Source organism: Lepidochelys kempii, chromosome 8 (genome assembly GCF_965140265.1).
Source record: "Lepidochelys kempii isolate rLepKem1 chromosome 8, rLepKem1.hap2, whole genome shotgun sequence".
NCBI classification, from domain to species: Eukaryota; Metazoa; Chordata; order Testudines; family Cheloniidae; genus Lepidochelys; species Lepidochelys kempii.
Genome location: NC_133263.1, coordinates 54,165,146 through 54,236,919, shown reverse-complemented (window position 1 = coordinate 54,236,919; position 71,774 = coordinate 54,165,146). Strand labels below are relative to the sequence as shown.

Below are 71,774 nucleotides of genomic sequence, written 5' to 3'. Positions count from 1 at the left end.
ATTCTAATCTCCCTGTACCTTGTTTGCAGCTGCAAATAAACTTTTCTGCTTCTCCACCCCGTTGTGATTATTGGGTGACGCACACCGGGTAGCGAACCAACCCCTGCTGTTGTTTTGCCTCTCGGCACTGGGTGCCGGCAACAGCTTTTGGCATCCCTGGGTGGGCAACGAGGCTGCTATTTAGCCTTGCCCAGACCCCTCCTGGAAGTTGAGGATTGCAGCGAGAACCGACGCCCGGCGCGCACCGGTGAGTTCATTGGGGGCCTCGAAGGAGATGTGATTTGATCGACCCCAGAGGGCACAACGGTGCAACGCACTCATATAGTGGAGAAGCAGCTGTGGGCGACGGTGAGGAACCGGTTCCTTGGACATAGGTGAGGAGCAGCTGTGGGCGACGGTGAGGAACCGGTCCCTTGGATAAGGTAGGAACCTTTTGAAATCCAGATTGTATGCTCTGTTGGAACCTGGGGACGCCCAGAGTTACCCTGTAGGTATGGGACAGGGACAGAGCTCGGGAGTTAGGGCATGGTGTATGCCCCTAGAGTGCATTCTAGCAAACTGGAAGGTATTTGGTGCGGATCCGATGACTAAGAGCCAGTTAAAACGATTCTGTACAGTTGACTGGCCTCAATATCAACTAGAGGACCAGGAGTGGTGGCCACCAGGAGGGTCAATTAATTACAACACAATCCTCCAATTAGTTTTGTTTTGTCAGTGAATGGGTAAATGGAATGAACATTTGTATGCACAAGCGTTTATGGCTTTAAGAAATAGAACAGAGCTGTAATTCTGCAGAGCTGTAATTTGACTCCGACTGGTTCGGTAGTAGCTAATGTTAGTCCCCAAACCCCCACCCCCAATGTAATGGCAGAGCCGGTGTCCCCTTCGGCCCCCACACCCCCACCTTATAAGGGTAGGATGCCTCGGGTTACAGAGATTGACCCCTCGGTGGGACTCTATCCTTTGATTACCGAGACTGTTGTGGCTTGCCCAGGGGCAGACGGACGTCAGGCTACCACTATGCAAGTTTACACCCATGTGCCATTCAATCCCATAGACCTAGCAACTTTTAAAACACAGGCTGGGGAATTCTCCATGAACCCAAGCCGGTTTATTTCAGTCTTTGAGTGGTGCCTCAGTAGTCACAAGCCAGATTGAGACGACTGTAATATCCTCCTGAGAACCCTGTTGTCTGAGGTAGAGCGGAATCAGGTTACAGCTAAGGCAAGGGGAGCGTCAGCTTTCAAACGAAAAAAAAAAAAAAGAAAGGAAGCTATCTGTCAAGTTCCTACCCCAAGTAATCGTAAGTGGCTCAGGGCATTTCTGGGTATGGCAGGCTTTTGCAGGATATGGATCCCAGAGTTTGGACTGTGGGCTAAACCCCTGTACAACTGTGTAAAAGGAGCAGATCATGACCCCTTCTATTGGACCCCAGCGGCTGACAGGGCATTTAAAATCCTGAAAAGAAAATTGATGGAAGCCCCGGCACTGGGCCTGCCGGATCTCTCTAAGCCATTTCAGTTGTATGTACATGAACGAAAGGGGGTGGCCCAAGGAGTGCTCACACAGTTGTTAGGAGCATGGAGACATCCCGTGGCTTATTTTTCTAAGCAACTGGATCAGGTTGCAAAGGGTTGGCCGGCATGTTTACGGGCGGTCGCAGCTACTGCCCTAGTGCTTAAGGAAGCCGAAAAGCTAACATTGGGAGGGGTTATGCAAATCTGTACTCCCCATATGGTCCAAGCCTTATTGGATGCAAAGGGAGGGCTTTGGCTCACCCAGGCTCGGATTGCTCGGTATCAGGCTAAGCTTTAGAGAACTCTGAAGTCACCTTACCCCTCCCTTAACCCAGCCACCCTCTTGCCAGAAACAGAGGAACAGAAACATGACTGTTTAGAGATCATAGATGCCCAGTACTCCAGCCGTCCGGATTTAAAGGATGTACCCCTCTCAAATGCAGATTATGAGTGGTACACTGATGGTAGCGGTACTGTAATAGATGGGCAAAGGAGGGCGGGTTATGCTGTTGTGACCCTCCATGACACTGTGGAAGCTGAAGGTTTGCCTGCTGGGACCTCTGCCCAGCTTGCCGAACTAATAGCCCTGACCCGCTCACTTGAACTGTCAAAAGGAAAGCAGGTCAACATTTTTACTGATTCAAAGCATGCTTTTGGTGTGCTGCATGCTCATGCTGGCCTATGGAAGCAAAGGGGAATGCTGACAGCCCAAGGTTCCCCAGTCAAGTACAGGCCCCAAATCCTCCGGCTCTTAGAAGCCGTACAACTTCCCTTGGAAGTGGTGGTGATACACTGTAAAGCCCATCAAAGGGAAGATCAAGATGTGGCCAGAGGTAATGCTAGGGCAAATAGAGAGGCTAAGCATGCTGCCCCCCTGCCATCCCCTCAGACTGAGAACACCCATATGCATGCCCTTAACCCATCAGTAGGGGAGCTTTCAACCCCTCAGTACTCTGGGGAGGAGAGACAGCTAACTAACAAACTCGGTCTCCGGGAAAAGGAGGGATGGCTCCATTCCCCGGAAGGGAAGGTCCTCCTACCAAAGGGCCTGATCCAGCCGGTGCTGCAGAAACTACATCAAACCACTCATGCTGGCAGGGAAGCACTTATCCAGCTAATGGGAAAATACTTTATCACTTCCGGACTCCGACCCCTGGCTGCCCAGGTACAAGCGGACTGCTTAGTCTGCCAAAAGAATAACCCCCGACCGGGACATCCTATGCCACCAGCCGCCCTAGAACCCACTCCAGGCCCCGGACAAGTGTGGGAAATAGACTTTACTGAGTTTCCCTGGACCCAAGGGTTCAAATATCTCCTTGTCATAGTGGATCGGTTCAGCAGATGGCCAGAACCCTTCCCATGCTGTAACTGCACTGCCAGAACAGTGTCCCCCAAGTTTGTTAAGGAGATCATTCCTTGTTTTGGACTCCCCCTGTGGATGGAATCTGACAACGGGACACACTTCACGTCAAAAATCATTCAAAGCATCTCACATGCCTTACGGATCCCCTGGAAACTCCATACGCCCTGGAGACCGCAAGCCAGTGGTGTAGTGGAGCGGACCAATCAGACCCTTAAACGGCATCTCTCAAAAGTGTGCCAAGAAGCCTCACTGCGATGGCCTGATGCTTTGCCCCTCGTCCTACTCCGTATCCGCGTTCTCCCAAAGGGCTTAGTCCCTTTGAAATTATGTTCGGAAGGGCATGGCCTATGAATGGCACCCCGGTTCTGTCAGGGGAATGGGAGTTGGGTAATGGTTTTTTGTCACAGTATATGTGTTCCCTGTCTGCTGTTCTTTTGTCTCTTCACAGGTATACCAAGGATTCCCAGCCTCTCCCCTTGGGCTCTCCCGTCCACTCCTTAAAGCCCGGTGACTCCGTGCTTGTTCGTACCTGGAAAGATGAGCCTCTCCAGGAAAAGTGGAGAGGACCCTATACCGTCCTGCTGATCTCCCATACAGTGGCAAAGATCGAGGGACACAAAAACTGGATCCATCATTCTCGTCTGAAGGCAGTACCCGGCCCCTCGTCAGCAGAACAGTGGACCGTCCAACCTGCTGACTCCTCATCTAGTGACGATCTCGGGCTAAAGCTACTGTTTAAAAGACACAAATAGCGGGCACCTTAATGCTAAAATGGGCCCACCCAGGTACTGGAGACCCTGGGTTGGGAAGACTCTGGTGATAATTAATTGGGAAACATTGTTATTCTCTGTATTGGTATTTCCAAACTGTGCATATCGGGAGCATAACTCCTTTGTTTCGCTTGCGCACCATATTGCTACTTTAACAAACCAGACTGATTGCTGGGTATGTGCTCCGACTCCCCTGTCCCCCAAAAACGGGAATGCCCCTTGACATGCTGCCCCTGACCCTAGCAGAATTAGCCACCACCAAAGAGCAGGAAAGAACGGACTCGCCATTCTGGAATAAGACCTCTTTACAGCAAGCCACCTATCAGGACCAGGAGTATTCAGCTGCAGTACTCACTGAGGGAGTGTTATGTTTTACCCGAAACCAATCTGATTACTATGGGCATCCTGTGGGAAAAAGCTCCTGTGTTGTTACACAGTGGGCTGATGGGTATTGGATAAAGACCAAAAGGGGAGGCCAGCAGTGTGGGTGTAATGGTTCCTCCCCTTTTAGGGAAACTCTTACAAATAATCTTACCACAAAAAAGGGGTTTGGAAATATAACTTGTCATCCAGTTAATATCTCCAATGTAGCAAGCCAATGGTGGGTTTGTAGTGGTCCCTATGGCGAGTGTAATTTGAACGGCACAATTAGAATCACCCCCACTTGTACCCAATCAGGAGGATGGGATGCCCCCTTAGGGGCATATAAACTGTTTGGACAAGCAGCCTTAAATATCCCAGGAATCCCCTTAAGAAACAGTCCTTACTGGGCCCTACAGGGTCACTATTTTGTATGTGGCCGAAAGACTTACAAGGTGCTGCCAGCCAACTGGACAGGTAGCTGTTATATAGCTCATGGAGTTCCTCATCTGTCAATAACTGCCACACTGCCCAAAGGAAAGATTAGAAATGCCCGAGACACCTCTGTTGAGTCACGAGAAAAGACCCTGCGGTGACTGGCTACGGCATTGGAGGGGCAATATAAAAAAATTCCCTCACAACCGAAAAGCTTGTAGGGTGCTCTGTACTGGAAATAGCGCCACTGTTTACCAGGCCAGCCCTGGCATGCATAGGCCGCTATACTGTAAGGTTGCAAATGGTGCTTGAGAAAGTTGCCTTAGAGTTAGAGGACTCGGTTAATGATTTAGGGTCAGCAGTAAAAACATTAAATAAAGAGGTACAGCAGCACAGGACGTTTTCCCTCCAAAACAGGCTGGCTTTGGACTATCTCTTGGCATCCCAAGGAGGGGTTTGTGCCCTCATCGGGCCCCGATGTTATGTATATGTAAATGATAGTAGTTATGAAATCTATGAAAAGGTGGTACAGACTGAGGCCCATGCCCGAGCCAGAGCACAGATTGCCTATACTGCCCCTGAGAGCGATTGGTTGCAAACCTTGTTTTCAGGCTGGGGTTTGTCGTTTTGGCTTGGTGGTTTATTTAGCCTGTTATTGAAACTTCTCTTTCCTGTATTGCTTGTATTAATGGTATTATGCTGTGCAGTATCATGTATCAGGACCCTTTTGCAAAAGTTAATAAGTCATTCTCTTCAGGGCTATCACAAAGTGCTTATGCAAAGTCCTATTGTAAAGAAATAAGTAGCCCAAGTGAGAAAACTCAGAGCGAAGGCTGTTGAGTGTTCTCAAAGGAGGGAGTTGTTGGGGACGCTGGGGCATGGCCACTAGGTAACTCAAGGGGATGGAAGACCACGAGTGTCAATGAAGCCCCCTCGCACTAGGCCCAAGTGTCCTTGGCCTCCCCCGCCTGTCTGGAGGCACTCGCAGCAACTATGCGTACTAGGCCCAAGTGTCCTTGGCCCCCCGCCTGGAGGCACTCACAGCAGTTATGCTGAGGATCTGCAACAATATGTTGCAGAGTCAGACTGCCTGAAACGAAACAAGGCCAAACAGGGCAGATATGGAAGAACAATGCTGAATAAAGCAGCTTTATGTATAGTTTAACAAATGATACAAAAAACAAGGGAACTAGCTGGTAACTGGATTGGCTGGCTATATGGATACTTAGGGCAGCTTGCTATTGGATAAGTATGCTGAAGAAAGGATGTATAAAAGCCTGTGTAACTTCCTGCTGTGTGTGCCGGATTTGAGATTCTAATCTCCCTGTACCTTGTTTGCAGCTGCAAATAAACTTTTCTGCTTCTCCACCCCGTTGTGATTATTGGGTGACGCACACCGGGTAGCGAACCAACCCCTGCTGTTGTTTTGCCTCTCGGCACTGGGTGCCGGCAACAGGAGGGTTGCAGAAAGCAGGCTCATCTCCCACCGCATGCCTAGTCTCAGCGGTGGAACAGGCTGTTGATCGATTCCCTTACTTAATGGGAATCTCTCTCAGAGATCTCCAGGAAACTCTCGTGGAGATACTGGCCAATCCGCTGCCGCAGGTTCCTTAGCAGAGCTGCTTTGTTTCTTGCCCCATTAACAGTAACTTTCCTGCGCCACTGTGCTGTCACGGGAGTGTGGAGGGGGGGAACCATTGCTGCACACAGGCGAGCCACATAGGGACCAGGGCGGAAGCTGCAGGCTTGGAGAAGACCCTCCCTTGATTCCCTGCTCACCCTCAGCAGTGATGTATCTTCCATAATGATCACATGCTGTGGAAAGTGTGGGACAGGAATTATTATCAGGCCCCCCTACAGTGCTGGCTCTCCCAAGAGCCACATGCCCAGTGTACAGCAAGGTCCGGGAAGACTGATTTTCCCTTCCCCCTGTAGCTACTCACCATTTTGAGGGTCTTGTGGCTCATGTGTGCTTGCTTGGGGTCAGACAGTTAGTGACGGGTGTGTGAATAGTGGCTGTGTTTTAAAGCACTGAATCAGTGTTGTCTGTGTTGCAAATAATACTGCTTCTGTAAAATGTTGCATTTCAACTTCACAGAGATGACCTTGGGAGCCCAGCCTCCCTCTTTGTTATCGGCGGCAGAATGGCTGCGCGGAATTAGAAAGCGGCCAAGCAAAACTAAGGAGGACTTTTTCCGTGAGGTTATAATGCTCTCCGCCACCGAGAAACAGGAATTGAAGGAGTGGCAGGACAGTAAGAAGAGGGATCAAAAGGAGAACGTGGCACACCAGAAAGAAGCCACGGAGTGTCTCTTAAATGTTATGGAGTGCCAAGTGGACACGCTCCAGGCGACACTAGCTCTGCAAACCGAGCAGCTCCGCGCCCCCCCCCCCCTTCAGCCGCTGTCACAAAACTCTTTCCTATGCGGCCCCCGCACATATCGCCAACACACTCTTATCAACCTCCTGGCTCCACTCCCTACCCACAGCATTCCACTCCTCCCAGTCCAGCACTGCGGACTCCCACTACCCACTGCACTCAACACCCATCCCTCTGCAGTTTGGCCCTGCTGAAGTACAGTACCCGCTGCATCGAACTCCAAAGGAGAAGGTTGGGTATGATCCCTGGACATACACAAATCTGTAGCCATCCCGGGACCCCTCCTCCTCATGAGACCTTCCCATCTCCCTCCTTGCTGATGAATTTTTTCATTTGACTCTCTCCTCTGGTTGTTGTCTTTTAATAAAATAATTGTGTTTGTTTGAAAGCAATATTTATTCTAAGTGAAAGTAAAAAGAGCACAGGAAAGCAACATACAATTATGTTAAGGCCCCTTCTTGCATCATGTGCACCAATTACCTCCTAGCATTACAAGCACTGCAATCCCGAGCATAGCAACAAATATTAGTGGCTTTCAGCTTGAAATTGCTGCCTCAAGGCATCCCTGATCCTAATGGCCCAGTGCTGTGCCCCTCTAATAGCCCTGGTCTCTGGCTGTTCAAACTCAGCCTCCAGGCGCTAAGCCTTTGCGGTCCAGCCCAAGAGTGAAGCTTTTACTCTTCCCTTCACAAATATTATGAAGCGCACAGCACATGGCTATAAGCATAGGAATACTGTCATCAGTCACGTGCAGCTTCCCATACAGACATCACCAGCAGGCTTTTAAATGGCCAAATGTACACTCAACAGTCATTCTGCACTTGCTCAGCCTGTTGTTGAATCGCTCCTTGCTGCTGTCAAGCTGCCCTGTGTAAGGCTTCATAAGCCACGGCATTAAGGGGTAGGTGGGGGTCTCCCAGGATCACAATGGGCATTTCAACTTCCCCTATGGTGATCTTCTGATCTGGGAAGAAAATCCCTGCTTGCAGCTTCTTGAACAGGACAGGGTTCCGAAAGATGCATGCGTCATGCACCTTTCTGGACCAGCCTGTGTTAATGTCTGTAGACGTGCCCTTAGAAAGGCAGGCCCAAACCAGTTTTTGAGAGACAAAGACAAACTGGCAACCCCAGACAGGTATTAACAAAGCCAAGTGGGCTATCACTTACTTAAGCAGCCATTCTCCAGCAATGGGAAGGTGTGAATGAGAAACTGTTGCCTGTATAATCAGAACAATTAGATACAACAACCATTAGTAACTTAGGTTAATTGCAACTTAAGTTCTTTCAATATAGTCTATGTACAAGATTGCAACGAATTTTAATTATATGGACGGGGTGAAGGGTCAGCATTATTCCCTTGTTAAGATAATTCAGGACAAAGAAAATACTGACAAGGGTGCTAAATTTCGTAAAGGAGCGATATTTTGTTCATTTTAATTCATAAACTAATTACAGCGTTCCTTGTAAATTCTGAGAAAATCCCTTCTGGACTCAGAGAGTAAGTGCTGTAGGTCTGGGGAGGAGACGCTGCATTATTCATATAAAACAAAGAGGTTGAAATCCTGCTTTAAATGCAAAACGGAATTCTGCAGGTGAAACCAGTGGCTCCGTCACCAGGGCTTCCCGTTGTGCAGACACCAGTTGAACCTGTGCTGGCTCTGAAGGGCTGGGAATATTTGAGGGTAAAATTCCCTAGCGTAGCCAAGGATGTGTCTAAACTAGGACATATCTAACCTGTTTCTCGGCTACATTGCAGCTGCTTTGGGGGTTCCAAGAATGTAAGCTGCACCAGGCACACGTGTTTTCAACAGAGTCATCTAGCCCTGTATACACTGGTTGGGAAAACCATAACCCAGAGTTAGAGGACATGACACCTCCCTGTTGTTGGGTAAAAATGCTCTTGCCTGGTCATAGGAGCTTATACTATGATAGCATCAGTGAGGCTGCACCATTGCTGAATGAAGGGTGAGGAACAGCCTGATTCTAGCACAGTCTAGGGGTGTAATCTGCACTGTTGAAAAGGAAGATGGACTTTGGCCAACAGCAAGGAAAACATTTACCGTAGTCATAATAACCAGAGCTAAACAGTCAAGCCTTTACCAAGGAGCCAAATAAGCCATGGCTTCAGGCAACAGGAATTTGCATAGAACTGCAACTCCGGAGAGATCTCCTTACTAGCAAACACTATTCACACGCTTTAAAAAGAATCTCCCTGCAGATGGATTGTAAAAGTACCAATGAAGCCCCACGAGGACAGGGAAGACAATGGGACAGAGGCAGAATTGAAGCCAGACAGCTGCCTGAGTGTGCTGATGTCCAGGGGGTCCGAGCCACAAGCTGTAGAGGGTCTGTTTGAAGGTGTCTTCACACTGGGGGAGGATGGGCAGTAAGCAGCCTGCTCCTCTCCACAATCACATGCAAGAAAAGAGAGAAAGCTCCAGCCCCAGTCGTCAAAGCAGGCAAGTGCCAGGGTGGGGTTTTCAGAAGCGCTCATCACTGGCCTAACGCTGCTTCCATTAAATCCAATGGGAGTTTTACTATTGACATAGAGTGCCGTGGAGATAGGCCAAGGCTGAGCTCTTTGGAAAATCCCATTCCAATTCCCCCGCAGAGGATGGCTTTCTGGACTCTCCCAAGCTGTGGAACCTGGATGTGCTTCTGAGTCTAACTCTCAGGATTCCAGTCTCCCGATGCAGCATGATCAGTGAATTTCAGAGGGCTCAACTCCTCCCCATCTTCTACCAACAGCAGCCAGCAAATGGCCTGGGATCTAGAACACTAGCTTAAATGTACATGCAGCTGGAACAGAGCTGGAACCAGGAGTGGACAGGCGGTTAGGCCCCATCCCCCGTCTCACTGCTGCAGGTTATAGAACAGGCAGCAACTGGAACATACTACTCTTTCCCCGGGCAGCCCTAAGCAGCCAGTGTTTCTTCGCTGGTTCTGTACAACGTCTGAAGGGCAGGAGTTCCTCGTCGAGCACTGAGCTTTAAGAGCCTTCTCAGCATTGTGATGCACCTGAAGGCCAGACCCTCTCTAGCATTATCCCAGTTTATTTCCCCGCCCTTTTAATTCGCAGACTTCCTCTCAGCTGTGTGTGTGCCCACCCCACATGTGACAGGATAAAAGGCTTCTTTGCAGTTCCAGCAGCTCAGGAACCTTTAAAGGGCTTCACTAAAACCTCTGACAATAGGCCGCCCAAAGAGGTGGGTCTCCGTTTCAGTTAGAATTGTCCCTGCCTCAACTCTGTGAAAAACTGTCTAAAAGAGTCACTAAGGACTCGTTCTTAAGTATCCAAGAAGGGTAAAGTAATGGGTCGATGAGGCCCCAACCTGCTCTATAAGGCCAGAGAAGCTTGACAGAGTGTGATGGCCAAGAGTATGTGCTGAGAGGAGTTATAGCTGTCATCTAAAGTTAGCCATTCCTTGGGAATTGGAGAATTTTTTAATCCTGATCCTGGAAAGGGGATCAATGTACCTTCACCAAGGTCCTCCAAGGAAACAGGCCTCAGGGATTAAAGGGGAGAGAGAAAGCAGGACAGGAGGGGGACACAACCGTGGCTACACTAGGAAATGTAGTACCTGTTTTCATCAGTGGTGGAGCTGCAGTTACGACTACAGGGCTCAGCCAATTGTACCACAGTGTCATGAAAACCAGCAACACCGAGTGAGACATGTCTTCATCTAAAGACTCACCTGGGGATGGGAAGCTGAGCTCTCACAAGTTCCCCTTTACTTTAAACCGTGGTCAATACCTCCAGCCTTCAAGACTTTGTGAGGTCACTGGCTCAGCCACTCTAGTTGTCTATGATGTCATTGGGTCTACACCTCCTGGCCTACGTGAAGGCCCAGAATTGTGTGTAGTATTTGGCTCAGAATCTCTAGTGTGCTGGAATGAACCCAAGGCAAAGTTCTACATGAGCTCACAAGCTCAGCACCTCTGGCTTCGTGAGCTGTCATCAAGGGACAGGCCATTAGCATATCACTGGCTCAGCAAAACAGCCTCTCTCTTCTCCTTCTCACAGTGAGGGGAACTAGCTTAATTAACTATGGGGCTGGGTTTGCTTGCTTGATTGCTCATGCTTGTATAAATGTGTGTGTAGAACTCCTTGAGGAAATGGCGGTACAGAACACCCACTAGCACTGATCCCAGCTGCTGGGCCGGGCTGGACTGAGGACAGGAGAAGGAGAGCTGGGGAGGGGAAGGGTGTGAGAACACACCATGCTATGGCCGTTTACTGCTTCCCAGGGCATGTGGAAGTAAAGTGTAAATAAGAGCAGCCCAGAGGCTGTTCTAATTCACAGCTGGGCCCTAGTAGGCTCCCAGTTTAACCAATCCCAGAATGCAGAGAGGACAAAAGGAGCTTAAAGACCCCTGTGTCCCCTCCCAATCCCAGTTCCAAGGACATGAATGGAGGAGCTCAGACTGGGCGCCTGTGAGTTTACATTGCCATGAATGCTGTGCAGCTAGCATGCAGCCATTTTTTTAACTTTCCCAGACACAACACACTCTGTCCGAATGACTGAGGGTTTCAGTTGAATGTGCAAACACCATGTTCAAAGAAACGTGTTGGAGCAGGCTGGTATAGGAGAGACCAGCTGCTTTACATAAGGCCAAGGTGGTGTCAATTTACAAATGAAATGCTTTTTTTCATGGGCTTTTTTAAAATGCCTTTGGTAGTGTCACAACACCACCTGCTGCCAAAACGAAACAGACCCACCTTGGGCCATCTCGATGCACGTAGAGTAAGGAGGGACTTTCTTGCCAGCCACAGCTGTGTTTGTATAAGTGAGAATTATAAAACAACTAGCTCACACCAGCAGAGGCTGCCATACTCTGCTCCAGTTCAGAGCTTTCAGCAGAACTGAGGTTGTTTATGGGCTAGCAAGAAGAGTGGGAGGGGCCAAGGTGACCTTAGAGTAGAATAGGAGGCAGTGTGGTCGAGGGAATTGAGCACAGGCCCTTCTGAGTTTCAAATTTTCCTTTGTCACCGACTCACTGTGTCATCTTGAGTGAGTCACCATGTCTCTGTTTCCCTGTCTGTAAAATGGCAGGATGAGGATTAATGAGCCAATGTTTGTAAAAGTGCTATATAAGTACTGGGGGCGAGGGGGGCTACCTATAATGAACGCTGCACAAGTATTTCCTTTTCTATGTGGACTGGTCACAAAGCTTGCTTCTATACCCCAACTGTGTTCATCATAAGATCCTTTAATGCTCTGCCAGGCATGGCTGAGGTTAGCTTTAAATAAGGTATTTTTACACACAACGCCATCAAGTGGCTGAATAATATAATACAATTTACCATTCCACAGGGGTTCTCAAACTGGGGGTCAGGACCCCCTCAGCGGGTCACGAGGTTATTACGTGGGAGGTCGCATGAGCTGTCAGCCTCCACCCCAAACCCCGCTTTGCCTCCAGCATTTATAATGTGTTAAATATGTTAAATATATGTTATATATGTTAAATATATAAAAAAGTGTTTTTAATGTATAAGGGGGGTCGCACTCAGAGGCTTGCTGTGTGAAAGGGGTCACCAGTACAAAAGTCTGAGAACCCCTGCATTACATCTCCCCCTTTAAATTCTACATTCCTACCATTTACCATCCCCAGTATATGTCTCAGCTATTGGCTCAGAGATTTTCTCGATTATGCCAATCTGTTCCATTCTCTTTAACTCAGTTTCCACTTTAAGAAGTAATGGGATAGGAATCCTGTGAGGTGTAGGTACACTATATGGTCCAGCATCTTCTCTTAAGATTATTTGCATAGGATCTCCTTTCAAAAGTCCAGTATCACCAAATATTCTATCGAGTTCTTTCACCTTTCTCGCTAGGCCCATCTTGGCTGCCATGCTGCTGCTGAGAAGGCTGAGAAGGCTGTGGTCCTGTGATCGCATAGACTCTGAATGCATAGCTTTATCTGTGTAAGTGGTGAACTAGCCCAAGCAGTTCAGTATATCTCCAGGGCTAGTCAAAGCTGTGTAAGGTGACTTCAGCTCTGGGAGGGTTTGAAGGTGACTGAAAGCCCCTTCTGAGAGGATTGAGACATCAGCTCCTGAGTCAGTTTTAAAGTCAATAGTCTTGCCATGAATATTCACTTTCACTCTCCAGGCAGGCTCTAAGTCATCACAAGTGATAGATCCCAGAAATAACGGCTCTTGATTGCCTGTAAGGTAAATTAACTCCCTGACTGCTTTGGAGCAGCAAACAGCTGTAAAATGTCCATATTTCATGCATTTATTACACCATGTGCCTCTGGCTGTAATTTGTCCCTCTTAGCCTGAGAGTTCTCTTTCCTTGCTGTTGAAATCCTTTCCTTTACCTTTTCGAAGGCAAAGTCTTGATTTGGCACCCATAGCCAAGATGTATAGGACTTTAACAGTTTATTCAGTGGTTTATTCACTGTAGTTAGTTTACTCCTGACCCCAGTCATGTACTTCTGTACCGGATATGGACTAGCCACAGATCTTGTTTATACACACCAACTGTGTTCATGATAAGATTATTTAATGCTCTGCCAGGTATGGCTAAGGTTAGCTTTAAATAGGGTATTTGACACATGGCACCACCTAGTGGCTAAACAATATAATAGTTTAGCATTCCATTACAGCGACTGCAGCAGGTATAGACATTCTCGAGTTAGTGAGCTAGTTCAATCAAAGCTAACAATAGCAGAGTAGCCACAGTGGCATGGGCAGTGGTACAGGCTAGCTGTCCGACTACAGCCCTGCTCACCACTCCGTGTATTTATTTGGAGTATAGTTCCTTTTACGTTTTCCTCTCTCTTTTTTTAAATAAACTGAAATAAACGCAAATCTATTTTAAATTGGAGAAGTAAAAGTACATTGAGAACTGCCTCTTTCCTCACACTGACATAGAAGTGGATGTGTGTTTCCAGGGGCAAATTATTTATTTGCATTAATAAGTAACATTGTCTTTAAAAGTAAGATGCATTGAGGAAATCCCATGGATAGTGTAGTAGTTATTAAAAGAGGTTCGGGGCCAAATGCTCAGCTGGTGTAAGTCAGGGCAGCTCTAGATGAAGCTAGCCTAATTTACACCAGCTGAGGAGCTAAATGGTATTATTTAATTCTCTACCCCTACAAGTGTCAGCACTTTTCATTATTATTACTCTATGTTGCTCTGACCCAGTTAAGTAAAATCACTAATCCAATAGTTCAGGGGTCCCTGCTAATTATGGAAAACCTGTTAGAAAATTAATTGGGGCAAACCTGGAAATACCTGCTCTGATTTTACTTAGTGCTTAACAAGGAACAAATCCTATTGACTTCTCTGCGCCTCATTTTCATTTACACTAAGGCCCTTTTACACTGTCACAGCAGTGCAAAGAAACAGCTATATACAAGAAACCCATGGACCACCACACTTACTTTCACAGATCCAGTAACCATCCAAAACACACCAAGTTATCTGCTAGCTACAGCCACGCACTCAGATACCACAGAATATGTTCCAAGGAGAAAGTCCGGGGCATACATGTTAGCACACTGAAAACTGCCTTCACCAAACAAGGACAGTCCACCAGAGAGGTGGATTGCATCATAGAACAGGCCATGCAAATACCCTGAGAGAACCTGTTTCAATACAGAAATAACCACCACCATCCTGACTGCACACCCCTACTTGTCACTTACCACCCCACACTGGAACCTGTACGGGATATAATCAAACACTTACAACCCATATACCATGGGGACCCCATCCTGAAAGACATCTTTCCTGAACCCCCACTTCTGGCCTTCAATCAACCCCCCAGCCTCTCCAAGTGCATCATCAGAAGCAAGTTGCCCACAGACCAGGACACTCCAAATCAACGTGGCACCAGACCCTGTCAGAACAACAGATGTAAAACCTGCAGACAGATCTCCACGGCTACTATGTTCAACACCCCCCACAGGACACCTTTCAAGATCCATGAGTCCTACACATGCCTATCACAACATGTGGTGTACCTCTTCAAGCGCACTAAACCCCCCCATAACAACTATGTGGCTGAAACCAGACAGTCACTACGCTCTCAAATGAACTCACATAGGAAAATGATAAAAGTCAAAAAACACCAGATCACCTGTGGGTGAATGCTTTTCACAAAACAATCACTCTATCTAACTTCTCAGTCCTCATCCTCAAAGGAAACCTACACACCATCTTCAAAAGACAAGCCTGGGAGCTTAAACTCATAACTTTGCTAGACATTAAAAATCATTGTCTGAATAAAAACACTGGATTTATGGCTTATTATAACAATCTGTACTCCACTAACAACCCGCTCTGCCTCCCCCGCTCCTTCCTTTTCCCCCTATGACTGGAGTGCTGTTAATGGACCACTTCACCTTGAATGGTCCCTTGAAATCTGTGTTAACTACATATATTAAAACAATCGGTACCACTTTGTATTTAGCATGTATCTGACACTCTGGGTATGTTTCCCAGACCGGAAGTAGAGCTCTGTGTAAGCTCAAAAGTTGGTCCAATAAAATATATTACCTCCTACATCTTGTCTCTTAGTGTAAATGATAGTCAGGCCCAGGAGGAGAGTTTGCTCGAGACAAGATTGAATAAAAATCTGAATAAAAACTTCGGCACTTAAACCAATGTATTTCCCCCTCCACCGGTGCATAGTACTTTGTATGTTCAGATAGCAAAATAATGTGGCACATAATGTGAAATATTTTTTGAACCATTAAAAGTTGAAACATTCTATGTAATCAATCGGTTCATGCCACAGATACAATAAAAAACCAGCGAGACTTACACTGCTGTTAAGATGAGTTTCAAAGGGTGCGAATATTCAATCTACTTTAGCAGCAGTTTCAAAATTGTGAAATTGAGCGTAACCATGTGACCGTTCAACAAAGACCTACTCCAGTGCCCACAGATGTCAATGGGAGCTTTGTTGTAGCTTTCTCTAGGTGCTGGGTGAGCTCCCAAATGGGCAAGACCCTGTTTCCAATTTTGCACAACAGGTCACGCATTGCAGCCTATTTAATAATAAAATCGGTCTCTGATTAGTTCTCCGTCGAAAAATGGTTTCCTTATTAAACAAACAATCTAGACTTAGCATGTACCAAGAGGCTTTGGTTTTTCAAAATGGGTCTAACTGGCACAATCAGCTGGTCATGTGGATTTCCTACAGGAAAGGCAATTTCTTTCCTTTACGTATCTCGTCTAAGCATGCTTTTCCTAGAAAAGCAGTAGATGGCAGTGGGTATTTAGGAAGTGGAATTTTCTGTTGCGTCATTCCTCGCAGATCTCCTTTTGCTGGAAATTGAAAAAACTTCATTTTCTTGCAACTGCTAGCAGCTAAGAATGAAAACTGCTCTATGCGTGAAATTTACCCCTAAGCAGAGGGCCAGAACAATGCCTCTGCACCACTTACATCCCACTCAATCATGCAAAACAGGGCCAACGTGGTGCATAGGCCCTCTCCAAGGAGGTGAATTTCATTCTTGGCTTCGAGGAAGCAGAAGGGTACAACAACAAAGACATCCTAACACACTGTAACAGACTGGGCACTGAAATGTAGACGTACAACTTAGCATGCAGAATATCTACAATTTGCATATGATTTACTGATTCACCCTATCATATGGCAGGGCTCAGCTAGTTCTGTATAACAGACAAGTCCTTCTGAGTATTTCACACAATGGGCAGATTCACTGAACTGGCTTGTACATTAGGCAATACTTACTGACTAGTCACAAATTATCCAATTAGGGGTAACGCGTGTATGTGAATATACTGCATGGGCAGAGAGGAAAGCCAGTGAAGAGGGAGGTGCCCAAGAAGGGAAATGTGTTCAGACTTTGTGGCAATTTTTTAAGATGTCCCTTTCTATCTCAGCTACACCCACCCACCCACACACTTGAATTGACGTGTTTTTTTCCCCGCACGTCTCTGGAAACTACACTCTGGATTTGCCATAAAAATGCTGCTTGAAGAGCCTTTCCCTAGCAGCCAGGTGTGAATTTTTAAGGCAAAGGGATAGCATGTTCCCTGAACAGAGAATAAATAAATTACCCTCCACACAGCAGTATGTTCTACCTTCTTCTCACCTTTCCCTCTTTTTTTCATTGAGCAGCCATGATATACGAGCTATGGTATATACTATCCACCTAAATATGAGCACTGACAAGCAGAACAGTTCCCAGAATTCCTTTTGCTTTCCCCTTTATTGCTTTATTGGACTTCAGAATCTGAACAGATTCTGGTCTAGGCCCTGGGGTGGATACTCAGAGGTGGGTATAAAAGGAGATCAGAGACACTGGGACACTGAAACCATGGCCTGATGCGGGATATTCATAGGTCCTACAGTGGTGGTTGCTACTGAAAAGGAATGATTGCAAGGGGGAGGGATACGAAGCACAGATCAACCAGTACTACAAGAGGAGACTTGGGTGAGCTGAAAACTTGACCTACGTTCAACTGTTACATTCTGATAAGGCACATCCTCTGGATTCTCTACATCTTTTAAAATGTGTTTTAACAGATCCGCCACTTTGTTGTTGAGAAAGTAAAACCCACCAACCCCTCTCCCACTCAATCCAACAGCCATCATTTTTGTGTAGCACACCCAAAACTATGTGCATTGGCTACCCCTCCCTTGATTCCTCTGCATCAAGCAGCTAGTGAACAAATACTGTTCCTGGAGCTATACCCACTGCTTCTTATATCACCCATCTTGCTGGTGTGCAGGGAGTGAAACAAGAAACAAGTCAGGCACATTGATCAGAGGAAGCCAAGGAAACATGGGCAGGGAAAGAAGTGAAATTCCATTGCCCCACTTCCAAGAGGCTGTGAAAAACAAGAGGGAATTAAATGAGAATTCTGTTTGATAAAAGCACAGTGGATGCTGCATATCCCTTCAACCACTTCCTGCTTGACAGTTGCCTCGTGCAAATTGTCTGGCACAGCCCATGGAGTCCTGTCTTTATGGATATGCCAAGCTGAACCTGGTGTTTCCTGTTTAGCTCCTAATTGAGTGCCTAAATTAGATTTGACTTCATAATTTTTTACAGCAGTTTCCAGTCAAATTGGACTGTGCTGACATCCATATTCTGATCTGTTTTTGTTTTTCCCCTGGCTGTCACATGATGATGAGACCCCTCCTGCCATTTCCCCTTTCCTGCTCCGTATGGTCTGCAAGCACGCAGTGTGCAACCCTGTTCCTGGGATGATGACGACAAGTAGAGATGCCTTGGAGGCTTCCATGGTGCTCACAAGAGGTCTGGGCAAGACAGGGGCCCTTCTAAAGTCAGGAACCGGAGGAGAGTTGGGATCTGGTTCCTGGATTTTGTGACTAACGGAGGGGAGAGTTCTGCTTACCAAAGCCGCGGTGGATGGATCTCTCTCTCTGTCTAGCACATCTGAGCTACTCATCCATGCCGCTCGCTCCCTCCCAGCGACTCATGCAGCCGCCTGCTTCCTGCTTTCTTCCCATGACTTGACATAATTCCAAAGCACTTGGCGCACCACTAAAGAGACAAAGAACTGATTCCAAAAGGGACTTCTAGACATAAAAGTAGATACAATACAACTCTTTTGCTGGAAGAGGGCCGAGATGAAAAAAACCCAGGAAATCAGAATGGGTTTCAAATTGACTTCACGCTTTGGTGACCAAAGAAGCCAAAGCTTTATGGGGAGAACTCACTTGGATACAGTGAGAACTGAACCAACCCATTGCTCAAAGCTCAAGTCACCTTGGGGGCCTGAAAAAGTCTGGATACCATTATTTATTATGTGCATTGTAGTGGTACCTCAAGGCTCCCAAGTGGGAGTGGTGGCCCACTGTGGCCCACTGTGTCCCATCCTGTTGGTTTGAGTATAGACTCTATCACCCATGTTAGGCGGGAGGGAACAGCTCTTTGTGCTTTTATCTGCCACTATGTGCCAGTAGACATGAGCAAAATCTGCTGGAAGATTTATTTTATGGCCTTAGTCAAGCTTGGATTTGTCTGCACCTGGGTCACATGCGCTATGGAGTGAGTTGCTATTTTCCAGGTGTGTGTTCCCTGCTGTTGGGATCGCTGTGCTTAGACCCACTGATTTAGTGACAGATCCATGCTCTGTCAGCCACATTTGTAAAAGCTATTTCAAGCATGTGTTCCTAAGGGAGATGACCCAGGGTGCATGTTCTCAGAAGGGTACCTCAGCGCAGACGCTGCCAGTGGCTCTTCTTAAAGGAGAACTCAGGGCGATAGCCCAGGTCTGCATTCCCAGTATGGAACTCCTAGGTGCATGCTCCGTAGAGCTGTCCCAAGTAATGGACCCTAACTCTTGACTCCTGTTTTAAGATGCCAGAGCTGGGTCTGTTAATCCCAGAGGAGGGTCTCTTTGCTTAGCTTAGATCTTTACCCCCTCCATGTGATCTGTGTCATGTTTCAGGCCGGGGTGCTTACCAGCCGCCGTCTGGTGAAGAGACCCAGCCCCAATGCACTAGCCTCTCAGCTCTTATAGCTTGGTGTATTCCCTTATTTGAAGCCTTTTAAGTGTGACGTCATCTGTGTTTCCAGGCCACGTGCTTTGTCCTCTTCGCTCACATTCCAGCTAGCCAGAAACGAACACTGCAGGGTTTTACCTACAGTGAAAATAACCCTTTGGCTGAGAAGCCAGCCAGAAGCACTGAGCAGGAGTCTCCACTGCTCCATCTGGAGGCAGCTCCTCCGGCCTGTCTGCTCACACTGCTTTCCCATTTGATACTGCACCTCCCACCCCTCTCATGGTCCCTTACTCAGAGCCTTGTTAGGAGCATGCAAATGCCATCACCCTGTCATGCAACAAGTTAGGGCAGCTGAGTTCAGCGTGCAGGAAGCTTATGTCCACCATACTCATTGACACAGGGCCAAGTCCAGCAGTGATGTCAATAATGGTGTAAGCTACCTGCTGGGTGTCAAGGTGGCCAGCGCATGGGGAGAAGCACATAGGTGGGAGTAGTGTGATTGGTATCTATGTGGCAAAAATAGCCCCCAAACCCAGGTCTCAGCTGGTGTGATTAATCAGGGTACCTCTATTGAGTTCAACAGAGCTTTGCTGATTTACACCAGCTGAGAATCTCACCCTGCTTTGTTATTCTCTGGGGGCCAGCTCCTGATTTAAGAGGGTACACCTGTCTCTGAAGTCAGTGGTGATTGCACCTGCTTACACCAGGGTCCAGTTTGATCCTGGGGATGCAGGGGATGGAGCAGAAATAAGTTAAAGCAGCACGACCAACTTTATCTTATATCCTCCTGTACGTGTCTTCTCCTGCTCTGTCCTCTACCCCTTCTGTACCTTCAGCATGTAAATTAGACTGGTGTTACACATCTTGCCTGATTCATGGGTCTGCTCTGCTGCTTTGCCAGCTTCACTGGCTTCCTGACTATTCCTCCTGTGTGAGGGAATTCCCCACCAGGCCTAGGGCTGGGTAGGGCCCCTCCCAACCCCAAGGTAGAGGGCATTCCTGGGAAAAAAGGGAAGTGCCAGAGTGTCCCTGAAACCTGGTGATCCCCAGCTGCTGGGAGGAGTCCTGTGGGGACATGGGCAGCTGGGCATTAACTAGAGCAGCCCTTAGGTTGGTCTAACTTATGCTGGGTCCAGAATGATATAAGGAAGGGCATGGGGAAGGGAAGATCATTTGTTATATGTTTGTACAGTGCCAACGTAAATGTTAAATAATAACAATAAAGATAGGACAAAACCTATTTCATGTGAGCTGTAAGCCTGATTCTGAGCTCACTGAGCCAGGTGTAAATCAGGAGTATCTCCACTCTTGTCCATAGAGTTACTTGGGTCTAAGACTGTTGTGAGGTCAGACTCAGGGCCCAGAGGTTGTACATAGCACCAAGCAGCAACGCCTAGCTGCAGTATGATGGAGCTGTGCTGTCACATGGCTCGGCGGTTCCCTCCAGCTGATTCAGGAGGGGCATAGCCAAGAGCCAAAGGGGCAGCTGGTCAGTCCAGTCAGACAGAAAGGGCCCATGACACAGGGATATGGGGGCAAAGGGAGTGTGTGTTTAAAACCATGGAGGTGGGAGGGACTCTCCCAACTCTAGCAGAGAGCTATCCTGTGCTGCAAGAAGCAAGAAAAACAGGGGGCCAGATCCTTTGCTGGTGTGAATGTATTTCAGTTATAGTTATAGCTTGCTGAGGGCCCGTCCTGACAGGTGGAATCCATTAATCACATGCCAGCTATGGATACCGGTTGATAGTAGCAGCTCTAATTGGCTTCTCAGGACCAGCCAGCTGCCTAGCCATCTGCAACTCAGTGGCTGACAGCCCCTTCTGCACCCACCCAGCCCCCAAGTGGTCTTGGCAATGTCCTTGTGGGTGCATGGAATCACATATCACTGGCCATGGACATCTGCAGGACACATTCATTATCCACCTCTCTTCCCCACCCCATGGTGGCTACATGGCAACCAGGCAACCTCTACCCTTCCACCGTGATACTTTTGGCCAGAATGAGAGTTGATCTCTCTAGCATCTTGGCCAAATTCCAACTCTGGGTAACCACTTCCTGTTCCCTTAAGTTCCCTGGTGAGGGGTACTTGTTGCACATTCCTAACAGCTCTTTTAATGTCACCCACCTTTGGATTACAAATGGGCACAAGGCAAAGCTACCTCTCTCCCACTTCTTTTCAATTGTTCCTTTGACTGTTTAACAACCACTCAGAACAATCATCTGACTGGTAGCTGGGGCATTGGTAGTGGGTGCTGCTTGTAAGTCTGCAAGCAGATGCTCTCTTATTCCTTAACGAGCCAGGGAAGCCTGCTCCTCTTCTTCTGGATTTATTTGACCAAGCCCTGTGGAAAATGGGCTGCATGCAAAAGTAACTGTTGGAAATCTAACCCGCCGGCTGCCCTCACAGAGCTGTACAAACCTGACCAGAGACCAACCCAGCAGTGAAAGTTCTTGCTTGGGGCGGGTAAGTGGCAGACCGGTGATCTCAAATACAGCCTTCACTGCAGGGCAACCAGGGAAGCAGTCTCAGGATGGGACACCTGTCTCTATCTTTCACAGGAAGAGGGTTGTGGGGGTGAACAACACTGACCTGAGGTTCAGTTATGTTCTTGCTAGGATTCCTCCGAAGATACCAGCTCTAAGGGTATGTAACCCTTCCGCCAGGCCAAGTTGATAGCAGCAAGGGCCGGGTTCAGTACACAGGGATTCCCTCTCATCAAAGCAAATGCAAAACTGGCTCGAGCCCCCACCCAGTGATCTGGGAAAATCTTACACACCCCCTGGGCGCCTCAAAGAGGCAATACTTCCCCTCTCGCAAGCACAGAGTCTCGGTGTAGCAGAGAATCTTTAATAACATGAGGTAAACGACATCAGCATTAAATTGGGGAAACACCACAACTAGTGTTCATTAACCAAACCATGAGCAAAGACCCACCCCAGCAAATTGGGCCACATCCTTTCCCTGGGGTTCTTGAGTCCCAGAACCCAAACGTCTCCTGAGTCCAGCAATCCACAAATCACCCAAAGTCCAAAAAGTCCAGCCCCAGAGTTCAAAAGTTCATCTGCATAGTGTTACTCCCCAGTCTGGCTAAAATGTGCCTGTGTGTGGGGGAAAGAGGTAAGGGGCACCTTACGTGTCCTGAAGCTGACTGCCCCACAGGGCTCTGCTCTGCTGTCTCACGAACAGTTCCGCTCCACCACGACAGGCTCCGCTCTGCACAGCTCGCCGTCTCACAAACACTCCGCTGTCTCACAAACGGCTCCGCTCTGCACAGCTCACCGCACCGTCTCACGAACACTCCGCCAGCCTAGCCACGAACAGCACCACTGCACTCTAGATCTTCCAGCTCCCCACTACTTGACACAGTGCTCAGTGATTCCAGCTCTCAGTGATTCCAGCTTATAGTAGTGGAAGCCTTAGTGCTGGTGCACCATAAGGCCAAAGTGAATTCAGCCCAGTACCTGTAGCAAGACTCTTAATAGACCCAAAATTAGCACTGACATTCCACAGTGGAGAGAGACAGAGGTGCAATTGGTGTTTCAGGCCCTCACAAAGGGGCCCACACCACCAGGTACTAACACCTGTCTCAAGCCCCTCTCAATTCACAGAGTTTTGGGACCCATGTCCCTTGCCTAGCAAGTGCTACTTATTTGATGGTGAGTCCCTCCATCATAACAAAAGGCCAAGTACAATTCCAAGCACAGTTCCCATAATCAGGGTAATAACAATTTATTCTTCCCGCCCCAATAACAGAGACACTGGGGATCCCACAGCAGCCAAAGTGACCATTTGGGCAGTTATGGCCTCATTCTAGGCGGGGTGGGTGTGCCTATGCAAATGAGATCAGCCCCTGAAGTTCTTTTCCACAACTTGCCACAACTCACCACCAGATGTCAGGGTGGAGCTCATCCTGACTCTGCTTACAGGTATAACAGTTATTAAGAACCTCACGCAGGCCCGGTGCCTTCCTGTGTCTCACAGAGTAAAGGATCCAACCAGCATCCGTGAGGCCGGTTTATACCAGGAGCCATCATAGTTGCCCCTGTGTGGGTGGCTGGGGGAGAGAGAAGACCCATGACAGCCTTCCCCATGCAGCCCTCCAGACGTTGGAGGCTGCCAGCAAGCAGCTTACACTCCCAGAATGCAAGTGGGGGAGGGCCTGCCACCACTGCGCCCTGAGGAGGGTGTCAGGGAAGACTGGGGGGTGAGCAGGGGCCCTACCCCCCGCCAATGGTTAGTTCTTGGAGGGCAGGGCCAGGGCTCTTCTTCTCCAATAATTGTTACTCCTCCACTGTGGGCTTAATCCAAAGCCACTGAAGGGAATGGAAAGTTCCACGGTTGGTGGATCAAGGTGGTTGCCTTCCTCGTACAGCAGGAGAGGAACTGAATGCAAAAAAAATCTCTTTTATCCAAAGGGCGAGGTCCAGGCCTCCCGTCAATGCCAGTAGGGTTCTGCAAGGCCAGGCCTCCCCTCCCAGTAGGGTGCAGCTGGACCTCCCCAGCTCTCTGCAGCTTCAGCTGCAGTGGGAGTCTCCAGCAAGTCACTGGTCAGTGTCAGTCAGACAGCCAGACGGCAGGATGCTCAGACACCGCTGTGAGGAACATTGCACAGATACCTAGCTAGAGTCGACAGACCGAAACCAGCTCAGTGGGCTGGGCACGGACACAGGGCTCCATTCTCTCTATCAGGCAGGGCCGCAGTGGGTTCCGCTGCTGTAACCACTGCAAAAGGGGGCAATTTTAAGAAAATGGAAAATCTTTATCTGCAGCGTGTAAAGAATGACTGTGTGAAATGGCGAACATCTCCTTGATACTGCAAACGGGGCACACTGCTAGACAGTGCACAAAAGAAGATACCGCGCCTACCTCAATGGGGTCCTGGTCTGTACCTAGGGCTCCTCGGAACTAAAATAACAGGAATAATAATAACTAATAACTGATAATACCGCACCCCGAGGTGCTCACTGTACCTGAAATACACCACAGGGTGCAGGGCTGGCGTATAGGCACCCAGCCATAGGGTTCAGATTCCTATGGGTAGGGCACAGCACCCTAAGGTTAAGGTACCTCTGAGTAGGGTACTTGGAGCTAGAGTTAGGGTTCATACGGGTAGGATTCCCAGCCCTAGGGTTAGGGTTCCCCTAGATAGGGTACCCTGAGCTAGGGTTAGAGTTTGCATGTGTAGGGTAATTGGAGAGAGGGTTAGGGTTGATATGGATACGGCTCCACGCCCTAAGGTTAGGGTTCCCCTGGGTAGGGTACTTGGAACTAGGGTAAGGGTTTCTGTGGGCAGGGCTCCCAGCCCTAGGGTTAGGGCTAATATGGGTAGAGCTTCCTGTCCTAGGATTAGGGTTCCCAGGGGTAGGTCTCTCTGCCCTAGCTTAGGGTCCCCCTCTATGGTTAGGGGTCCTATGGGTAGGGCTAGGGTTCCTAGGGGTAGGGTACTTGGAGTTAGGGTTACGGTTGCTACAGGTACCATTCCATTTAACTCTTATAGGTAGGGCACCCTACTATAAACACAGCTGGGTTTGGTTTCCCAGCTCTCCCCTTTTGATGTGCGATAGCTGGCCCAGAGCAAGGTGGCTGTCCCCTTTAAATCACTATCTCACCACCAGAATACAGGTTGGATCTCTCCAGAAAGTTCAACCAGCAGCAAGCTGGTGGCAGGAAGGGAACAGTGAGTTGCCATGGCAATGCTGACTTTTCAGAGGAATAGAACTGCTCCTTTGCTAAACCTCATTCTTACGGAGGGCTCTGGCCACAGAAATGGGCCCTGATTCCACTCTTCCGGTCGGACCCTGAACTGGGTTAATGGCTGAGAATAAGAATTGTCCACATGACTCCATGGAAACCCAGTTTGCTGCAGCTCCCATCCAGCTGCTCTCCTGAGAGGGCTGGGAAGGGGAAAGTTTGCCTTCATTTGTAAACCTTTCACGTGTTTCCTTCTGGTGCAGCCTTTTTCCTGTCACCCACAGCTACAGCACTAGCCATTTCTGCATTCAGCTGCCACCCTCCTCACCTTCTCCCAGATTAACCCGTTGATTTCTCTCCAGACCTAGGTCTATCACCTTCTCCATGACCTTGCTCTCCACTCATGGCATGCCGCACCGGATGCCAAAGAGAACCCTTTATGGTTACAAGAAGCAAAGATGGTGGGCATTGACCGACAATGGCCAGCAGAAGAGAAACGGGTCAAGGGTGTTAGACCTGATTCTCCTCTCACTCCCACCACTGTGTACATCTGGAGTAACTCCATCGCAGCCACAGGTGTTACACTGATGTAAAACGGGGTGAGATCAGAATTAAACCCTGTGTGCCTTGCCTATAACTTCTGCCATCACTATAGGATGCTGCATGCCACAGTGTGTCTGGAAAGCCAGCCTCCCTGTTAGGGCAGGTCTACACTTAAAATGCTTCTTCCCCCGTCGGCGTAGTTAATCCACCTCTGCAAGAGGTGGTAGCTTTCCCGCCAACATAGCGCTGTCTACTCCGGGGCTTAGGACGGTATAACTACATCACTCAGGGGTTAGGTGGGATTTTTCACACCCCTGACTGACACAGTTATACCAACATAAGTCTAGTGTAAACCTGGCCTTAGCAATATAATGCCTGAGCTGGTCCAGAACTTTCAGAGTCCCCAGATTTCTTACTATTGTGGGTAGGCTGAGTGAGGGCCGTAGTCTGTACAGGGAGCCTTGATCTGTGGCCACCGCGGGCAGGGAGAGTCCCTGGTCTTGTGGAAGGAGAGAGCCCAGGCAGGGGATCATATGAGCAAAAGGGACTCTCCTCTCATCATCCAGTAGGCTGGAACAGGACCTGGACCTATGCAAAAAAGCACTGAAAATCTCAGCCTAAGTGCCTTGCCCGTGGGAGTCGATGACAGAGTGGGCCCTATCCCACTCACACCATACTAGCCTTCTGACATGGTCCCCACACACACACCTACAACATCTGGGTCCCTCCCCCATGCCCTGACCCATCTCAGCGATCCACCACTAGGCTTCATGACCTCTCAAGGTCCTTTCCAGTCCTATGATTCTATGATTCATACCTAACGCTGCACACACGGTTCATCTGGCATGCGGGTAGTGAAGAATTTAACATCAGTGATGAAATAGCCAGCACCAGCTTGCTGGGCCAATGCACATGCATGCTGTGTAATCCTCATACCAAAAAGCTGGAGAGATTCTGCCCCCTGGACTCCCGCTCATTGATCCACTCACCCAAGCCGAGGGGGAATGTTCAGCAACTTGAAAAGAATCTCAGCATCTGGCCCAGTCTACACTGGAAAATGGTAAGACGGGCCAGCACTCCTGACCCATCATACTGTTGTGACAAACAGGAATTGCATTAGCGCCGTGGGTATTTATTGCTGTGGTTTCCTCGATAGTGGCAATTCAAGCTCTTTCTTTCTTTTCCCCTTTGAAGGCAGGGTCGGGTTACCAGGGCAAATGGTATACACCAGGAAACCAGCCTATTAGAACAGGAGCCCAGGACAAAGGCAAGAATGGGACTCAGAGGCTGCCATCATCATCAGATCAGAATCCAAGGCCAGAGGCTTCTGGGATTCAGCAGCTGGGGGTTTTCACTGCTGCTGTTTTGCTTTGCTGCTATCAGGAGTCAGCCTGAGCTTGCTTTTCTCTCCTGTTAATTGGGTTTTGGTGAGATCTCACTATTACACCAGCACTCACTAACACGCCTCAGTCATACTCATTTGCACAATGTCAACCGGCACTGCATAAACAGGCTAGAGAGGCAGCAGAAGAAGCGGGACAGCAGTTTTAATGGTGAAATTGCTGGGTCAGCTTTGATGGTGGTCTCAGTGTTTCCACAGGAAATGCCAGTTGAATTCCCAGTCCCTATCCCTATCTCGTGTTCCCTTCTGGATCCTGGCCAGGGGGTGGGGGGGATACGTGCAGGCAGTGTGTTCAGTCCATAGGTGGAGGGAGCGCTTCTCATTGCTTCACAGCACCCTCTTCTGGCTGATTCAGGAGAGCATTCAGGGGTTCCAAAGAAAGTAACGTTTGTGGCTGAAGGATGAGGAACAATAGGAGAGAGCTCAAGGATGGGGGAAATGTGTTCTAGAATGGTGGGTGGGTGTGTGTAAATGTGTTCTAGAATGGTGGGTGGGTGGGTGTGTAGAAATGTGTGCTAGAATGGTGTGGGTGGGTGTGAAGGGTCGGGGAAATGTGTTCTAGAATGGTGGGTGGGTGTGTAGAAATGTGTTCTAGAATGGTGTGGGTGGGTGTGTAGAAATGTGTGCTAGAATGGTGTGTGTGTGTGTAGAAATGTGTTCTAGAATGGTGGGTGGGTGTGTAGAAATGTGTTCTAGAATGGTGTGGGTGGGTGTGTAGAAATGTGTGCTAGAATGGTGTGTGTGTGTGTAGAAATGTGTTCTAGAATGGTGGGTGGGTGTGTAGAAATGTGTTCTAGAATGGTGTGGGTGGGTGTGTAGAAATGTGTTCTGGAATGGTGTGTGTGTGTGTAGAAATGTGTTCTAGAATGGTGGGTGGGGTGGGTGGGTGTGAAGGGTCGGGGAAATGTGTTCTAGAATGGGGTGGGTGTATCCTCGGGGTTCTGGAGGGGGTGGGGAGAAGCCAATGTTCCCTCCAACGAAGGGGGGCGCAGGGGGCATTTAGTGGGACATGGAGAAAGAGACCAGCAGGGTGGAACATGGGGAAAAGGACCAGGAGTGGCAGGACCCAGGAGAAAACAGCCCACAAGTATCAAAAAATGAGAGCTGGCAAAGGTTGTATTCACCCTGTCACTAAGCACAGCTTTGAGAAACCTGCTCGCTCAGGGGAAACGCTGACCAAGGCCCACCATCCTGACAAGAGAGGTATATGACGGGGTGTTAACTGTACTGAAGAAGGCACTTTACCTCCTCTTCCTGGCAATAAGCTTTCACACCACAGGGCTGCAGCAGAACTGTTGTTTCCTGTTTGCAGAGAAAGCTGGGGCAAAACACATTCCAACATATGGGACTTGTGTGGGACAGAGAAGTACCAGGAATGCTGACTTGGAACATACTGAACTAATTCATCCCTCCAGGCCACTTCACTGCCTCATGCACATGCTACACAAACAGTTTATATAACACAAGCTGGCTGTGCCAGACGCCCCTCCTTCTGGCTGGGGGCGTGCTGCTCAAGTGACTTTAACACAAGCGTGCACATCTGTCAGGCTACATCAGCCGCACAGGGAGGGGAGAAATATTTTAGGAGAGGACACTTGCCTCTCAGCTTGCAGAGGAGCCTTTACTTAGTTAATATCTTGTGCTCTGTGGGCCTGATCCTGCTCCCGTCTAAGTCAAGAGCAAACTCCCATTGACTTCTGTGGGTGCAGGTTTGGGTCCAGCACGGGCAACTTTAAGGAGCACATCTACTCAGCTAACTGAATGTCCACCCTGCCCCATTGCAGCACGTACCATATGGGGTCTGATGGAAAACCTACGAGGGGCTCTCCTGGCATGGTCTGGGCTGTGGTTGGTCCTTGGTCAGAGACCCAGGTCAGCCTTTGCAGAGCTGCACAGAAGCCCAGAACTGGAATATCAGGAGCATTCTGTAAGTTAGGATTCAGATTCAAAAACAGCCATGTGGGAGGGAACCCAGGACTGGACTGGCATGGGTGTTTCAGAGATGGGGAAGATATGTGTGACCAGAGCCTGTCTGGGTCCTGCACTCACCCTGACTGGGGCCAGTCCTCTTGGTGTGTCACTCTTATGAAAACAAAATCCACACACAGCTCTTACCTAACACCAGAGTGAGATATCGCAGCAGGAGGCTCCCTGCTGGCTGGTGGGGGGCTCATCTGAACAGGCAGTGCTGGGTTGAAAGCAGAGAGACAAGCACCAACAGGAGGAAGAGCATTGCAGCAGGAAGCACCCGAGTTTTGCTGACTGGAAAACAGACTTATGGATACTGACTTCTAAGAACTGCTGAAGAGGAAACATTGTTGCTCGGGCACAATATTGCAGCCTGCAAAGAGATGTAGCAATTGTCAGTGCTCACTAGTAAAGAGAGAATAGTTAGATATCAGACACAAGTACATCCCTTCCCTATCCATCCACCTGCAGCCAGAGAAGATGGCAGAGGACAGCCTATCCTACTGCTCTTGTCATTCCCAACATCAGCCACATGGCAATACTGTGGTTTCCCATCACCTCTCTATGCACTCCACATGCAGCCCCTACAAAACTCCCCCCGCCCTTTCCTGTGTGCGGCACGTAATGTGTCTACCGATTTCCTGTGTAGCTGTTTCACAGTACACAGGAGTTACTACTTCAGTCGGGTTGGCGTCATCTGGAGGGCGCAAGGCTCCTGGGGTATCATCCAGGAATGGATCTACCTTCTCAGCACCCTCCTCAGCCCGTTACCTCAGATCAAGAGCTAGAACAGCCTCAGGAGGCAGGGTCCTTAGGGTTCTGGTCTCCCCCTATTCAGATTAGCATTGGGTCCCTAAATCCAGCCCTCTCCTAGAATAACTGTGATGTTTGTATCTCCAGGCATTGACCCAACACCGTTACATCATGCTGACAAAATACGGCATCCAAAATGATTTGGGGGACTTAACTGCCCCCTGGGAGAGACCCACAGAAATCAGGACATCCTGTGACTTCCCGAATGAGTGGCCACCTCAGTGGAGTTAGCCGGAACCTCCTGCAAACGTAAGTAATGGGAGTTGCCTAACACTGGCCCTAAATTACCCATCAGAACAGCAAGGGGCACAGCCTGTTTCAAACTCCCAGAGGGAACAGGGAGGGTGTGGGGACATAAATCAACACATAGCTAGGACACCAGGGCTTGTATACAGATCACATACCCACTGGCTAGCCTGGAAATAAGAGACACAAAATCTGCTCTCTGACATCCAAGAATTATTTCCCTCTGCTACGCTTGCCAAAGTTAAGAAAAACAAACAACCCAATCACACACGAACATTGTTGCATATGGGCTCTCCCAGTCCCAATTAATTCCTCATCTCAGCAAATACGATGCCATGACTTCAGTGGAAATTTCCAAATCAGTGGCAGCCACAGCTCCCAAATGTCCAGCTCTTAGTTCCTGATAGAGTGAGGGTGGATAAGGCTCAGGTCTGGATGCACATGCAGTATGTATAGGTTCACATTCCCCACAAAAGACCTGTACCTCATAACACCTGATTATTATTCATCCTTCACAAGAACTCAGGCCTGCACCTTAATATCTGGGGCTAGATTCTGAGCTGGTGGAAACCAGCAGAACTCCTAGGAAGTCAGTGGAGCTTTGCCAATTCAAGCCAGCTCAGGATCTGGTCCCCACTTCTAATTCTGGTTTATTGGGAAAGACAACCTAGGCATTGGTGTGTATTCCAACCTCGGAATGTCATTCCCCTGCCATAGGAATTGGAAGTGGGGAAGGCAGAAGTGTACCTTAATATCTGATCCTGGGTCTACAGACATGGTAACAGCTTTCAAGTACATAACAGGTTGTTACAAGGAGGAGGGTAAAAAATTGTTCTCCTTAACCTCCGAGGCTAGGACAAGAAGTAATGGGCTTAAATTGTAGCAAAGGAGGTTGGACATTAGGACAAACTTCCCAATTGTCAGGATAGTTAAGCACTGAAATAAATTGCCTAGAGATGCTGTGAAATGTCCATCACTGGAGGTTCTTAAGAACAAACACCTGTCAGGAATGGTTTAGTTATTACATAGCCCTGCCTTGGGTGCAGGGGTCTGGACTACATAACCTCTTGAGATCCCTTCCAGTCCTACACTTCTATGATATGCTTCCAGGCCAGATCCCTTGGCTGCTGTAAGTCTCTCTAGCTTTGGTGAAGTCTGTTGATTTACAGCAGCTGAAGATCTGGCCCTCTGTGTGTTTATATGCTGGGATGTTTACTGAGGGAGCAGCAATTCCTACTGCCGGTGCCAGGCTGGCGACGAGAGAATGACTGTTCAGCAAAGTCAGGAGGTGGTGGGGGGGTGACTACAGCAGGCAGGAAAGTCTTAAAGATCTGGTCAGATGCAGAACTGGTGAGAGCCAATCCCTGCCTTCCTCTTTCAATCTCTCCTCCCCGCTCCCCCAGTGCTGGCCCTGGCTCTTGCTGAGTCAATTCATAAACAGGGAACACAGATCTGGCTGCGGTCCCTGCTTGATTTCAAAAGGAGATTGGGAAGTTTCTGTGTAGAACTCAAAAGAATGGCTGACTGAAGCTGGCTGGGGGGAGGGACATGTGGGCTGCTTCCAACTTCACACAGCCCCCTCCTTCCCCCTCGCTGAAGAAAACAAGCAAAGCTGGAGGAAAACATGTTGTTCCCTGCAAAGCTTCGCCAGAACTGCTTGCATTATACATCTTGGGACACAAAGGCCCCGGGGTGCTGGCTGCAAGCTGATTGGATGGTGGAGGGAAAGAGAGGCGGTTTAACTGTTACCGGGCAGACTTGAAATACATTAATGGGGTGGGGGTGAGGAGTTTTGGGGGGTGGCAGGGCTGGAACATGTACAGCACTTGTTTTGTGCTCTGGGATTCCAGTTTGCCTCTTCCGGAGTTCTGGGACAGAGTGTCAGCTGCTCGGGTCCTATGATCATAATTTAGGACATGGAGATGGCAGGAACTTGGGGGAGGGGGGATCTTTCTGGGGAACAAGGGGCCTGCTGACTATTGTGCTGCTGAATGTCGCTATTGTGTGTTAGGGTGGTGGCTGGAAGTAGAACAATCACACTTTCATATCTACCGCTGACCTCCTTCCAAGCTCTCTGCAGACACGGGGCCATATCCATAACTGGTGGGGACGAGTGTAGCTAATGGGACAGGGGTGGAAAGATTCCCCCTCCCACACACACACTTTTTGGGAAAAATTCTCTTTGATTTTCTGCCAACAGAAAAGTCGGGTTTTGAACAAAAAAATGAAAACCAAAAGTGCTGCCACTGAGAAGAGGGGAAAAGGGAACGGGAAAGAAAGGGAGAAACACAAACTAAAGAGTCACTTTCAGCTTTTGTTTTTTGCTTTTGTCAAAAAAATGAAAATTTTTCAGTGAAACAAACTTTCTCCCAGGAAAACGTTCATTTCATTCAAAAAGCCACTTTCCACCGGCTCTAAGTACCTGTATTGATGTCAGTGGCATTACACTGATTTACACCAGCTGAGGATCTGTCCCATTAATCCTCACTACACTCCTACGGGGGAGGGGGGGCGAGTTTATTTGGGTTTATTGCTCATAAATTTTCCCAGTCATCAGTGTTAAAGGTCCAGAGCTTCAGCATGCTCCTGCGTTGGCGCCTTCTATTGGCACTGACATGGTTAATGGAGAAGGTGCCTTGTTTTTTTCATTCAGGGTTGCTATTTAATGTCCTTTACATTTTCCCTGCCAAGACTAGACTCTATTGGCATGAATTAGCCCTTTCCCTTTCCTTTTCTGCATAGCAACACAGGGAAGAGAGAAATGATGGAAAGACCTGCTTGGGTCCTGTCTCATAAGCATGCAAAAGTTTAGAGGCTGCAGAGACTTCAGTGTTGCCAACGCCCATGATTTCATTGAGTGTCTTGCAATATTTGGTGTTTTTAATTAAAGCCCCAGCTCCTGGAATTCTGTGATTTTGGGAGAATCTTAGCTTCTTTTTTTTAAAGTAAAATTTCTAACCCTCATGGTTCCAGAGAAAAAATTGAAAACATGACCTGAGTGCACCCGAAAGGCTCAGAAACCAAAAGGCAAAGAAAAGAAACTCCAATTTTTTTTTAAATATCACTTTTAAACCCAGCTCATGATTTTATCCGCTTGGGGTTGACAGGACTACAGAGGTGCAAAGTTGCCATGCTTACACACGGCCAAACTACTTGGATTCCAACCTGGGCTGGAGGTTTTGGAAGAAGAGATATCCTTGTGAGATTACTTCGGATTGTCTGAAAATACCATAAGAACTAGCTTGCCCCCAGTGTTTGGGCATTTCTCCTTCCAGACAGAATCTGTGAGGGCAGAGGCAGCTCAGAAATGAAATCTTGTGGGGAAATATTTAGTTGGAAAATTGTGAACCTCCAAAAATAACATGAGGTCACTGTATGTTTTGGGTGATGGTTTAGAGAAGGTTTGCCTTAAGGGGATGATAACCTCCGTCTCTTAAGATTGCTTCTTACATGGCTGCTCATAGCAAAGCTGAGATCAGGGCCCTGTTGTGCCAGGTGCTGTACAAACACCTAGGAAGAACCGGTCCCTGCTCTTAAGGGCTTACAATCTCAGGCCCCCATTGGGCAAGTTGTTCCCTGCAGGCAGACTCAATTAACAACAGTGAGGCTCCATTTGAGCACAAGGGTCTGCCCCTGTGACTCCAGAGGTGATTGGAGGAATGGGGCCTAAATAATTTTAGGAGTTGTCAAGGTTCCTTCCCCACTCTGAATTCTAGGGTACAGATGTGGGGACCTGCATGAAAGACCCCCCCCCAAGCTTATTCTTACCAACTTAGATTAAAAACTTCCCCAAGATACAATCTTTGCCTTGTCCTTGAACAGTATACTGCCACCACCAAGCGTTTTAAACAAAGAACAGGGAAAGAGACCACTTGGAGATGTCTTCCCCCAAAATATCCCCCCAAGCCCTACACCGTCTTTCCTGTGGAAGGCTTGATAAGAGTCCTCACCAATTTGTACAGATGAACACAGACCCAAACCCTTGGATCTTAAGAACAATGAAAAATCAATCAGGTTCTTAAAAGAAGAATTTTAATTAAAGAAAAGGTAAAAGGATCACCTCTGTAAAATCAGGATGGTAAATACCTTACAGGGTAATCAGATTCAAAACATAGAGAATCCCTCTAGGCAAAACCTTAAGTTACAAAAAGACACAAAAACAGGAATATACATTCCATCCAGCACAGCTTAGTTTACCAGCCATTAAACAAAAGAAAATCTAACGCATTTTCTAGCTAGATTACTGACTAATTTAACAGAAGTTGGAAAGTTTGCATTTCTGATCTGTTCCCGGCAAAAGCATCACACAGACAGACAGAACCCTTTGTTCCCTCCTCACTCCAGATTTGAAAGTATTTTGTCCTCTCATTGGTCATTTTGGGTCAGGTGCCAGCTAGGTAACCTTAGCTTCTTAACTCTTTACAGGTGAAAGGGTTTTGCCTCTGGCCAGGAGGGATTTTATAGCACTGTATACAGAAAGGTGGTTACCCTTCCCTTTATATTTATGACAGGAGTCCTAGTTTGAAAACGCTGGCCCTAAGTATAATAAATTATTATTAATTATTATTAGTGCAGAAGCACCCTGAAGAAATAAGCTAATAGAGTACACAGGATCACACTCATTGTCAATCTGTTAGTTAGCTCCGCATTAGCCAGACCATGTGCCATCCTCCTTCATGTGATTTCTAAGACATGGATGGCTATAGGGTCATCAATTCAGAAGCAGCCCCCAATTGGGATCAAACTCCCCCTGATTTTGATGGTGCAGGACTGACCCCCTATAAGACAAGGCCCAAGACTAACTGCAATGGGGAAAGGGTTTTAGAAAGTGCAGGCACAGAATGGGTAAGAAACAGGCCAGAATCCCAATACAAATTTCCCTCTTGGATCCAAACAGTGTCCTGTAATTGTGCTATTTACCTCTCTCTGCAGGCTCTCAGTTATATCATCTGAAGCACCCAGCCTGACCAGGTTCTCAGGCAGGAGGCTGGACTGGATGAACCATTGATCTATTCAGGAATGGCAATTCCTATTAGCTGTCATACATGAATCCCATGATTCATGCACTTCCCTGTGCTGGCTGGAATATCAGACCCGCTTAAGTGTTTGGGGTTTATGGCATCCTCTCAGAAAGCTCCAATCCTTGTTAGTGATAACTCCTTGACAGCCTCCTTTAGCTCATTTAGAAGCTTAGTTATAATGAGAGCAGACAATGTATTCCACATTCTGCATATGTATGATTTAGCTTTAGCTGGTGAGCATGGTGTGTCTATGTACATAGTCATTGATTCATCACACCATGTTCCCATGTAGGAGCTAACACACAGCAACACTTCTGCACTGTCCCTGCATGGTTGCCCCATACATTAAATTAATTACTCCTGGGAAAATTCTGCACCACTGGGCATGTGCAGAATTCATATCCCCCACAGACTTCTTTGCTTTCTTGCAGAAAAATGACTTTCTGATAGGGAAGCAAAGGGAATCTGCAAGAGCAGTCACACACCACTCCCTAGCCGTGCAGTCACAACATTTCAGGCACCCAGAGCAGCCGGTGGAGAGGTAAAGCCGGTGGAGACGCAACACCCCAGGCAGGGGCTCCTCCCCTGAGCTGGGATCAGCTGCTAGCCCCCGTGGGGCTGGAGGCAGAAGAGGACAGGACTTCCTCTTCCCCAGCAAGGAGTGTCTGGGGCTGTATCAGACCCCAGAAACCTCCCCCTGCTGCAGGAAGCTCAGCATCCTGCCCCTATCACGCCTCAACTCTGGGGGGAGGGGTCACTGTACAGGGAGCTGCTCCCCCATCCACCCAACCCCTGCTCATCCAGACCTCCCATACCCAGACACCCCTGCCAAGCCTCACTGGGTACATCCAGAACCCCCAACCCTCCATACCTTAACCCCACCCCACTGAACCTCAACCCCTGCATCTGCAGCCCCCTGCATCTGGAGCCCCTGCCTCCATACCGCCCACTGAGCTCCCTGCACTCAAACCCGCACCCCTGATGCTCCACCCCCTGGACCACTCTGAGCCCCCACATCCAGACTCCCACACCACACCACTGACCCCCAACTAACTGCACCCAGACCCCCACCCCACCAAGCCCCACTCCCCCAGCACCCAGAACCCCCCACTGGGACCCCCCACAACCAGATCCCTCCACAGAGCCCCAACTACCTTCACCTGGAAGCTCCCACAGAGTCCCATGGCCCCTGCACCTGGAACCCCCGCAATGAGCCTCTGTGCAGCCAGATCCCCCCACACCTAGACCCCCCTGCACTGAGCTGCCTGCAACCAAATTGTCCCACACAGGATCCTCTCACCCCACACGGAGCCCCTTCACACTTGGATCCTGCCTGGTTGAGCCTTCCTGCCTCACACCTGGTGCAGGGCCCCAGGGTGTTTCTGGGGCAGGCCCAGGCCTTGTGCTGAGTCAGAGTCGGGTGCAGCCTCACCACTGAGTCTGTGTCCCAGGGGTGGTGGGGCTGCAGGGTGATCTCCCACCTTCATGCAGCCAGTGGCCTGTGCTCCCCACTGCCATGCTGGAGCCTCCGCATTTATTTATTGACAAATAAAACTCGCAGAATTTTAAAATATTGTGTTCATAATTGTTAATTTTTTGGCACAGAATTTTTAATTTTTTAGCTCAGAATGCCCTCAGGAGTAAATTAAAGGCAGTGAAAAATCACAGTATGAAACTTGCAAGCATGAGAAATCTTACGGAAGGTCACCTGTGGCCAGAGGGGAAGACAGGACAGGTGGCTGATATGTGTCATGGTGACTGGGAGTCTCCTTGGGAAGAGGTAACAATCAGCACATTTGTATAAATTTGAAAACAAATCAAGGTGTCCACAGAGTTTGCTCATTAGGACCGGGACAGGGTATTTTAGATATGTGTTTGGTCTTGAGCTTTCTATTCATGGTTTCTCATTAGGACACAAACAACCTGTGGAGCTCTCCCAAATTCTGGTTGGCAGGATCTGAGCCCCTCATTAGTTCATAATCTTCTGCTTGGCCGCAGCAGAGAGACTAGGAAGAAGAAGAGGAGGAGGGAGTTGAATCAATTCAAGTTTTTGATTCAGTTTCTAAAGGAAAAAAAAGGTCCCACAAAATTAAGAAATGTTCCCTTCCCTTCACTCATTTGCATTGAGATGCAAATTGGATTGCTTCAGGAAAACCCCTGTGGTCAGTCACCTGGGAGGACATGTGAGCATGACCTCTTCCTTCTCCCCCTCTCGTACCCCCTCTCACTCACCCTGCAACCTGGCCAAAGCCAAAGGATTTTAATTAAACCTCTTTGAAGCTGGGGTGGGTGTTTTATGTATTAATTACTGAACAAATAGACTCTCAGAGAAATAAATGTCCTGTTGGCTCACGTAACCCTCTAGGGCGAGAGCTGGGAACATTAGCACCAGGAAGAAGAATGTTCTTTCCTAGCTAGGACACCCAGAGATATTAATCATCATCAAGAAGAAATCAGAAGAACATTTTCCCTTTCTGGTTATGGGGCTGTTCTCCCTGTGGGAATTGGGTCCAGAGCCTGTGGCTGCCAGTTTTAAAGGTGAAATGTGGGGAGGCATGACTGTTGTCAGCCTCAAGCTTATTGCACCCATGGATTGGTCAGGCATCTCTCTAGCTCTTGGGGGGCATCTTCATGGAGTGGTATCTGCTCCAAAGCAGATCCACTCAATCTGGAGTTTAGAACCAACACTCACCTTGGAAAACCAATCACTAAGCACTCACAGAGAAAAAGAAAGAAACTCCTCACCTCCTCCCATTAATTACTATTCTTCCTCCAACGCTCATCTCCAACATTTGTGGAGAACAGATATCATGCAGAGCCACCACGCTTCCCTGGCAGCTGTGTACGCGTTTCTTAATGTTTTCCATGACATGGTCTGCTACAAGGCCTCGCTGTGTTGCTAAAACTAAGAGTGCAAGAACACAGAGAACCCTAATAACCAGTGCATTATGGGATTAATATATTATAGACCCCACATCCTTCACCTGCCAGTTTGTCCGATGCCTATGGTTTACTTGCAATGTAGCGTGCTAACTTGCAAGTTTTTAAAGGCATTCTCATCTCATCGTTTGGGGGGTCTCAGGCTGGATTCTGGGTTTTGTGTTTAATTTTTGGTGTGAATTTTTGTGACAGATGCCTGGCTGACAGACCTGGCAAATTTAGTTCTCCACAGAACAGGTTCTGCATGGCATAACTGTACTGCACTGCATCAACCCTGAGACCACCTCAAGGCATGGAACAGTAGCTCAGTCTTCAGGCCCATTCGATTATCTTCTGGCCTTTCTGCTGAGAGTGCTGAAAAGGAGGCCAGTTAGAGCCAGTTGTGACTCTGTTCTTTGTGTATTGTAGACAATTCTTCACACCGAAGATGCTTAACCACAGACGGTAACAACTTCCAATCAGGACCAACCTGTGTTGGACTTGGATCAGTGACCTAGAGGCAAAAAGTACTATCTCCAATAGCCAGTCCCCAGAGCCATCCAGTTCCACTGCATTGATTATAATTATCTCACAACCTAATTCTGCCCTCTCACTTACGAGGAACTAGTCCTTCCAGCAAATTCAATGAAGCTGCTTATGTATGCTGGTTAGATACATGGCAGTGGAGAGATCTCCGGCTGGTAGCTTGAGCAGTATTTTTAAACAGTTGAGATTGACCTCAACTGAAAGCCTGGATCTGATCAGCCCTGAATCTGAGAGCAGGCTCCTCTCATGTTCACACTTTGCAGCTCAGGTTCATGTCTATTAAAGAATGCAAGGAATCCATTCACTCAATAATCACAAGAGTCAAGGCTGCTGCTTCAGTGCTATGTCTGTGTTTGGTCTATAGCTCAAATGGTGCCATGGTTTAAAGTGTGTCTTGATTTTTTGCTCAAAACCAGAAGATTTCCTGCTTGACACAACCCATAATCTGCAGTACTGAAAATTACATTTTTTTCAGAAGTACCCATCCAAGGTTGAGAAGATCAGAAGCCAAGCTATCTTTTTCTCTTCAGATCTTTTCACAAAATCCATGGAGTTATTCGCAAAAAGAACAGGAGTACTTGTGGCACCTTAGAGACTAACAAATTTATTAGAGCATAAGCTCTTGTGGGCTACAGCCCACTTCATCGGCTGCATAGAATGGAACATATAGCAGGAAGAGATATATATACATACAGAGAAGATGGAAGTTAGAGCCTCAGCCAGATTGTTCCATTGTTCCACGTGACCACATCACTAATATATATCAATTCATACATAAATCAGATCTTCAGCATTCATTAGAAATGGGATCTGGATTAACCCCTCAGCGTCATCGCCCAAACAGCCCAAACTTTGGGGAAGTTTGGATCCAAATCAGAAGTTCCTGGTTGGCTGCATCTCTATGAAAGGCTGGGCAAAATCTCCACATCCAAACACTCTGAACAGTAGGAAAGTTTAGATCCACTCTACACTTTGCAGTGGAGGTCCACCTCTGCTACTGATCTGTTTGTATATATGCCAGAGGTAATGGGATCAGCAGTCCCTTTCACGACTGCTCTGTCCAGGCCCAGGCTGAGGGAGACCCTATGTGGGTACAATAAGCATCACAAGCTCCATCTGGTTAGTCTGGAAGGTAGACAGCCAGAGGGAACCATGTGGTGTTGTCTGTGTCCAGGAGCCAGACCCCCTTCATAGTCATTACAATGGAATCCTAGCTCTTCACTGGATGGGACACTGCATAACACTGCATTGATTCATAAGGGCTGGACAAACCATTGAACACACAGAGGAAAGAACAAAGCCCTCACCTGAAATGGAAATGTTTTGGAGGCTCGAATGGGTTTCATTTCCTTTTTGGGTTTTTGTTTTCTACAGTATCCCCTGTGCTTCGGCACTTCCTAGCGTTGACCAGGGCCAGCCGTGGAAATGCCCAAATGCCATGAGCAAAGGCTGCTCTTGTGAGGATTCCAGCCCAGTGAGCAAACACTGGAAATCCCATGAGAAAGCCAGTTCTCACAAAACCCCAGCCCAAGAGCTTCGGATAAGCAGCTGAGAGGCTCAGCTGTGCTCACTTCCACACTTGTTTGTGGACATTAAAAATCTTATAGCTCATCTCAAAACAGTAGGGCTTTGCCTTGCTATCCTTGGCCATATGTCCCCTTCTCCCCACTGTTATGCAGTATGCTACCTGGTGGTGGCTACATTTCAGCAGAGCTATTTGTATGTGACGTAGCATTTAGGCTCCTTGGGCAGGTTATTTTGGTTGAACATTTGCAGAATGGGGTCTAGGGCAAATATTTGAGCTTAGCCTTCAGATGTTCTGCCCTTTCCCCCTCATCCTGACTATAAACAACCAAAACTAGTTCTGAAAAATACTTTGACAGTGTCCTTGCAGGCGTAGCAGGGGAATGAATAGTCACTGAATAGGATATTAGTAGCCAGTCATATATATTTGGGCTGGGAGTCTCAAAAGGACCTAATGGAATTTAGGAGTCTAAATCCCCTTGACTTTCCTCCTTGCATCTCACCTCCTGCTGGTAGTAAAATGATTCTTTTAGGGAAGGATTTTTCACTCCAATGAGGTTTCTTTTGCCGGAAACATTGGAGCAGGGGAGGGGGGATGTTGAAGAAGGGGTGCAGCCACAGTGAAAGGGGCTGCATTTGCAGATCCTTTTGGGATGACATCAAGCTTCAGATGGGTTCTGCTCACCTGCAGAATTATAGCTTTCTTAGACTCAGGCAGTGTTGCTGTACCTACAAAGGACCAAGCATGGGCCACCACGTGGCACAGAGAATATGAGACACAAGAGCATCATTAGCGAAGCAAAATGGTGTGGGACTGGGGTATAGTTCTTTATCTTCAGTAACGTTTTCCTGTGCTGGCCACTTCAGCAAAGCTCAGCGTTCAGCTCTCAGGAATACATCACTACAGGAGCTGATGGGAGGTTTACGTGAATTTAGCTACATTTGGAGCTGAAATAAATGAGAGTTGAGAGGGCAGCGGGGTGCTCGCAAATCCGCTGAGCTATTCAAAAAAAAGCAACAGGCAGACTCCCCACCAGGCACTGGCCCCTGCACGACCCAGGCAGACTCCAGCGGTGGAATCCGGGCCCTCCGGAAATCAAAGGGTGTGGTGCCAGTTGATTTCACTAGGGCCAAGATTTCACCTCTGGAGCTTAGCCAACAACCATCTCAGGAAAGAGCTGATTTCCAGGGAGCTAATCTGCAATCACAGACTCACTGTCCAGTACTTAGTGAGACCCGGGCTGGGGAGCTCAAAGGAGGGCAGATCTGGGGAAATTATCCCTCCACTGCAAGATAATGAATATTCTTTAGTAAATGGGGCATAAACAGAGATTATACAAACTAAGGGACAGGTTAAGCCCTAGCGCCAACCCTGGTTTATGGGCAGTGTGTAGCCCATGGTGCTTGAGCTGGTGAAAGGAAGGAACTGAGCCTCAATTCCCCACACATTGCTCTGAAGGGACGTTGCTTTCCAGCATGCGTCTTACAGCTTCCATCACACTGGCTCAGCACTGCCGGCTGGCACATGGGTGGGTGGGGTGGACCACAGCTGGGCCCATTCCCTGCCCATCTTCCTCCCCTCTCTGCCCATCTTCTCAGGCGGGCGGGGTGCAGAGCCCCTCATTTCTCTACTATGCCTGCAGATGTGCTCTGGGGAATGCTAACACAGCTGCATGGGGGCAGGGGTGTGCCTCCCTAGCATGGACACATTGGGGCAGGTCACAATCCGGACCTAAATGCTAACAACATGCTGAAGGGACTGCTGCAGAAATGACTTTCTGAGTTTTGCTATGTTCAGAACGGGGAACGCACGCTTCCTCTTCTTCCTGAGCCAACAAGTATAGGGGTACTAGTCTGTGCAGAGCACAGCCTCCTTCTCTGGGCCTTCTGAGACCTGCTGATTGAATTCCTGGGTGCCTTTGACCTGTCCCTGACCACCCCACAGTGCTCTAGCTGACCTCAAAAAGGACAGGCACAAAAGGACCAAAGTTCCACGAAGCTGTTTTTTAAAGCAGCCCTCCAGGACTCAGCGTGGGGGCTGGTTTCCCTCCTCTGACCCAACAGAGGGTGTCCTCCCCATTCACAGTTATTGGGAAGCAGACTGGGCCGTTAGGAATCTGGAGCCCTCCTAAGAACACAACTCATCCCCAGCATCCACCAGTTACAATGCTTCAATGACTACTTGCAGGGCACTGCACCCCTGCACTTCCAGGACTATAACCAATGGGGGGCCAGTTATTGGTGCGTGGCCATCAGGGGTTGCAAAGATGGCAGGGGAAGGCATGGGAAAATCCAAGCCCGGCTAACCATGGGACAGGGATCACTGGTGGGACAGTGTCAAGCAGCTAAGGATGGACTGACCCCAGAGCCTGAGTTCCCCCTGGAGAGGGTGGGCCCCACGTGGCTGCTCCTGGGTGGGTCTGGCAGTGCATTGCATTGCACGGGAGGTTTGCATTGGCTGTTGGGCTGGCGGTTTTATGTTCGGTTCATCCTGCTGAGAGGAACAGAGGAGTTCAGTGTGCAGGAATCCCACCCCCTCTTTCTGCTCCCGGACCACATGAAAGCTGCTGAGCAAACAGAGAAATCCAAGATGATTACGCCCTGCTGGCAGAGTGATGTGCTTCCGCATGGCTGGCCCCGCTGCCAGAGTCTTACATAAGCAGCCGGCTCTGCTCAAGGCTTTGACCAAACAGCTGCCTGCACAGACCCATCTTCAGTCCTTTCTGACCTGGAGGTTGCAGTCTCAGGGCCTGAGTTGTTCCTGTGCTGGCTAGGCTGGCACCAAGGGGCCAAAAAGCAGGTGTACGTCCCTCAGGGGAAGGTACACAGCAGCCCCAGGCAGGGTAGGCTAAGGGCAGAGCAGAGGCGGGAAGGAGGCGATTGGGTGCAGAAGAGCATGGGGCTGGGACAGACCTGAACCCCAGTACTGCAGCATCCTTGCAGCAGGGCTGTTCTCACCTCCACCAGGGGCTTCCCATCCCCTGCGCTGAGGAGACACAAACACCCTGCACAATCTGCCCATTGGCCCAGGGTGGTCTCAGCACAGGCAGAGGTAGAGCAGCCTGCGCTCCCCCTTCCCGCAAGCTGCCCAACTGAGCAGGAGGCCCCGGGAGCCTGAAAAGCCCCCGATTGCTAAGCAGGCCCTGGCAGGCCCTGTCGCAAAGGCAAAGAGGAGCTCCCTGAGTTTCTACCCATTCCTCCTGTGAACAGGGCCTCCCCCCACGGCTGGGGCACCATTCCCAGTGTAAGGGCAGCTGGCTCCCCCTTTGCATCTGCGCTGCCCCCCGCTGCACATGTGGGAGCTGGAAGGGGGAGTCAGCTGTTTCCTGCCAGTCTAATGAGTATAGTGGGGAGGAGATTAAGAGATGGCATGGCCTGAGGGCACCTGATCCCACCCTCCACCCCCGCCCCAATGAGGAGAGGGGAGGCTGCTGTCAGCCCCTCCCAGCCAGAGGAGATGGGAACCTCCCTGAAGGCCAAAGAAGGAGAGGGGCTTCTTCTGGATGCTGAGGCAGGAGTGCGGGCAGGTGCCATGGGGCTCTCGGCAAGCCAAGGAAGGAGACAAGCTGCCTCGGCCCTTCGCAGGTGCCATGGGCGGCAGGCAGCACTGCTCGCCAGCTCTCCTCAGTAGGGGACCCAGCTGCTCTTCGAAGGGCCTGGCTGATGAGAGCCCCACAGGTGGTGCAAACGTGGTTTTGAAAGTAGACAAATTTGGGGGTTTTCAATGAAAAAATTCCACAGAAAGTTTAGGGAGGAAAAAGGGAAAAGATTCATTTTCCCCCTAAACTTTTCCCTGGAAAACCCTCCCCCTTTTCCCAGCCAGCTCTAGTCCTGGATGCTCACTCACACCACAGCTGTGCACGGTGCCCGCTTCACAGACCCTGGCTGAGTTGCGGCACCCGCTCCTGCTGGAGGGGGGCGACTCTGTAGCCCAGATTTTCCAGAGAGCTCACTGTGTTGGGTGCACACTGGGAGAGACGCTCTTCTCAAATCCAGCCCTTAGAGGCCTGGCTGCTCCCATCCCAGTCATGCCCGGGGCAGAATGACACCAGCAGGCAGAGATTAAGCCACTCAGACACTAGCCACTCGTTGGTTGCTCTTCGCACAGCATCGCTGCAGACTGAGCTCAAAACCCCTAGAGACGGGGTGTGGGGGGCGTGTATGGAATGGATTGATTCCAATATGCAGAGAGAATCAGAGAGCAAGCGGTTGTTAAAGGGCTTGTTCTGGAAGGGCAGGTTGTCCACCAGGACCAGCTCACCCTGGAAGCCATCTGTGACAGAGAAGGCAACTTCCTGCAGCGTCTTTGGGATACCCTATTGTATTGAGGACCTGACTAGTTTATGTATTATTGTGGGTTGGGACTGTATGTAACCTCTCTAGCAGGGAGACGTGACCGATGAGAGAACTGGGAGTTCAAAAGACTACATTGAAAAATGTGCCAGACCCGTATGGAATTCCTAGGGAGTGGTTAATGCAAATTCCCAAACTCCAGTTATTAAAACACCCAGCCTTTTGGAGTTAGGCCCTGGGGAAGAGGGTCATTGTTGGTGATTAGCTGTTACAGGAGGCCAAGATCAAAGGCCCGAGCTATGTAAAGGAATGGCTGATCTGCCCAGTGTCTGTTCTGGGTCTAAGAGGGATAAACTTGTAACCACAGAGGAAACCCAATTGTGGGTTTTGAAGGTCTGAAACCAACAGAGTCCTAGGCTGGAGTTGGGAGGTGACCATGCGTGCAGGTTCTTTTATCATTTTTAGTATGTTTTCTCTATAATGTGTTCACCTTAAGAATAAAGGTGCTTACTTAGAAGAAGCTAGGTGATAACTTGTAACTGCTGGTAATACGGGGCCATCGCCCTCAGAGAGAAAGCAAAGCACAGCCGCTGGCCTGTTTCGTCAGTCTGGCTTGCTGGGGATATCACAGCACAGGCAGGGAACTGGGCCACCTTAAAATCCCTGGTCAGGAGGGACTGGGATGTGGGTCTCCTCCCAAGAGAGGTGACAGCTGGGAGCCTAGAGCGGGTGCCTTTGGTGGATCATGGAGGGGGATTACAGGCACAGTTACACTGAAACCGACACCCTCATGCATCTAGGTGATGGGCTGAGAGGTGACGGGGAGAGGGTGACACACAGGAGCCAGGCTTGCTGTGCTTCCACTGTGGTTACCACCCCCATGGCCATACATGCTGTGAGACCTTTCAACCAGCCACCGGGTCACTACTGGCATTAGCCCCTCCGCTGGCTCCTGCTGCCTGGGAGATGGTCCTAATGCCATAGCAAGGAGGACCCGCATAATACACAACAAACTGGAACACTATACAATTAACATGGCACAGGTTACAGGAATTAAAACTGGCTGACGGATAGGTCTCAGGATATAACTGTAAACAGGGAATCAGTATTGAACAGGTGTGCTTCTAGAGGGTCCTGCAGGGATCAGGTCTTGGCCCTTTGCTATTTAAGAATTGTATGAATGACTTGAAAGAAAACACAAAATCACCAGTGGTAAAGTTTGCAGAGGACACAGAAATTGGGAGAGTGGTAAATAAGGAAGAGAACAGGTCCCTGACACAGAGCAGTCTGGAGCGCTTGGCAAACTGGATGTGCATTTTAATTTGGCTTACCATAAATGTAGACAATGTAGGAACAAAGACTGCAGACCATACTTATAGGTTGGGGGACTCTATGAGGGGAAGCAGAGACTCTGAAAAAGATTTGGGGGTCATAGCAGATAATCAGCTGAACACGAGCTCCCAGTGTGACACTGGGGCTGAAAGGGCTAATGCAATCCTAGGATGCATAAACAAGGGAATCTCAAGTAGGAGCTGACAGGTTGTTTTACCTCTGTATTTGGCACTGGTGGAATCCTGTGTCCAGTTCTGGTTCCACAATTCAAGAAGGATGTTGATAAATTGGAGAGGGTTCAGAGAAGAGCCACAAGAATGATTAAAGGAGTAGAAAACATGCCTTATAGTGACAGACTCAAAGAGATCGATCTATTTAGCTTAAGAAACAGAAGGTTAAGGGGTGACTTGATTACAGTCTGTAAGTACATACAAGGGGAACAAATATTTAATAATGAGCCCTTCAATCTGGCAGATGAAGGTGTAACACGATCCAGTGGTTGGAAGTTGAAGTTAGACAAATTCAGACTGAAATAAGGTGTAAAATTTTTAACAGTGAGGGCAATTAGCCATGGCAACAATTTACCGAGGGTCGTGGTGGATTCTCCATCACTGGCAATTTTAAAATCAAGACTGGATGTTTTTCTAAAAGATCTGCACTAGGAATTATTTGGGGAAAGTTCTCTGGCCTGATCATCAGACTAGATGATCACAATGGTCCTTTCTAGATTAGAATCTATAACCATGCACAGACAGAGACAACTGGGAATCATGCACAAATTCTGTGAAAGAGCCCCCTTTCCTCTAGGGCTAGGCATAGTGAATGGCCTGCACGCACATTGAGGGCTTCCATAATGCCCCCTGTAGAACCTTACTCCACACATATGGTCTGTGTGTGTGTGTGTGTGTGTGTGTGTGTGTGAGAGAGAGACTCCACACATATGGTCTGTGTGTGTGTGTGTGTGTGTGTGAAAGAGAGAGAGAGAGAGAGAGAGAATCAGTTGCAGTTTTAAGTCTTGTACATTTCCTGGGCCTGTGTTGGTTCTTCACCTTACCCGGACAGCGGTCACACAGTGATTCCAACTCAGCTCCCTGATGAGTGCTAGGATGCATGGGCAGTGGAGTGGCACTTTTTTTGCATGTGGCAACCGGTTGGCACAGCCTAGTGACCATAACATAACGTGACTGTGGCCTTTCCAAAATCCCTGACGCTGAGCTTGGGGGCCCCATCCTCAGAACTCACTGCCCTCCACTCCGAAAACGCCCTGGGTTTTACGTGCATCTGAAACTGAGCGCTCTCTTTCTCCTGCATGCCTCCCTCTGTGTGAAAATTTTAAACACTGGTTGGCAAGTAATTCCCAGCAGAACTCTGCTGGTTTGTGTCGCAAACAAGCCTGAGTTCCCTAGACTTTATGTATGTGAATTTTCAGCATGTTAGGAAATTAAATGCCAGGCGAGGGAGCGTTAAAATAATTGCATGTGCTCTGCCTTCCACCCACCCACCTCCACAGCAAGCCATGGTCCCACCTTTCCTTCCTACAGAGAGGTTATTCTCTGAGCTTGGCAGGGAGACAGCTATCTAATAAGGGCAAGCAAGGCCCATGGTTATCTTTGCCTTTTCTTCTCCAGCACTGGGGTTTCTGTGAGCCTCCCACTGTGGGAAAATCGTTAAAGTGTCAAGTTTGTCCTTTGTCCAGCTTGCCCTCCATTTAACCCAGAGCCAAGTTCCAAACAGAGCTGCCTCTCAAAGCACTCCACTCTCTCACAGCAACCTCGCTCGGCCATTGTCAAGCTGTCATTACCTCTTGGATAGGTGCTGGGGACAGTAATGGCCGGTTATGCAAGTGCTGCAGAAGGGTCATCAAAAAAGAGATCAGAAGGAAAACCCAAAGGGTAATGAAGAGATTAGATGTCATGCCAGCTGCAAAACCAGGGAGCCTGTCAGCTCTGGGCTTATGGGCTGGAGTGATAAGCTGAGGGCTTGTTAGGGGCTAGGGTTTTACAAAACTGTTTATACTCTCAGAACAGGGACACGCTGTACACTAGGGCCCCTGCCAATTCAGACTTCCCACAAAGGACCAGGCCGCCTTCCCTGACCTGCTCCTGGTGTGACCCTCTCTTCTAAGCAGAGAAGCATTCAGGCTCCTTGTTCACTCCATCTGGAGCCACCCCGATGGCTCCAACAACAACATGCCTGCCGCCTGTCAGACCTGGATGTAGGGACCCCCTGTGCCAGCTCTGAGACCCTTCCCCCCTCACTGTGTTTCAGATCCGGGCTCCACCTTGAGCCCAAACATCTACATGCTGTTTTTAGCCCTGTAGTACGAGCCAAAGTAAGCTGACCCAGGCTCTGAGACTTGCTTCCACGGGGTTGTTTTTTTGTGTTGTGCAGACGTTCTCTCTTATTCTCTCTCCCCCTCCTCCTGCCCCATAGGAATCACTTCATCCACCACTGAAATGCTGCCTGCCGGGGGGTGGACCACAGCCACAATTTAACCGCTCTGAAGAAATGCAACCACTGCTCAGGCTACAAGATGAAGATTGTATCCAGTTGACATTGCAAGAGGATTTTCAGGAGATAATCGTACAACATTCATGACACTGAGGTTACCCTACCTCTGGGGAAAAGTGCCATCAGATCTTCGAGGATCACAAATGGTCGGGATAGAGAGTTCACACCTTATCAAAAGTTGGCCTTTCCAGCAATACAGCACCCTCCAGTACAACACCCGGACATCGATCCAGTATTGAATCAGAGGGAAGAGGGCTACCTAAACAATCCCCAACATCACTTGCCTCCTACAGCAGCCTGGATTATTTTTCTTGGAGGTCTCCATCCAAATACTGACCAGGCCTGCCTCTGTTTGGAAGATCTGACAAGAGTGAGGCCGCACAGCTATAGCTGACTATGGTTAATGTAAACATGAAACTACCTGGCATCAAACTGTCTCCCCTTATGGACCACATAAGGAGTCTTTCAACTTTACATACATATATTTCTAAATTATAATCATATACTTCAGTAGTGTTTGGTTTTGCACTGAGCTGGACAAGGGGAACAGCTAGAGTTTATAAGCAGGCGTGGCAGATTTTTATTTTATTCTTTATAATTTCAACAGATGCTATGGGAGTTTATCTGTAATCTTTTAAAAATTGTATCTATTTAAATTTTCACAGTTGTGGGAAGTTGTGGAGGAGGTCAGGCCATAATTATTTCATGACCGTAGATACTGAGATTCAAAAAAGTCAAGGCTTTATAACAGTTAAAAGCCATATGTATGTCAACATATACAGAGTCAATATCCTGAAGCCAAATTCTAATAAGTTTTCAAATAGCATTTTTCTTACTTTGTCTATCTGTAAATTCTGATCATTAGCAATGAAAATATTTTGGTTTGCATGCCTCCGGCGAAATCAAAGTTTACTGATCTCTACTGATGAAAATCTAATCCTTCCATGCCTATTTATAGGCTTCCTCAGAGAAAAATATGTTCTTCCAATTTAAGCTACAGTGAGCAGGTCCAGCAAGGATGAGTCATCAGCTCATTGGTAACACTTTGGCCTCTGGGACACGTATTTGGCAGTTCAAGCTCCACACCAGAACTTGGACCCTGGGTCTAGAATAGCTTTTGGGCTAGTGAAAGAAATGGGGAGAGTGCTACTGCCTATCAGCAGCTGATGTGTTAACCAACGTGTTACCTAACCCCGCTCAGAGCAGGTATAGACAGCACGGTGGTTCCGGCACTGATGGTCACCTGCAAGTGCCTTGTGTGCACTAGCAAGCACAGGAACAAGGCCATCATATATGACAGCCACATTTACCAGTAAAGTCACTGAGCTTCTAGCATCTAACTCAGAACAGACACCTTGAATACAATGGGTTGTGCTAGCAAACCAGCTGGGAGATTTATTTCTAAACTAACTCATTCCACTGGGGCCAAATCCTGGGCTGGAGTTCTGTTCTTGGGTGTATCTTTGCAACCGTTAAGGGCTAGAAAGTCAACTGGGGTGGGGGGAGAGGAAGCGCAAGCAAGCTTATAATTTGTGTAAATGTCTGGCTTATTCCACAACATTTGTGAATGGAGCTTTCAAGCCCTGCTTGCTCAGCAGTACTGGGCTGGTGGGATTGGAGACAGGCACTGAGTATTACACAGGCAGAAGAGGTTACATCCTTTACGCCACTGCTTTGAGGGAAGGTCATGGACTACGGCCAAGATGTTCAAAAATGACTTTGGGAGCCCGACCTGACACCTTAAAGGGGCCTGATTTTCAGGGGGAGAAGTCCATTTAAAGACGTATGGGCACCTAACTCCCATTGATCTCAGCAGGAACTGGGCACCTAAATACCTTTGAGGATCTGGGGTCGAGTACTTAGCACTTTCTGTTTGGTGCATCTCCAGCTGGGTGCCCACCTATGGAAGTATCCCCTATTACTGGTTTGGTAGCTTGATCATGGTAGTTGAAGCCCCTGAATCTATTTACATTTGTAATGACTGTTTAACTCCACCGTTACTTCGTAAGGTCCCCTCAGACAGCATATACTGTGCTTCCTCCTCTGTATCTTTCTTCCCCTCAAGGGAAAAGGCCCTCTGCTGTCTTCCTTTTCCTTTTTTAATTTTTTTTCTGGGGGGCAGGTCACGCTCCCGGCTTGAGATGCTCTTTGACGATCACCGTTGCATTTTCTAGCTCCGTTTCCCACCCTGAGGCATTGATGCACAATGAACTCCTCCTCAGCAGCCGCAAACACCCCTCAGGAGTCCCACTCCCTTGCCACTGGCTTTGCATTTGGTGGCATGAGCCAGGTTGCTGGGCTCTGCGCTCGAAGAGCAAGGCTGGTAAGTTTTTCTACCGTTGCTTCCATTGCTGTTGCTAATTCTACTGCTTTGGGCCACATTAAGTTCCCCTTTGCCAGCAACTGCCTTTGAATTCTCTCATTGTGACTACCAGAAACCAATGTGGCACCTGGCACATCCTCTAGGACATTTCTGCGCGCACCACAGTCCTTTCATCCTTTTCACTCTGCCACACACGTGGCTACGCTTCCTTTGCCCCTCTCGTTCTGCTCTGCAATGTCCCAACGTGGTTGGCGTTTGGCATGCAGTGTTCTGTTAAGGCCTTTTGCAGGCCTTCTAAATGTGTATCTTCTGATTTCCTTGGCTGTACCCAACTCCTTGAGAGGGGGTAGGTTTTACTGCCACAGATGCTCAGGAAAATTGCTCTATAATCTCATTTGCAAGAAAACAGTGGCCTAGTTTTCCCATGTACTGCTGACAAGCCTCATTTTCTGCAGTAAACTCCTCAGTCGCCCATTCTTAAGTTTATCCTCATCACCAGCTGTGTAAAGGGAGCGCTGGGTGCCCAAGGAATACACGTTACTTACAGTTCTGCAGGTTGGGAACAAGCTGCTGCTTCCGCTGTGGGCAAACAGAAAGTGGGGGGGAGGGCCCACTAACTAAACAGGAAGTTACGGAGAGGTGGAGAGTGGGTCCAACCCATAATATGCTGAGCAGCCCAGTTAACCCCTTGATGACTGCTTGACTACAACTGGTTACTATTGGAAAGCTTGGCCCACAGTTTGAAATTAGGATAAGGAAAAGAGGTGGGGGAACAATTTCCATTTCTGGCCCTTATATCTCACTGGATTAAAAGAAAATAAACGCGGAGGGAGGGGCATTATGGATGGCAAAAAGCCAAACAAAGACTGGCCCTGCTCTAAAAGCTCTTATTCTATTCCAAATGCTGGTTTTGGTTTAAAGTGTGGTTCTATTGAATGCACTGATTACTGCTGAAACAAAGCAGCTGCTGTGCCTGCTCCATTAGAGATGTTCATTGCTTTGCCATTTGTTCAGAACTGTAGAGTGGAAGATAAAGACCGCTTGCCAAAAACACCAGGGCTTTGCTGAGGCTACCATGCCCAGCCATCACTAGGCAAACACGAAAAATCCATCATCACATATACGAGGCTCATCACAGCCTTTCCTGATATCAAGTAGCCAACATTGGCTGCTATCTAAGAGAAAAATAGTACAGGGTTTCTAAAGCCATCCTATTCTGGATGGCAGTGGCAGCCACCCATCTAGGCAATGCCAGCAGAGTTCCTATGGACTAGGGCACGCAGGAGCCAGGGAGATGCAAGGTTTTCTTTCCCTCGCCCTCCTCGGCTTGTTGTTCTAAACCCAGTTGGCCCAATACCTGTGGAAACAAAACTTGGGGGGAGGAATTATGCACTGGTTCCCTTTGCTCCAGGGAGGCTGGCAAGGCTGGGTCATTCACTCTGGTCAGTTCCAGGCCCCACATTCAGCTTGTTGCTGTTGTCTCTCTATCTGGGGACTAGTTCAGGGCTAGCAGTGTAACAGCATTTGCAGACCTGTAATAGAGTGTGGCCCAGAGGGCAAAGTGATGGCTTAGAACTTGGGAGACCAAGGTTCTGGCCTGGGTTGTGACCTTCTGTGTGATCCTAGACATGTCACTTAACTTCTCTGTACCTTTATTTCCCCATGCGTCTTGTCTATTTAGGCCACAAGCTCTACAGGATGGGGACTGTTTCTAACCATGTGTCTACACTGCCTAGCACAAAGGGGCCCAGATGTCACCTGGGGCCTATAGATGCAAGTGTAGTATTAACACAAATAATAAAGCCAGAATGGCTGGAGAGGTTCAGATCATGAAAGCACATTTAAGTTGCTCCAGGGCATGGTTTTCACCTCAGGTTATACTTAAGGGCCCTATTGTTGAAGCAGAGTGGGAGGAGGGAACCTCCGAAGGATTGACTGGAAACTGGAGAGGTCTCTTCATGAAGGCAGAGGGAGCCAGAAAGTTGGCTTCCCTTTCTCTTGATCAGGAGTCACCCAGAAATTTGGTGTCCTCTTCAGAGGATAGAGGAGGGGGCCAGAAACTCACAAACCTCTTTGCTAGAGCACGGAGCATGGATTGGCAGATTGCCAGCTTTGGAGGGTGGGGGGGTTGGAGCCGTGCAATGGTGCCATTAGCTCACAGAAAGATGCAGAGAGAAGGGCCTGCCTGCCTAAATGGAAGCAGTTATTTTGATGACCCATGTGGCAGAAGCAAGAACAAGGAATCATATACAATGAGTGATGGGGAGTGAAAGCTGGGGAGGAAAAATAGAGACACAGAGAGAGGTCCCTTTTACCCCCACCGCTGGTTATTTTATTGACTGATTTTAAAAGGCCTTGGACTTGCAAATCCTTTCTCAGTTCTTAGCAATCTAGTGCAGTGTGAGTACAAGCTAAATATGAGCACAGGCAGCATCACATGCGTGGGTAGGGGGGAGCTGTGTGCTAAACCATAGTGAAAGCAAAGGTTTTTAATGTCTTGACTAGCTGCTCTCCTCTCCCTCCCCATGTTTCTTCTTTACCTTTCATGTGTATTTCATATTTTACTATAATCTGCCATGTACTGTAATTATCCACTATTATAGCGTTGCTGAGTTCTGCTCCAGAGCTGACTGCATTTCAGTGCTGGATGAAGTGCTCCGTATATATCCCTCACAACGATCTTACAAGGCAGAGCAGTTTTGTTTATTTTTTTTATAAAGCACAAAAATTCTTGGAAGGTGACCGTGCAAGTACAAAGTATTCCCTCGCAGGACAGTCTGATATGCATTCCTTAGAAGCTCAAGAGTTGTTTACCCAATCATTCATACATTAATATCTAAAAAACTGATGTTTTGTTAAAATTAATGAGTTTAATTTTAAACAAAGTACTAGGTCATGAGGTTTATTAACTTTTTAAGAATAGTTTTTAAAGGCTGACTTCCAATTCTTTTGCATCTTTCTTTTAATCTTGCCCTCAGTGGGTGAATAGCAAGCAAAATGATACAGAATATTTCAAGTGCATTGATTTCTGGTTTTTGAAATGCATCTCTCCAAACCTCAAGGCCAGTGTAATGATCCATTTAAAATCAACATATGAAAGTCATTATCAGCCCAACAGCCATGTTAACCAATCTTGCCCCTCTCTCTATTTCAGGAAAAGCCTCTGGAAAAAGCTTGGTCCAGCAGCATGGCCTGGCAGCCAGCACACTTGGACCCTGATCCAGCAAGGAGCTATATGAATGCATGGTGCTCCTTACAGGACTGGAGCATGTTGTATTAATTTAGACGGAATATATGGGCCAAAGGTGTTAGCATAACCCAGTTACTGACCAACATTAAACAGTGTTAGATAACATTCAGATATGGTCTACAGAGACTTCACCATCATGGCACACACACCATTAAACATCTTTAACCTTTTACTAAAGATAAATAAAAGAAGGAAAAACACTGAAGGCATTTGAAATGTAAATTGCTAAGGCAGGCTTTCATTTTAACAACATCCCTTGTTCCTTTTCCCTGGAGCTGGAGAGAGTTTTTAGAAGGAAAAGCCCCCTTGTCTGACAGTCTCAAACATGTGATAACTGTCCTTTCTGGGAAAAGAGAAGAAGATAGCTGAGATGAGCTGCAGACAGTGGTGTTGGAACAGTGGGGGTGCTGAGAATCAGTGAACAAAACTGCATATGATAGAAACCACTTCAAGCCAGGGGGTGCTTCTGCACCCTCAGAAACCTGAGTTCCCGCACCTCCGGCTGGAGCTGTTGTTGGTTCACTGATTTCTAGTTCCACACTTCTCTTGTTTACCAGGAGTGATTTTAACACAGTCCTTGAGTTATCTGAGGAGACCTTTTTGTTTGGATTAATTTAGTCTCTGTCTCCCTTTCATGTCTTTTCCTATCAACATTTGTCATTATAAGTTATTGTTACATCTTATAAACTTTTATTAACTTCTTACAGTTAAACTCACACCTAGGGTAAGTGTGTAGGCCCAATTATCACAACATAATCCCTCTCTTTTATGAACCAATTCCACCTAGGATCAGACATCTGTTCTTAAAATCACAATTACAAAGAAACACCTTATTTTAGTTTAAGCATTTCAAAAAAGGCAAAGAAAAAAGGTCCTTGGATATATTTTAATGTTAGCAAATTCCTTATCCCAAGTTCAGGATTTGCAAATCTTACTTGATCAAATATTGCAAAGATTACAGGTACGCTTTGTTAACATCTGAAACGTTTAAGAACTTATAACTCATTTCATTTGTAATGAAAACAAAATTTAGAACCGTTGCTGTCAGATGTTTGTAAGACATTTAAGAACAAACCAGCTCTTCTCACTTTTTGGCTGTATTCCCAGGGTGGGTAACAATGGAAAGAGCTCCTCCCCCCGCCCGTCGCTGTTTACACAGTAAAGGCTGTACATTTACACAACCCAGGAAGATTTTATCCATTAGAGGTTAAGATTGCTCACTTGGAGAAAAACTTTAGCTCTGAGGGCATTTTTAACCAAGTGTGTCGCCTCCTTTAAAAAGAAGCAACAAAACGATGTTCTTTTGGAACCACTTTTGCATCCATGAGCAACGCTGGTAAAAATTCAGACATTTTTAGTCTATGATAGACCTTGCGCATGCGTTTTACCACCACCCTTTGTGAGGACAACATGGCCATCCTGGCAACTCAGCTAGGTTGACCAGACAGCAAATGTGAAAAATCAGGACAGAGGGTGGGGGGTAATAGGACCCAATATAAGACAAAGACCCAAAAATTGGGATTGTCCCTATAAATCGGGACATCTGGTCACCCTAAACTTAGCCCATTCTGGGGATCTGAGCTACAACACTAGCACTGTGCTGCTGTCTCATTTGCAGAGAACAATAACAGAAATCATCCACATAAAAAAAAACAAAAGTGGGAGGGGGAAAAACCTCTGCTAAAGCACAAAAACAACAAGGAAAAAACATTGCAAAACCAAAACAATCACCAAAAAACCCACAAACCGTTTGGTGCTGCAAGAACCCTTGGTTCCGGTGGTTTGAGATTTAATTCACAGTGAATGCAAATAGCAGGCCGGAATAAAGCTGGCATTTTATTAAGAAGAGAGTTACCCAAGATGTTATTTCAAGAAGTCTGCTTAAGCCACTTAATCTTCAACAATTTTAAAACGACTCATTATTACTATTGCTTTTTCTTAAAAATTACCAATCACAGAAACTACCCACCTCAAAACACCAGGGGAAAAAAACAAACCAAAGCATTTTACAAGATTTTTTTTTTAAATAACTATAAAACAATTGTTAACCCTCTCTTTTTTCAAGCAAAAATGTTAACAGTTTGTTTTGCATGCTTATCTCAAACAAACTCAACACATTTAAGAATTTTAAAACAAACTTTTGTTTTAAACTAACTTTGGAAACAATTGCTTGTTTGCCAAGGTGCCAGCTTCTGCTTATGTATTTAACCCTTTGGGTCCCACATTGGGAACCCAAAAATTTTGTATGAATTTCCTTGGAGTATTTGGGCCAAAGGGGTTAACATAGCACAGTCACTGTCCAACATTAAACAACATTTGGGGTTTGGTCTATAGAGACCTCATATTGCTTAGCACCGTGGCAAACACACTTTTACAAATTATTTTAACTTCTTATTAAAGGTAAAGAAAAGAAGGGAAAACAGTAAAGCTTTTGACAGGTAAAGTATTAAGTGAGGCTTTCATTTTAACAACAAGCCTTGTTCCCTTTTCCTTGGGCTGAAGAGAGTTTTTGAAGGCAAAGCCCCGTGTCTCACAGTCTCTTAGATGATAACAAAGATGGCAATAACCATCCTATGGGGAAAAAGAGAAGTTAACTGAGATAAACTGGAGCTGCGGTTGTTGCTGGTGCTGTGATTGAAGTCCAGTCCTGTTTCATCCGAGGTGGTGTTTGGGATTCGGCCAGAGCAGGTAGAGGTGTTGATGTCATCTGGGTGCCTCTCGCTGACCTGGGCTGCTCAGACATCTCTCAGGCTTAGGATGAGGAAGGTCTGGGGTCCTAGGAGACAGTTGGGGTGGCAGCCATGATGGTGAAGCTCACTCCAGTGCTAATTTTTCTCCCCAAAGTCTTCCTTTAAGGACCCCAAAAGGGGAGTGGTGGGTGGAATAGCCCATCCCCTCATTAATTTGTCCGCCAATTAGGCCTAGTTTCCGACACACCAATTTTGGTTCACTGATTTCTAGTTCCACACTTTTCCTGTTTACCAGGCATGATCTTAACACAGTCCTTGAATTTTATCAGGAGGCCTTTTTGTTTGGACTAACTCAGTCTCTGTCTCCCTTTCATACTTTTCCGATCAACATTTGTTGCTATAAGTTATTGTTACATCTTATAAACTTTCACTCACTGCTTAAACTCACAATGAAGGTAAAGCTGTAGACTCAATTATCACAACAGACCATGGGTGCTGTTAGACCACCGCGGGTGTGTAAATTTCAGAGTCAAGGACCTTTGACAGAAAACACCTCCACTGCCATCCAGTTTAAACCTCACAGTCCAATGGCATTGCACAAGGAAAGGATTTATGAAACTAGCTTCATTGAAGCCAAGGGGAGAGTTTGTACTGAGGGAACTATACAGCTTACATGGCAGGAAGTTGATGTGGTGTCTGTTATTCTGGTAGGGCTTGTGTTGATACCTGCTTCCCCATATTGATCCCCTCTGTGAGTCCATTTGGAAGTAATTGAAACTGGGGATCAGGACAACCAAGCGTTTTCCAGCATGTTTTACATTGGCTGTGATGATATCACTCAGGAAGATAATAAACTGGCAGGAGTTGGCTTGGAGGCCAGCCAGCTGCAGTCCAGTAAACCAGCTGGTGGCAATATTCACTAATACTAGGCAACAGGCCCAATTCAAAGGGAGATACTCCAGATTTACACCAGTGTGAACAAGAGCAGGGTTTGACCCAATATATTTGCTGGTTAAGAACCATATTAGCTTCGTTCTTTTCTGGGGTATATCTACACTGCAATCAGGGTATGTGAACGAAGCACATACAGATGTACTAGAGATAGCTTTAATCTATCTATCTTGGGTCCTGGATTAGGGAGGTGGCAGTAACACAAGTTTCAGCACGAACTGCATAAGCCTACACGGGACTGTGGGTAGTTACTTGGGCAGCTAGACCACAGTGAAGTCTGTGTGGCCACAGCTTTACTGCACTATAGCTAGACTGAGGCTAGCTCAGGTACATCTACGCATTCTGCAATCACACCTCTGATTAGAGTGTAGACACACCCTTAGTCACTGAACGTTCCACAATCTCCCCTTCCCCAACACACACAGCACCTTTGCACTTACATTCTCTTTTCACCTGCATTGCCTTTTTAAACATCATTCTGGCAATGATGCTTTTCTTCTTCCGTCCCTTCCCTCTTCTTCTTTGATACCTCCCCTCTCTGCCAGGGGAGATTCCTGCTGCTGGGCTAGAACTTCTTTGGTATCTTTCTGGGCTATCTGGTGTACTCCATTCATCCCAGGATCTTTACATTATCTTACCTGATACAGCACGTTTTGGGGGTGTGGTCACAATTCACTTTAGAACTTCTCTTCTGTCCCAGATGCTGGTCCTGTGGATGGAGTCTGCCACCCATCTCCCTTGGAGAGAAACTAATTTCTCTATCCATATCCTTTGTTATTCGTTTCTTCCATCAGTCAATGGATTGTCTCATCTAGCGTTTCCCCTTTATCTTTCCTGGTTTGCACATGCACAGCCTCGTCTTCTCTCATGGCCTTGCACTTCTTTTCTCTTCCTAACTGGCTTTGCTTCAGAAACCTTTCCCACTCTGGGCCAGATCCTCACCTGGAGTCAATTGGCATAGCTCCATTGAGCTCTTTGGGAGGGTCTGGCCCGCTGTGTTTTATTACATACACACACACAGACACCGCATTGCTGTACGAGAAGCACTGACAAGTCCTTACCACTGTGCTAAGGGAGTAAGCGTTAGCAGTTAGAAAGCAGCATGCTCTTAGCCTCGCTATATCCAATGGCTAGAGGGAGACGTGATCACACGCACCTACCAAGTGTATTATACGGGCACAATGATGGAACGTACATATGCAATCTGGCATGTCATCTAGACATCAGCATGACCAGCACTGTCCAACATGCTGTCACAGAACACCCAGAAAGTCTCTCTCTTGACTCCCTTTTTGGGGTGAGTGAAAGGTGTGGGACCAATAGCCCTGAGGTGCTCTGTTTATTCACAGCACTGATAGAGTGTGGACATTGGCTGTGCAAGCTTCTCCCACGCTGCCCCATCAGTGTACTTCAACCCTGCGCTGAAGAGACCTTGGGAGGTTAGCTTCCATACAGGCCCTGCCCTCTCTGCTGAGGCTGTCAACCCAGCAGAGGCAGTACTAGCCCATTGGGGGCCCTAAGCAGGAATATCCCCCCCTTTCCACAACACATAATGAAAAGCAAATAGGGGGCCCCCTTGAGCTGCTCGGGCCCTAAGCAATTGCTTAGTCTGCTTATGCCTAGCGCTGGATCTGCAACCCGGGTGCCAGTTAGCTGGTGGCTTCCATGAAACCCCCAATTCATTTAATGGAGGCCACCAAACCACCAGGAGCTGGTAGTTTCAGTCACTGCTAACCTGGGTTTACTTTGGTTGTTTGTTTTCCAGCTGTTCTGGTAGAGTTTGATATGGGGCTGGGGGTTAAGCTGTAGCATGGAGAGCTAGTGTATGAAATGAAGCACAGAGGGTGCTTAGGAGAAGGGCTGTTGGAGGAGAGGAGTGTGAGTGTGTGTAGGACGGCTGTTTGTACCTGCTCAATGCCTTGTTGCAGGGATAAGCACACGATACAAAGCACATTTCAAGAGGATGATAACAGGAGAGGGAGCCTAACTGAGTGCAGGGTTCTAATTTTATCTTTGCTGTTATCAAAGGGCAAACCTGCAAACCCTGGCCTGCTGAGAAGTCCCAGGCAGGTTATTAGCTGAATGGTGTTTGCAGAATGGCTGTGCCATGCCCACTCTTGATCAAGGTTCAGGGAGCAAACCAAAAACAGGCCCAGCAAGGTTCCCAGGGAAGTGAAGGTTTTCTGCCTTTGTTTCTCTCTGGTTATTTAGTTCTCATGAAAAATGCTGCCTTGGTGGCTTGGAGGACTGAAGTCACGTGCTTACGCAAGCTGCAGGGGTAGCACAGGCTTCCCCAGCAGAGCTTCACGTGTCTTCTGGAGAGCTCCAGTCCCGCCTTTCAGATCGCTCTGTAGAGACTGCCCAATGTGGTGGGTTTTTATTAGGTGGGTACAAATGCAGTCCACCAAACACATGCCCAACCAACCAGCCATCCGATGGCAATAACTTTCAATCACTACCAGCCTGGGGGGAATTTGAACCAGCAAAGGAACTAGAAAGGAAACATTCTGTACCCCATTATCTGTCCTCTGAGCAACCCCACGTTTCCTGCCTTTGTAAGAGACAGAGCAGCAGCGTGCTTGGAAACAACAGCACTGAAAAGGATGCCATTCAGGGGCTTCACTTTAAGACAGACAAACATCAGACTGGCTCACTGAAACGAAGGGCAACCTCTCTTGAACTGCATGGTCTTGTGTTCTCACACCAGTATCAGGGAATCGTGGGTCAGCTTCTTTACTGCACAGGACCCATCTCCAATTCTTCTGGCCTGCTCTTGGGGGAACTGCTTTCACTATATGGATGTGTTCAGCATCTTGGTGCCCTGGAGCTCATTTTTCTTGATCTGCGTTACCACGCACGCTGCATCTGACCTTATGTACAAACTGTAGACTCATTTTTGCCCAAGCAGTGCAGAATTCCATGAGTGACCCATAATGCTGTACAACGAAGGGGATGGGGAAGTGAACATACCCAGACCTTTCTAACTGAAATCCCTGCATGTTGCCCTGGCTTATGCTTTGTACCCAGCTGCAAGGCAAGGTAAAACTAAGAAATGGGACATTATAGGCCGATCCAGGGCATCTCCTGTTAAATTATCCTGGATCTTATAAAAGCAGACTGAGAACTTGTAACTAGGAACTAAGAGGCTGATTCCACAAACACTGCAATGATTTCAGTCCATCAACATCAAATTAACCCTCTGCAGTTTATGAATATAAACTGAGGTACTTAGAGCTCAAGGATATGCAGCTGGCCTGCAACCCACATCTCATGAATATGCAAGTACATCCATTTGTCTCATGAATGTGCTTCCAGGCCTCTGGATCTCACCTAGATTAAATGAAGTTCTGGGTCTCAGCCCAAAGAACGCTGAGGAGAAGCAACCCTGAAAGAGGCTGAAAAGGAAGGACCAGATGTATTAAGAGGTGAACCATGCTGCAGTAATTGGATACAGAGGTCAAGAGGCAATTGTCCATGATCATGGTGACTGGGGACAGATGGGTGCATGGTGAAGTTGCTTCTTTGCAGTGAAACTGGCAAGTAGGCCCAGGAATTCAGAGGTACCAGTTTCCATTTATCTTTCCAACCCCTAGTCTCCAGAACTTTACTGGCTACTATTTAGACAAAGGGTCACATCTTCAGCTGGGGTGAATCAGCTGCGAAGCGGATGAAGAAATGCTGAGAGCTGCGGTATTTTGCAGTCAGGATGCTTTGCTTAGGGGGAATTCCCCGATATGCTAATTACCCGGACAGTAACAAAAATCAAGGCATTTACTCAGTTTGCAGTGCAACTCAGAGCGTCTCCATGGCCCCCCTCCCTCGCTCGAACACCAGCTTGCCAGCCTGTTTTAAGAGTGTGGGTCCCCCTCCTCCTCACTAATATAGCCATTTGTATAGTGCTGCACATTGGAGAGGGTGGGGTATTCCTTCCTGACTCCCTCCCCCCACCCCCGCACTCCTCGGCGATCAGCGTATGCCTGAATCAGGGGGCCTCAATTTAACCTTTACTATCTTAGCCCATATAACTACCATGTTATTACAGGTCAGAAAACCAGCCATGCAGGCCCTACTACAATGCAGCCTCAGTGCTGGTCCTGGATGATCTGTTCCCGACGGTGCTTTCCATCAGGGTGGCAGCACATGCTGATTGAAGAAGGATTTCCTTTTATTTAATCTAAATTTACCAGCCATTCATTTCACAAAGTGCTTCCTTATTCTCTTATTTTGGGGCCTGGGGCAGAGAGAGGGGCGGAACAGTTTTCAAAAATAGCCTTCCCATAAAGGTGCAACCCTGAAAACCTGAGGGGGGAGGTCTGGCAGGAGGTCAGGGGAGGCCAGTTAATTCAGTCACACAAACAAGCTCCAGAGGGCACCTTCTATTATCGACTTGTCTCTCCCCAGTACTTTGCTACCTCTAATGCTGAAGTCAGCTGGAGAGTTCCAGGATCTGTGAGCAGACAGTGCCCCCTGCTGCTCCCTCTAGAGAGTAAGATCTGGAAAGAAACACACCATTACAGTTCGAGGCAGGGCTGGCTGCCTTTCAATCCATTGAAACCTGGCCAGAAATCCAGATCTAGCCCAAGATTCCCAGCCAATTCTTTGCGACACGGCCAGGAACGCACCTTTCTCTTGGTTAATAACAAATGGCTGCTAATTGCAGTTCTTATAGCAACCGCTGTTCGAGAAGGGGTGGTGGGTAGTAACATGACTGCCTCAACTGCCCCTGAGGCCCCCTCACCAGGCCTGTGAAGTTATTGTTAACTTAGGAAAATAGGAGTTTACTATAGTCTCTTCTCCCTCCTCTGTCACTGGGCTGTTAACACCACCACCCTGCACCAAACACTGTATTATAAATACTATCTTTAGGCCAAGTCCCTGTGAGAGGGGGCGGAGGCACAGTGGGGCAGATGGTAGTCGGGAGCATGAGGGGACAGTAAGTGCTGGAGCGAGGAAAAGCCTGAACAAGGGGGCACTTTACAACTTCAGTCCAAAAATATCCCTTCACCCTACAGCCTTTCCCCCTCCCCATTCTCAGCTGGGCAAGCCAGAGAAGGTGCCACCCTTGCGAGAATGGGAACAAGAAGCAGGAGAGAGCAGCACAGGGAGGTGCTGTCCAGGATGCTGCGTGAAGTGACGTGTGTTTGACTTGGAGAGCATCAGAGCTCTAGACACGGAAGTGATAGTTAAGAAAATGACCCCGGAGACAAGGGGATTGGGTGTGAAATGGAGACACTGCCCTGGTCATGATGATTAGATCGTTATTACACACGTCACTAAAATTGCATAAATCCTTACCACAAATACTGAGAAGGGAGCCAAATAACCACAGGACAGAAGCATTTCGCAGACACATTCAATTCCAGAAAGTCCCAGTTCTAGTCACTGGGCCAAATCTTAAATTCTGTACTCATGCACTACTCCCTTTGACTTCAAAAGGTTTCTGCTTAAGTGAGGACAGAATGAAAACAAAGGAAGGGCCTCAGGACTGGCAGAAAGTAGAAAAGAAGAACTAAGGGGAACTGTGACCTGTGCAGCCAAATCCAAGGCTATCACAGAAGAAGAAAGGCCGAGAGCATAATTAGCAAAATCCTAACAGTAATGTGACTTCCAGTGGAAGGATGGTCTTGTGGCTAAGGCACTGGACTGTGGCTCAACGGACCTGGATTCATTTCCGCAGATTTCCTTGGTAACCCTGGGCAAGTCATTAATCTCTCTGCACCTCAGCCTCTCCATCTGTAAAATGAGGATCACAATATTTCCTTTCTTTCCTTGTCTGTTTAGAATATAAGCTCTTTGAGGCAGGTGCTGACTATGTAGTCGGCCCATCTTGGTGTTACTGTAATACAAATAACAAGGAAAAACAGTGACAATTACGTGCATATAATGAGCTCTGATACTGAACAAGAAAGCAGAGACCAGCCGTTAAGGGCTCAAATCTGCAGGCCTACCATGTGCAGAACTCCTCCATCGACTTCACTGGGAATTCCGCACCCAAAGGACATGCCGGACTGGACTCGTAAGAAGGCAGAATTTCACGCGCATATAATGTTTTGTAAGATCTTCAAGGATCACCCCCACCCTGCCTGTATCATTAGCCCTCAGCTGTGGAGCCATGCTAGCATGGAATGCAACAAACTGTCTGGTGCCATCAACATGAGAGAAAATACATCTTTTGTCCTGCCAAGCTATCTACAACTCGTTTCAGCTTGAAGTAGCTAAAAGTAGATTTTACTGAATTGGTTACAGACAGCAAAATCCATTCCCAATTCAATAAAATCCACCTTAACAGATAAGCATTACTGGGCTATCGACTTCAGTGGAAATATGGAATGACACCACATTACATCAGCTGAGGGTCTCTTTGTAGGGCTACATCGTGGGCCACATCCGAAAGATATTTGTCTGATCCTGAAATGTCAGTGATTCCCTCAGTCTGACTGTAATGATTGCGCATTCCTTATCTGGCACAGATATAATGGCCACCATGAGCAAGCAATACTTTTAGCTTGTTTTTCCTCTTTGCTATTCAACCTGCCAGGAATTTGAGGTGGATGGTCTACAAGAATATGCCAAGAAGGATCAGGCTGGATCTCAAGAGCGACTCAAAAGACAGGAGATTTTTTTTGAGGGAGTATTTTCTTCCTCCTCCCTTCCCAACCCTCTCCCGCTAGGGCTTGTGGACAGGGTTTTTGTCTCTCTCTGTCTCCAGCATTATCTTTTATGAAAGCCCTTGAAGGGTTTTCACACTATTACTCTGCTTTTGATTTTATTACATTGTGTCAGATAATTACCTGCCATCTGCTTCTCTAGCTCTTCAGGGCATGGACTGCCTTTTGTCCTGTGTTTGTACACCACCTAGCACAGCGGGGTCCTGGCCCATGCCATGGAGTTCTTAGGCAAAACAGCAGAGCAAATAAAAACAACAGGGATATGAAATCCGCCTTCCCAACCCTCAGCACCTCTCTAGGGGGAGATTCTTAAGACTACATATCCCCCTGGGAACCAGCAGTGGCAGCTGGAGCAACTGGGAGAAGTCAGGGCAGGGCGGGAGGAGGCCAGTTCCCTGCCTCCAAAACAATGCGACACTAGGCTCATAGCAGCCTCCCCTGCTCACCCAGAGGCTCATGGGCAGGAGCTCCCACAGCACCTCTCCAGGGTACAGTCACTTAATTCCCAGGTCAAGCAGAATGGGCCTCTCCTTTCTGAGACAACACAGCACCAGACCTCCTGGTGAAGGACGTTAGAAGTAACCGAATGGCATCAGAGGCCACTCTTATTTTAATCTCACATTGATTTAGTACCTTTCCCCACGAAGGATCCAAATCTTTGCAAACATAGCAATCACTTCACTCAGCACTGAAATGCATCCTCCTCTGGGATAGAACAAGGCAGCGATTTAACACCACACGGTAACACTACATACAGCAGTGGGCAAATAATACAAGGAAAATGCAGCATCCAGTTGAGCCTGCAGGGGGAATTGCCTTGATGCAGAATGTAATTACCCGACTTGCAGTCCAGCCAGGCACTGGGGTCAATGCCTCTGATGAAAAGCGCAATGGGCTCTTCAATGGCTCCAATGCTCAAAGCATCAGCATCCAAAAGCCAGCATCTTCAACAACACAGCACCCCCAGCCCTAGGCCGGAGACTTGCTCCAGCACTGACCATGGGAACGCAAACATGTTGATCAAATTCCAGAGGTATTTTCTCCTCATTGCTTACATCAGACATCTCCCCCTTGCCCTTTCCCGAGCTGCCACCTCCAGGCCTGCTGCTGCTGCGAGTGCATTAGCTGTCTCTCTCTATTGCCCCAATGAGGAGATATACTGCAGAGATCAGACCTGCCATGGCCTCTGTCCCTAGCTATTCTGGGGCCCTACACAGCCCCCTCGTTGGGGGAATGTGTGGGGCCCCAAACCTCTGCAGACGGGCGGGCGGGAGGGCTGGCTAAGGGGGCAGGGGGGAACCGCCCTCCAGCACTCACCAGCAGTGCAACTGGAGCCAGGTCGCCTCGCTTCCCACCACCTATGAGTGCAGGCCCAGCCCTGCCCGCAGTCCTTGGGGGAGTGGGGGCAGGGCTGGGGTGGAGCAGGGGCAGGACCATGGGGAAGAGGCATGGCAGGAGGTGGAGCAGCATGCAGTTGCATAGGGGACTTTCCTGGTGCCCTACGCAGCTGCGTACTTTGTGTATGAGTAGGAACGGCCCTGCCTCTGTCCCCCAGAGACCTTGTGCTATCTCATGACTACTGCACACTGCTGGTGGCAGGAGTGCTGCATCACAGGAACACAGGTTGTAAGAAAAGCCCATACAAGTGAAAACGATGAACCCCATCTGTTGTCAGAGCTTCCTGTCTGCCGACCTCAGCTGTCCCCTGTGTTTTGCTGGCAAGCTAGGACCTCCCATTAATCACTGCACTATGCCCCCTTCTGCCAACTAGGCCAGTGCCAAAGGTTGTAAGACAGACTCCACCAGGAAATAACCTGGGTGCAGAGCACAAAGCTGCACCTGCACTATCTCTGGGGCAGGAGGTGTTTTGGGTCAAGGCAAGGGTAAAGCAGGGGTAGCTGGGGTGTAGCCAATGAAGACCTGCACCCTGGCAGTCCTACACTCCTGCAAAGCCCCACAGGAGCCATTGCAGCAGGGGAGCAACTTAGGGCAGCCCTCGAGCCTGGCCTACCCTGCAGCAGAGGCTGAACCAGCCCCATATCAGGTGCATCCCTGGTGTCTGGGCAGGGATGAATTTGCCACTTGGAGTGGAGCACATCTAGTGCTTTTACAGGGGGAGTCTTACCTCTGCTGGGAAGGAGCAACACCAGGGTCTGCTGCCAGGGACAGGTGCGTGTGGGGCAGGGAGTCAGCAGAAATTCTCAGCCACGCCCCCTGCTACCCAGCCACTCCCAGGAAGCCAGCTGAGAACAGGCAGCAGAGCTTGCTGGGGTAGTGTCCTTTTCTTCTCTGTTGTCCTGAGCTTAGCAGCCCAGCCTGATGAAGGACACAATGGAGCTGAGGGGGAGGGGACACAATTTTGGCCCATGTTCTATCAGACAAGTAGGTGAAGCACAGTTCTTCTGGGCAATGCAAAGACAGCCAAGTGGCAGTGAGCACACATGCACCTTACACATGCAGTCACCAATCCAGAGCTCTGATTGCCCTACATGCATCTTTCAGACTCACCCAAACCACGCTCCTGGGAGAGGAGAGGTGTGACATAGAGGTCTGAGAACTGGGAGCTAGGAGCCCCAAGTTTGCTTTTCATACTCGTTCTCTTGGTGGATTTAGGCAAGTCACTCACCCTCCTTCTGACTCAGTTTCTTCACCTGTAAAAATGGGCTGATACACTGGAATCCCTATCCATCCACCCAGATGTGCCCGTTAAATAAGGAGATGCAGGGCTTGGCTATCAACTGGAGTTCTCCTCTGGGTCACACTGCACAGCTGGGGTCACACGGGGAAGAGGGAAAAGAGCCTGCTCTCTTCCCACCCACAAAGGGTTTGGGACAACTGTATCCCAGTGCTGGGCGGAATGCAGAGGGACACATCACCCCAAAGGGAAGTGGCCAGGGTCTGAGTCCTCTGCTCATGCCCCCAGCGCAGGCCATGGAGCTTGGGGGAAGCACAATCACTGGATTGCAGGCTGTTCCCGCTCTGGCAGCAACAACACAGTTTAGCCTTTCATGACTTTTACCCCTCCATCTTCTGCAGCAGTGAGTGTGTGGAGATGGCTGTGCTGATACCCTGCCATCACTTACATTGTGCTGGGAAAGGGCTCAGAAAAACCTTAGGTGGCCAAATGTTCAGAGCCAATTATGTCACTAATAACAAAGGTGGCTAAAAGTCAATGTGTAAAAGGGCCTTAGAAACTCAGGGCCAGCTCCTCAACTGGTGTAAATCAGCCTAGCTCCTCTGATTTCCACAGAGCTGAGCCAATATCCACCAGCTGAGGATCTGGCCCTTGGCCTGTATTCAGAGCCATGTGCTACCCCTTCAGTGACAGGGCAGGTTATATCAAATCCCCGCTCAGCTGGGCCAATTACCGAATGTCTGTTGCAAAGGCCATGCTACCCAGGGGCTGTTCTGCAGATGCCATGAGGAGGTTTAGGGGATCTGGAGACGGGACATCTCTTACCCTTAGCTGGGTGTTTCCAAGGGTATGCGTGCGATTACCTGGGGTGAGGGCTTTGCACTGAGTCCCAGAATGATGGGAATAAAGGAGCAAAATTACCGCTGCGCCCCCCCCCCCCCATTGCCAGAGACACTTTGGTTTGTCTGCTTTTTTTCAAGTGCATTGATTGCCGGTGAGAGCTTAATCCAGTGTGGAAGACAGACACACAGGTCTCCTCACTGCCTGGGATGATTCTCCCTTCAGGGTCTCCTCTCTGTGCCACTGCCTGGTATAATTTCTGCTTACTGGAAGGGTGATGATGCCACCTGCCGTTCAGTGCTAGACATGACAACCCAAAATGTCACAACTTAGTGTGCATTTCCATTCAACTTCAAGATGACATAATAGCAAGTAACCTGTTCCTGGCACCCTTTTCTTCCTAGCCTACTTCTGCCCTTTAGACTAGAGCACAATGCAGGAATCCTCTCCCTTTTCAGGGTTTTTTTGGGGTCTCACTGTACCTTCCTGCCTTTGGAAACTCATCTGTCTTCTCAAACACAGATGACCTTCCCCTCTACCCGCCATTTCCTTCCATCCCAACAGCGTGACTCATAAACTCTCTGTGCAGAACCCTTCATGTGATGCCTGTATGCACGCTATAGTTAAGGACTCTGGTAGATACTTTTTTATATGAGAATGTGAAAGCAGCACCCTTTTCCCCATTCAGACTAAGGCCCCAATTAAGGAAAACACTTAAGCAGGTGCTTAAGTTTTCCTGAGTAGGGATGACTTCCTGAATTGGAGTAAGGATTTCCTAAAAGGAGAAAACATATATCATGTAATAGGGGGAACAAAGAGGCCACTGGATAAAATAAAAAACAGTAATTTGCCACACCACCTGTGTTTGACCTCAGTGCATTGTTAAAGGATCGACTGGCACCATGGTTAATTCAGATTTGGACTGGCCAGAAGTGAACTAAATCAATAGCCACTGCTAATAACACAACTATGTTGGGTAGATGTTTGCTAGAAGAGCATTCCTCCTTAATATGCGGTCTAAAATGACCTGGTAGGATCACCGAGTAGATGACTTTCCCCATGCTGGTCTGCCAATGGACCCCTGTACAGACTTAATGTGAAATTCTGGCCTCAGGGAAGTAGAAGGGGCGGGGCTGGGGGTGAGCGTGCCCCAGCCAGCCCTTCCAGGCCACCTGGCCCGCACTGCTTGGGGCTCCAGCACTGACTTAAATGGCCTGGGTCTCTGGCCACTGCCGCGGTAGCAGCAGCCGGAGCCCTGGGGCAGCTGCTCCGCCCCCAAATTGGCAGCCCGGGCAACGACGTTAAAGCGCTGCCATGGCAAAGGACCCTCTGGTAGTGCTTTAACGTTGCTGCCCCTTCTGCCCCCCGTCGGCGACCCTGCCCGTACAGCCGCCAATGGGGGAGGCCCGTATCAGCTCACTTTCAGCCCTGAGCGTGGGTAGCAATAGCAGTGATGCTGCAGCAGGAGGGTGGCTGTACCAGCCTACCCCTGTACCCCGGCACCTTGGGTACTCAGCCAGGCAGCTAGCCTGTGCTGAAGTCCCTGCTGCTGCAGCTTCCCTGCTATTTGTACCTACCCTAGCGCCCTCACAGCTAGCATGGGTGCTGCAGTCACCCCTCTGCGTACAGGGTAGCCATACCCTATGAGTTGGAAGGTGTTGGCTAACTCGTGTTACTAGCCTAGTGTGTCCAGGGCAGGTGCCTTCAGCACGTGTTAAACGAATGGAGTTCAAAGATAAGGCTGGCGGCTCAGCCCTCCCCGATCCGGCCCGGTTGCTGCCTGCGTGTGGATCAACAAGCTCTAGGTGGCCCTGGGTGGGAGGGGGGCTTTAAAAATACACACCTAGCCGGGCTCGCCCTGCCAGCCCGGCTCTGCCTCGCCGCGTCTCCCCGCCGCGGCACAGGCAGCCAGGGCGGACAGCTGCCTGTGGAAAGTGTGTGTGTGTGTGTGTGTGTGTGTGTGGGCGCGCACGGGCTGTGCGCTGGGGTCCTCGGCAAGGGGAGGCCCCTGTGCGCACCGGCCGGGAGAGCAGCGGCGGCTGCGGCGCGCATGTCTCCGGGCCCGCGGAGAGCCAGCGGGGCGCGGCAGCACCGAGGGAGGTGAGCCTGGGCCGGCCAAGCCCGGCAGCCTGCGGGGCTGGAGCGGGCAGGGTCCAGCCATGGGAAGGCGAGACGCGGGAGGCGCAGTGCCCCCCATACGTGCCAGCTGGGAGCCTGGCAACCCCCTGCCCTGCTGCTCAGCGGTGCCTGCGGCAGCAGCCCTGCCATGCCCCTGAAGCCGGAGAGCAGGCAAGCAGCATGCCTCTGATCCCTCAATCCTTCCCTGAGTGCCACTGCGCTCCTTCCTTGCCGGCCTGACCCCAGGCTGTCCCCACTCATGTGAAACACGCCAGGCAGCCTGTTCGGGAGCCCGGCTGCTCCTGGCCAGACAAACCAGAGCCAGCCCTTTCAGCTGGTGGCTGTTAGCTCTTCAACACAAGGGAAGTCTCCCCCATGCTTGCGTTCTCTGCACTGAGCTTCCAGCCTGTGTTAGACTCTTCCTAGAGAACGATGCTAAATGGGATTTTCCCTAGAAAGCTGCTGAAGCTTTTGGAAAAGTCATGGTAGGTTAGGGTGACCAGATAGCAACTGTGAAAAAACAGGACGGGGGTTGGGAGTAATAGGTGCCTATGTAAGAAAAAGTCCCTAAAAACGGGACTGTCCCTATAAAAATGGGACATCTGGTCACCCTACTGTAGGGGGAACCTACCACGCTATAGCAGGCACCGACCAGACAACAGAGGGGTAGGGATAGGAGGCTGCTGTGGGTTAAGGGAACTCTTGGTTTTCTTGTAGGGGTCGGCGCCACCATTCTGCACGATGGACACTTGACAAAATAACCGTACTTCATGACGGACATGGGGGAGGGGGGGTATGTCATTCAGTCATTCAACGTTTTTTTAAAAATTACCACGGACCTCAACATTTGTGGAGGGAGAATGGGGGCCATGTCTACGCTGAGCACAGTGGCCAGCAATCAATGCAGCAGCAGAGGTGAAAAGCCCTAATGTTGACAAGGAAAGCTGTGATTTGCATGGCCAAGTTCAGTTGTGGCAAATCATGGTTTTCCTTCTCTATGCTACGGGTTTGCACTGGTGCAGCTACTCTGATTACTAGCCACTGATGACTGAAATCAGGGATCGCTAATCCCTGCGTAGACAAGGGGCAGGGCTCGGAGGCCCCTAAGGGATGCTGGAAGGGAGACCTGTGAAAGGAATGCAGAGCTCTAAGTTTGTTGAAAAGGGGACTTGCATCTCATGTTTGTGTGTCTTTGGTTTCAGACCTCAGAGGTGCTGGGAGGCATGGACTGTGAGCACACAACAGTTCCGCAGGTCACCATTCACGGTAGTCAGCCCTGCAGCAATCTAGCTGTGCCTTAACCTGGCAAAGGAAAAGGGTAGGATCGGACAGATCGAGGATTGTCCATGAGTGAAGGGCCTTGTCAGTCATTGGCAAGCAGGGTGAGGACAGCATGATGGTGGACAGTCCTGCAGAATGTGGCCAGGGAAGGGCAGAGTTTGGCAGAGTCTTTGCTGGTTTTGTATCCACAGAGCTGGCAGCAGTGGCAGAAATCAGCAAGCTTGCTCCTGTACTGAGAGACCGCAAGCCCATGGCAGCTGCTGGTGCCACCACTCTGATCTGTGGGGACTGTGGCAAGAGCTTTGCCAGGAAGTCGGACTTCAAAGTGCACCAGCGGATCCATACAGGCGAGAGGCCCTACAAGTGCTCCTACTGCAGCAAGGGCTTCTACCAGGCCTCTATGGTGCGGCGGCACGAACGCACACACACTGGCGAGAAGCCCTACCGCTGCTCTGTGTGCGATAAGTCCTTCGCCCGCTCCACCTCGTTGCTGATCCATCAGAACACGCACACTGGCGACCGGCCATACGAGTGTCCCTTCTGTGAGAAGACCTTCTCTGACCCCTCCACCCTGCTCCAGCATCGCAAGATGCACATGGGCCTCAAACCCTTCCATTGTGGCATCTGCAACAAGTCCTTCAGCCAGTCATCCAGCTTCACCTTCCACCGGGCTACTCACACCAATGATCGCCCCTTTGTCTGCTCCGAGTGCGGCAAGGCCTTCATCCGCTCCACTGCCCTGCTCAAGCACCGGCAGACCCATGTCCAGAAGGCCTTTCGCTGTGGGGAGTGTGGCAAGGTTTTCCCCAAGCTTTCAGGCCTCCGCTCCCACCAGCGGATGCATGCCCAAGGCCACCGGATAGAGATGGAGTTGCGGGAAGAGGAGCAGAGCCACTGGAATGTTCCCACACTGAGGTTCCA

The 71,774-nt window shown here is 48.6% G+C and overlaps 1 protein-coding gene and 1 long non-coding RNA gene across 2 annotated transcripts in view; one reads left to right on the top strand and one right to left on the bottom strand.

Moving 5' to 3' along the window:
- Positions 1-26,863: 26,863 nt before the first annotated feature.
- On the bottom strand, positions 26,864-51,023 carry LOC140915935 (uncharacterized). Its single transcript, XR_012160327.1, has 3 exons — positions 50,966-51,023; positions 29,040-29,265; positions 26,864-27,318 (listed from the first exon to the last, which is right to left on the bottom strand). It is a non-coding gene; the product is annotated as an uncharacterized lncRNA (long non-coding RNA).
- An 18,435-nt stretch (positions 51,024-69,458) lies between these two features.
- Positions 69,459-71,774, top strand: part of ZNF648 (zinc finger protein 648) — a 15,598-nt gene continuing 13,282 nt past the window's right edge. The window contains exons 1-2 of the mRNA XM_073358105.1: positions 69,459-69,554; positions 70,775-71,774. The exon at positions 70,775-71,774 is cut by the window's right edge and continues 63 nt beyond it. Of these exons, the coding sequence (XP_073214206.1) occupies positions 70,966-71,774 (809 nt within the window). The 5' untranslated portion in view covers positions 69,459-69,554; positions 70,775-70,965. The remainder of the gene's footprint in view (positions 69,555-70,774) is intronic.